Source organism: Pezoporus wallicus, unplaced genomic scaffold (genome assembly GCF_028554395.1).
Source record: "Pezoporus wallicus isolate ANWC-B61680 ecotype Strahan unplaced genomic scaffold, APGP_CSIRO_Pwel_v1 scaffold_6445, whole genome shotgun sequence".
Lineage (NCBI taxonomy): Eukaryota > Metazoa > Chordata > Aves > Psittaciformes > Psittacidae > Pezoporus > Pezoporus wallicus.
This window is the reverse complement of record NW_026641753.1, coordinates 108490-180578: the sequence shown is the minus strand read 5'-3', so window position 1 is coordinate 180578 and position 72089 is coordinate 108490. Positions and strand designations below refer to the sequence as shown.

Here is a 72089-nt window from a genome sequence, read left to right as displayed (position 1 = left end):
TTGTAGTTAGACTTAACCACAAAAAATGTCTGAGTTTAAGATGGTTTGGCTAGATCTGGCCACACTAAGCCCAAACTTGAGCTTTTCCCTATCCAAGACAATTCAACAAGACTCTCCATTTCACAGAATCCTAGAAGGGTTTGGGTTGGAAGTGATATTAAAGATCACCTAGTTCCAACTCCCTGCCATGGGCAGGAACACACATTTCTGACATCAGATGTGCCTTTGAAGATACTTGGGATATGCTTGTGATAGGGACTTAGAATTATATAGTCAAGGACTGAGCTTATTCAAAAGCTGGGTCCCAAACATAAGAGTCATTGGATCACAAACATACAAATGCGGCTATTTCAGGCTGCAACAAGCAATGTTTCCTTCAGTGTACACCCCAGAAAGATGAAGTTGACGTTGATTTTTATGATGGAGAGCTGAACAAAGCATAATTTGGAACCGGTTTTCAGCACTGCTGCCAAACTCTGAGTAAAATATAATTTACCTCCTAAATGAACATTTTTCTGGCAGTTTTGTACAAATTAAACATTTTGGTCATTTAAAGGAGAAACATTAAAAATCTGGAGTGTTCTTAAAATAGTGGATTCGTATACTTGAAATATCTTTTCTGATTTCAGGGAACTCCCCCTATGCATGTAACTTGCTAGGAAAACCACAGCTATTTTGCACTAATTTCAGAACAAGCTCATGAAAATAATATAATGAGGCAAAGCACTCAGCAATGCCAGAGCACGGGGACCACAATGCTGTAACAGATGATATCGAGATGATGGCAAAATAATGTCACTGCAGCCACTGGAGACTACATTACTATGTCAAGATGATGGCAAAATGATTTTGACACACATCTATTGAAACTCTGTTAAAATATCCAGATGATTGCAACATATCAGGCAAATTCCCCACACGCAGCTACTGATAAATTAGTGTTAAAGTATTTCAAATACACCACTCTAACCTGTGTTACATGGGCAGCATCCTGGCTTACTAATGCATTAGCCTGACCCCATCATCAGTCAAGGCTCTAAAAGGGAAGCTTTGCCTATTGTGTGCAAAGTTCTGATGATCCTAGGCATTGCAGGGTACAGAGCTGATGTTGTCTTCTGTGCATGCAAAGTTATAGTTTGAGGTTGCTGTGGCAAGATGATAAAGCTGAGAAAACAAGCTCACTTGCAAATGTGGCCTCACTGGAGGCTGAGCAGCTCTAGGAATTTATGCTTATGGAGAGGCAAACTGTGCCCTGGTGCTCCAGAAACGGATATACCAGGTGGCAATTGAGAATCACTACCAAAATAAGGCATAAGCTTTCCCATCCTGGACACATGTCACAGGTAATAGAGTTAAGGTAGCTTTAGCATCTTCTGCACATATGAAGTAGTAAGTAAATGAGCAAAGGGATTCAACCTTACATGAACTCATCGTTTACTCAAGGGGGCTTTTTTTTTGCAGTAGAGAAAGACTGCTCCTGGAAGTCACAGCTGAGCTCATGAGCATGGATAAAAGTTAGCTGTGGAGATCCTGATGGAAGCAAAGATGTTTATCTGAGAGTGAAGACATGTATCAGTAACAAATGATAATGTCTTTCCTACCTCTTACACAAGAAAAACTTGCAGCACATAGGCCAGCGCTGCTCCCTGTTCTTGCCAGGGCTCACAGTCCCTTAGCTTTAAGAGCAGTATGCTCAGCAGGAACTGTACGTACTGGCTGCAAGACCGAGCCCTCAGAAGATTGTTAAAGCAATTAGTGCAGAAGCAGCAACATTCCTGTTATCAGAACTAACAAGAAGCTGCAAGAGCTGTTTCAACAGAAATAGTCGAGGCTGCTCTAATTATATGTTCTTTGCATAGGCTGGCTAGTACTATGATTTTAGAAACTGGGTTATTCAAGCTTCTGAGGTTACAAATGCTGCTGTGCCAGCTCCACCCACTAAGTAAAAGGTTGTGCGCTGCAGCCGGTGAGCTGATTTGTTCAGTGCAGCCTCAGCCGTAGGCAACTGAGAAGGTAAAATCAGGCTGCTCAAAGGCTATGCAGTAGTATTTAGCAGGTGGTCTTGCTGGACTTTTGGTTCAACTACCAGTCTATTTCAGCAGCAGTGAAAAGTGTTTTCCGCCATTTCCTCGTGGAAGAAGCCTTTACTGTCTGGTTTCTAATCTTGCTGCTGTGACCCACTTGTTCTTCACCTCCAGCTGACAGTGCTGGGCCAGCCACTTCATTCAGCTGTGCCCTGGATCTTGGGCTCATCCAGTCTATTGTGAACAGATGGAGCTTGGGGTTCTTACAAATCCCATCTGCTTGCAGCAGCCAGTGTTAGTATTCCTTTAGGAAGAAACGTGGGTCCCCCAGAAATCCCAGTCATCTTTGTTGCTTTGCATTGTCCCTTACTGGGACAGATGAAGAGGTGGAAAATGGCAGGACACGTCAGCTGCATGCCTGCCTAAAACACCCCCAGGACTGGGCACACCCCATGTTTCCAAAGGAGTACAAGGAAGGTCCTTCAGGCGTCCTTCTGTCAGAAAGCAACCTCACTGCAGCATAAATGCAGCAAGAGGAGTCACTATCTTACTGGTAAAGCATGCAAAGAAAGCTCATGAAGTTATTACATAGTTCTGCACAACTATTCACAGCCTTCCCTGACTCCTGAATAATTTCTGGATTGAATTTAAAGTTCTAATCTTAATTTACAAAGCCTTTATTGGTTTGGACATCAAATACAAGACTAAGGTACATCAAGACACATTCAGGTACACCTCTCCACCATGCAGCTACACTCATAATAAACACTGCATTTAAGCAAGAAAATTCTGTCCAAACTCCAAGAAACAGAAGGCAGCATGCTGCCCTGTGGGAGATGAAGCTAAACTGGAACCTGGCCTGCTTCAGATCAGCATTTTTTCCTCATGAAAGATGAGAGAAATTAATGGCGAGAACATGAGAAAGAGAGCAGGAGGTCAGTCCTCATGCAGCTCTTCAGCTTAGATGTTAACTGGTGGTTATGCCACAAACTCAGTTCAACTGGGACATACAGGAACACATTCCCATTTCAGATTCATGCCTCATCTGTCTTGCTATCCCATGCCAAGCAGAGATCCAGCAACCCACTGTTGACTCTCCTGATTTCTCAGGAAGCTGCCTTGTGCAGAATGGTATTGCTCTGGGTGACTGGGGGGCTCAGACCCACTGGGAACCCTCCTAAACCATTCAGTCTAAATGCAGCCCCCATACAGGAGACTTACAAATCCTAAATTAGAAAGCCAGATCTTGTACAGATCACACAAAGGAACACATTGTGCTTTAAGTGACCGGAAATGGAAATAGAAGGTGAATATATTCCAAATATCAGGTATTTGGAATCCTCTGTTCCAGTGAGTCACCATTTCATGTAAACTCCATTCTAGCAGCACAGACTGGAGTGATGTCACGATCATTTGAATTCATCCAGGGTCAGTATAGACTAATCAACATATAGGTGGTTACAGTTCATCTTTGACATCTTCCTCATTCTGCTTTGGTGAGCAGAATTGGGCTACTAGAGAGACTCTAGTAGAAATACAGATTTTTGTTTGTTTTGTTTTCATTAAGACTAAATTCTGCTTCCAGTAGCACTAGCTGAATACAAAATAATGCCATTAAATTCAGTGTTGATAGGTATTAAATTACTCGGTGCTCAAAGATGCAAATCAGTGGTTGAAATACAGGAGTTTCTATTGCTGCCACCCTGACACCCAGTAGCAGCAAGTAACTAGAACATGAACACTGTTCTTTTAGCATGAAACCAGCTGTAGTAGCTTAATTATTTCCTTTATTTTTCTACTGTCACTAATATAAATCAATACTTTTCCATCTGGTGCCATTTCTACACTTGAACTGTGAATCTGAACCATGTATTGCCTTTCTAACCATTACGCAACCTCTTGACAGAAACTCCTTATAACCCTTTCAATTCATTCTGCAGCGCAGCTCTCTAGTGATATTTACATCCCTAACATACACATTGCATGCTCTTTTCTTTCTTGAAGCCTCCTTTATTGCATCACACTTGCACACTGTACTCTCTTCAACCTCTAGCCAAGGAAAATACAGACAAAAGTATACTTCTTAACTCTATTTCCATTTTAACTGCAGACTTTGGTATTTCCAGTGAGAGGATCATAAAGATCTGTAAATAGAAAAGGGAGCTGATTTTAACCTTTAATATCTTCATGGTGCTGGAGACTTGTTACAGATCACATTACTGCTGCGGATGCTGAGCTGTTTCAATTAGTGTACAAAGCTACTCCTTAGAGGTGTGAGATGTGGGTGCCCACACCAGCTGCTGACCCCCCGCTACTTGCTTGTATCAGACAACCCTAGTAAGGTATCCATACATTAGTTTCACAGCATAAAAGCAGCAGCCTAACAGGACCTCTGTCTTATGTGCAGGTTTCATTGTTGATCTAACAGCACCATATTAATTCAAAATCATATCTGCTCTCCAGCCAGTCCCACCTGCAGTTTCTGCTGGTCTTGAAGTAAGGCAGGTGACAACTACAGAAGCAAGCCCCTGCCCAAAGTAGATGATGCAACCTACCTGATCCTATGATACTAAGTAATCTCCCAATACAGCCAAGATTAATTTTCTTCCAGGCTAACTGGGATCTCCTGTTGAAATTATATTCTGTATAGTCCACAGCCTGGTCTTCAATAGCAACACACATGTATGCAAACACTCCTTGTCATACTGTATTAGCCAGTGACTGGTGCGAGCATCACATCAACAGTCGATCCACACAGTAATTCTAGAAGTTTTTCAAAGAGGTTACCTGGGCAGGAGCTTAAAATGGGAAAAGAAATAAATGGAAAGAAATCATATTGCCTGAGGAAACCCTAAAATGGACTCCAAGTTAGCAGTAGGCATGTCTCAGAACAGGGATTCACCTTGCAGGAGCATGGGAACTGCCATCCTGGATCACACTAGCTACCCCTGTAGCCTGCTATCGTGGACCAGAAGTGTGCTTGTAATGGTTGATTATGGAAAAGCCTGCCCTAAAGGGAAATACTTCCTTAAGTCTCATCAATCAGTACTTACATATGCTGTGAATCATAAGCATTTAAATCTCTTAAGATTTTTATCCTAGTTAATATCAGTGTAGATAAGCTCATGACCTGCTTCTGAGCACTTACTTGTCCTTTCTTGAACACCAGGAAGGTCTCAATATTTTGTTCCACACATGGGCTGAAAGAAAACACTTTCTGTTTGCAAGTATGATCTCTAAGCAACTTTACTCCCTGCTAGTCTTGTGGAAGCAAAACCCAGTGCTGCAAGCAGATGGAGGAGAGGCTCCCACTCCTCTGACTGGGAAAAGCGTGCCAGAAAAAGGGAGAGGGGGAAGTAGGAAATATCCATAGCTTGAAAGAAAAATATCTTTCTATATCTTGCACGGGTTTTGACTTTGTTTTGATGAAAGATGTCTTGAGAACTCCCCAATGCACCTTTTGTCGTGCATTCACTGTCTAACATATCACTACTTTGTCAGCTCTGATTTGCCCATTTCCTAAAGTATTCTAAAAGTCAGTTTTTTCTCAGATATTTCCACTTGTTCTCAACAAAAGAGGAAGCTTTGCTTTCAAACAAACCCAGCACCACTCACTGACCTCACTGCTGCTTAGTTCAGCTATAGCTATACTTTTAGCTAACTTGTCTATGTTAGTTAGGCCATAGCTTAGAATAGCCTCCCCTCTTGTGTGCTCTGGAGCTAGTTATTTCAATTGTGATTACTGAAGGGCTGAAGAACTTGTTTTGCTCTGTCCCATTTGACCAGTTTATACAAGGGAAGCTGGACTCACCAATTATAACTGTTTTATTTAGGGTAGGGTTTTTTTCCTCTTTGATCTCCCTCAGTGTTTTAGTCACAACATTTTCTTAGGGCAAAGAAATAAATATGGCTTTATTTATGTAACAGTATTCTCATTGACCTGGGATTTTTTTCTCATGTGTTTATAGCATAGTTTAGTCCACACAAAAATGTAATCTGAACACAAACTCTTGGCTCTAGTAGTAGTTGCTGTGCTGATGAGCTAGTCTGCTCTTCATATGCACTTTATAGCTTGGCACCTAGTTATATTTCAGTACTATGTCCAGAAAGGAAATTAGACATAAAGATTCCAGAGCTACCCAAGGAATATTAGGGATGAGGCATCTTGCTGCAAGCAAGAACATGACTAAGAAATGAAATCATATAATTTTGGTGTGGATGTGACTATGCTGATAAACATGAACTGAACTGCTGAAAGCATACTGTGTCTACCAAAGAGGTGAAATCCTGGTTCTACCAAAGTAAAACTTCAGAAGCACCTAACACTAGAGAAAAAAAAAAAAGTCAGAGCTGACTGCTCATGCACTTAATAATAGGTAGAGTGACTTCTCTCCTGAAAAACCCTGCCTCTTGAGTATTTATAAAGCATTACATGGGGTCAGAAGTTATCTTGAATGGACTTCTTCCAAGTCTGCTGGATTTATGAGGAAAGCTTGCAGAAAACTGGTATCAGTCTAGCAACTTCCTGAAATACTTTTCTGTGGCACAGGGGCTGCAGAGCAATCACCTGAAGGACAAGCTGCAGCTCTTCTTGAGGTAGGGGCACTATGTATCTGTTCTCAAGAATATAGTGTATTTGCAAGACAGACAATAGAAATAACTGGACACAGTGTCAGGTGCTAAATAAAAGCCTTACAGTGATTAGGAGGAGTAGCCAAATAAACTTGCACAGAAATCTCAGCGTAGAAGGAAGTTAGCTGCAGAACCTGTGGGAGATACTTGGTGCGCCACCCATACGTAAGCATCAGAGAAGTACATACAACAAAAGTAATCCATCATATACGCATTGATTTCAACAATGCCCATCCTTCTGACTTCAGAGCAGTAAACTCAAGATCAGGTTTTCAGTCGCAATCTGGTTCCTATGTGCCTTTACAGTAGGAAAAAGGGGCTCTGGCTGCTGGTATAACCCAATGAACAGCAGTGTTACCTAGCTCTGCTTTGTACAGAGCAGACAGGTTTGGCTCTGAACCCTACTTTAAGTTTTACTCATCATATTTCCCTGGTCAAATAAGCCCTGCTAGCTACTGTTGACAGTAACCCTGCAGAGACTCCCAGCTTGGCTGGAGCCGCAGCGAACTTTCTGCTGCTCATTGCTGGGTGTGCCCTGTCCTGCTGGGGATAAAACAGAGCATTCAGCTGGTGCACACCACAAGGAATAAATAACACCAGGAAGGAACTCCAGGCCAGGAGCAGAGCAGTCAGTAACGGCGACGTCTGCAGCGTGCGTTTGACCCTGCTCTGTGCTGGCCCTGTGCCCAGCATCACTCACTGTGCACATTGTTAAGGTGTCAGCGGGAGCCTGGTTGCACAAGCGAGTGCTGCTCCTCACCTCTGCCATAGGGACACGCCGGTGGCTCCCCTGTCAGCTGGATGAGTGCTTGGTGGTGGAGCCACACAGGAGGAGCCCTGCCTGGGAAGCAGCCATGCCACCCTGGTGCCACATGGCTGTGGTGCCACTAGCTAATGCAGACCTGTGAAACCATTGGAGAGCCCTAAGGAACTTTATTTTATTCTTCTCTTTTTCAGAGGAAAAAATCCCCAGGATTGTTTCACAGACCCAGGCTAACATGCCAGCACTGTACTCTGCATTAGCACCACTTGAGCAGGGCAATTCCCAGCATTGGCTGGGAAAGGGCAGAAGTGAGTGAATGCAGGCGCAGAGAGCATTTACTACAGAGCCTGCCTGAATAAGTACCTTGTGGTATTGCCAGGAGTCCCAGTTGTTAGCATCACCTCTCACCCGAGACTGCTTCCTCCCAGGAGGAAGATGTGTGTACACAGGTTCTGATCACACTCATGGAGCAGAGGACCATTACCTGCTGCCCAGATAACGCTCAGTGGCCAGGAGGTAATGGCTCCACTGCTGGAGTGGGGACGGAGCAACAGAGGAGGGGACCAAAGGGGAAAGGTCCTGGTAACAAAGTCTATGGTGGCTCTCACAAGTGTGCCCCCACGTGCATACGGCTTCACCTCTGCTTCCAGCTGTCACCCAAGGCAAGGGACAGCAAACACTGAGATCAGCTTACTGGCTTTGGGTGCTTTTGACAGTTCAAGCCTGCCTGCTCTCAGCCTGCCTGCACCCCAGCATGGGCATGGGTTGCTCAGATTGCTGGGTCAAAGCCCAGCAGCGAAGGCACAGCGCAGACACCGCTGGGGAAACCACCCCAGTGAGGCACGTCCCTTGTTTCTTTGAAGTCAAGCAGACTTCAGAATGACTCAACAAAAATTACAATTCACAGTAGCGAAAATGATGGTTTAAGGAAGACACTTTCAGATAATCCAACCTGAGACCATAATGGTCTTCCCTGGGAAGAAAAAAAACCCTTAAATCACTGTGGAAGAAAATGGATATATTAAAAACATTGTGGAAGTGTCTTGCCAACCAAATTGAGGAAGGAATTGATCACTAATACCTGGATTCAGGACCTGATTTCCTACTTGATTAATTCTAGATTTCATTATTTCCTTAAGTGCCTAACTGTGGTTCAGTGTTCTGGTTTGTATTCCAGCCCCCTCAAACCAGATACAGTTTCACATCTTACTTGTATATGTATTTGCAGGCCTTAAAAAAATTTGGCACACAGTTTTCTATGACATAGGTCAAACCAGTGTTTTATATAATTGCTGTATTTCAAAGGCAGATGAAACTGAAAACTTGATAAGAAAATGAGAAATGGAGCATTTAACTTCAAAGAGAAATAAAACCTCACTTCCTACTTCTGTCCCACTGCTCTACATTGCAATTAAATGACTAGTTTCATACACAGTACTGTGATTTATCGTTAGTCAGAATGTAAAAGCTAGCTTGCACTTTAGTAGAAAAGACAGCCCAGTTTGGAGAATTGTGATGCCCAGCTGTAAATGTATTTGACTCATAAATCCACTCAACAAAAAGACATGAAGGGAACTTCAAGATGAAAATAAGCATTAAGAAATAGCAGGCTAAACCAGCTCAAGACTGAATACATTAACTGTAGACCTACATCAAACTTCCAATTTTTGGTTAATTTCTGATAATGCTAAGCTGAAGGGTGAAAGTACCAGAGCAAAGTAAAGAAACAAGGTACCATTAGGGAAAAAAAGAAACAAGGTACCATTAGGGAAAAACACATCAGTAATCAGCAGTACAGGAAATATTGTTAGGGTTAAATTGTTGTTTTCAGGAGTCGACATCCTTTTACCCTCCCCTTCTTCAAGTTACCAAAAAACCTAACCAACCACCTCAAAACTTGCTCAAACAACAAAAGAACACCCCCCCCAAAAAAAAAAACAAAAAACAACACAACACCCCAGCAAAATACTTTTTTTTTGCTCCTGCTACTGGAACCCCACCAAGAACTAGAGGAAAGCAGGAGAGCAATGTGTCTCCCCTGCTCAGAGCAAAAGGCAAAACTCCTCTAAACTGGAATGGGCTCACCCAAGTCCAGTACCCAGCCAGCAGGAATTAGACCAAGGAGCAAGGGGGAGCAGGAACCCAGCTGCGACATGGATTCCTCAGCATCTTCAGTGCATGTTGCTTTTTATCCAGGGCTTGGGGCAACTCCACAGTTAAGAGCTTAATGCACATAATATATACTTTGCAAGAGAAACATTATTCATTAACAAATCTGATTAAACTGCTAATGCAGTGAGCACTAGCTCAAGTTCACAAAGACAAATAGCCTCAGTGGTGCAGTGTTTGTGAGGAACGTTACCCATAAATGGATTTTAACTATTTAAATTGGCTTCTGTTCAGAAACTATGAAAAGACACAATAGGGCAGAGAACACTTAATTTAGCTTACTGTGCTTAATGTGAGGGGAAAAAAAACCCATATAGATTAAGACTTCAGAACAGTAATACACAATTCTGCAAAAACATCTGTATAGTAATTCCAGATTTAAAAACGAGGTAAAAAAAAAAAAAGAAGCAAAAGAGACTACTTTTTTTATCCCAGCAGCACTTTACTGATTATTAAAGATTTCTTGGTAACTGGTACTACTTAGTATGCATAGAACATTTAAAACTCATTCCATATAGACCAAGTCACATTCAAATCCTGGATTCCACAAATGTATACTGTGGCTTTGCTGCTGTACAGGCAAGATTGTTATGCTTTCATCCCTTTATAAGCACTGTGATATTTGAGGCTATGGAGGCAAGTTATTACAGGAGAATTTTAGCTTTTACCTTTTTACTAAAGGTATATTTTCACCATTTTGGTAGGACTGAGAAAAAGCTTCCACTGGCCACAACAGACATCTAACGGCTTTCCCTCCTTGCACATGCTACTTTTCCCATTTTTTCAGAAGCCTGCTATCAAATCCTCATAAGCAAGTAACTCTGGTGCAAACAAACCAGCCTTCTCCAAGATAATAGCTGCTTCTGCTAGATTACAGCCCTGCTAAGTATAGGTTCATTTTGAGCCCTTTGAGGCCAACCTACTTCTTTGCATTTAGACAACAAGCCCTTATCTCCCGCTTGTCCATTCTGCAGCAAGGGGAGGTGTGGCAGTGGTGGTGGGGGCTGTCACAGGAAGATTGCTGGTGCTCCGTCGTGTGTCCTGCCTTTGATCCCGTTTGTGCAGCAGCAGGTGCACAGCACTGACCTGCTAAACTGAGCTATGCTAATATGGCCACAACATTGCAGTAATTGTCCCAGTGTATGACTGAGAGGTTCCTTTGTGACCGAGAGCTCCAATTGCTTCAGTACGTCAGCCCACTGAAACGCATATTCTTGTATAACCTGGAAAATGAATACTTCAACACACCCCACCCCAGGTGGGTTTTTTTTGGTCTTCCCATTGAACTTTTCTTTAATTCTCTAAAGCTCAAGATGAGCCCCAAACCAAAAGTCCCGACATCAACTGGAGTTTTTACTAACTCAGAGCTATAAGATTTGGCCCATGATTCTAGAACTATTCTTGCAACCTAAGAAATACTGCCAATCAGACCTCCCAATAATAATGAGCTGCATAAAAACACTGTTTACAGTGGCCCCATGTAAACTTTCCAATATATATTCAGCAACTTTTCCTCTTACAGAAGCCTATTTCATACATTCAAGTCTTGTTTGATGGCAGTCACAGAACCAAGCAGTTTAGAATTTCTGAAACACCTAGGGAGACAGAAATCAAATGGTGCTCAAGCTAGTTAATTAAAACATTTCAGATTCTTTCACCTGTGGTGTCAAGCTGTTTTGTTAAGCTAAGAATTGAGAGACTAACAGAGCAGGTGCTTCCGCAAGCACAGATTGCCATAGAAAAATCACTTTATAGAAGCCTATCAGAAGTAGTCTGACTACAGGATCTAATAGACAGGGCAGCGTATGCTCATTGCTTCTCATTACCTGATTGTGAAATCTTTAGTTAAGACGAGCTCTCATTGAAGTTAACAGGGATTTTCCCAGAGTAAGACTGCAGGATTGCGACCACACTGTGCCATTATGGTAGATATCACAAAAACCAGGCCACTTGTATTATGGTTTTCAATGGCAGCATCTGATCAGAAGCCAAGCAAATTTAATAGAATACTTCCTATTGATTTCATTACAGACCGGATTAGGAGAAGAGTCGCCACATGGCTGGCTTGGGTTGAAATAGTAGTACAAAGCATCCTTGAAGTTGTTTATCAGGTTGTATGTATATATATCCCTACAACCCCCTCCCACCCCCCCCCCAAAAAAAAAAAGGAAAAAAGTATTTAAGGAATATCAAATAATAACATGGAAAGGAAAAATAAAATCTAACCTGCAATCAGCTAGAATAATGTGAATGACTCCCATTTGGTATTTCAGGACATCATTTATTTATTTTTAGTGGAAAAGAATGTTAGAAAGGTCAGAAGCAAACATCTGCACACAACTGCACATCTGAGAAGCACCAATGAAGTCAGTGATGCTCAATCCATTTGTGCAGAAAGGCCAGACTAAGGCCAGTATATACAATACCAATCGTCCAAGACCTGTTCTTTTTTCTGGATGGCCTCTTAAGCTTTGGCTGTGGAGAACCCCCCTGAAATCATTGTCAATGTATATGAGCCAGAGTATTCGCCTCAGTCAGCAATTTCCAGGACAGAAGCCTTGATCTGTATGATCCTTGGGGCAGAAGGTGTAATTTATCTGTATTTATATGGTGTATATATACAAGGATGCCCCAGTCCTACCTATCATTATAGCAGCATAAAAAACAAGCAGCACATAAATTCTCTCAAGGCTACTGAGCAAATTATTTAAGTAAACCACACGTTCTTCCTTTCCAGACAAAGTAAGAGGAGAGAAACTGGAGAACATTTTAAGGGACTTTTCAGAAAACATTTACTTTGAGAAAGCAAACATTTGGGAAGGTTTCTTCCTACTGTGTTCTTAAAGTGCAATCCCACTTTCCTGCTTACCCTAATAAAAGTGATAACCAAGATAAAAAAGCATTTTACTGTGTTGAACCTTGATTTCCCAGCCAACTAACCTCCTGCTGGAGGTTCATCTTTACTAGCATAGATGTGCTACCTCTTTCCCATTGCTGCAGCTTTGTGTTTGTAGTTGTTTTTCATGTTGCCCCAGAAGATTCTAGCTTTACATGGGCAGAAGAGAGACAGATACTAAGAAAGGAGTGGCAGAAAGATGGATGTGTGGGAAAGAAGCTTCTTTTCCAACTTATCTGTTTGTAACCATAAATGTAACCACATTTAGTAAAGTGTGCATCTAGTCTCAACTATGCTGCTTGATCTACATGTATGAATCAAATACAGATTTTAGGTGAAATTTACAAGAGTTGCCTTGTAATGCAGAGGATATTTTTCTTAAAAATAACATGAAAAGATAATGCTACCTCAACACATATTCTATGTTTGCAAATGTGCTATTGTTTGATAGATGTTAATTTCCCAGGCTCCCTTGTATGCATTACTGCCAGTTATCATCTCTCTAAAATGAGCAGACCAGTCAAGATGTGGCTTTACAGATGAACTTCTTTATTTTTCAAAGGCAATCTGTCCTTCTATTTCCCCCTCCCCCCTCTCAGATGTTGTTTTGGAGATGAAAAGAGACTTCCTTAGAAATTGTTTCCTTTCCATCTCAGTTCCTTTCTAATTGGAGATAGCTCAGTTGTAGGATACTTCAGGAAGGATATAAAACTAGAGTCAGAAACTTGAGATTCCCCATGCCTTTATTTCCCCACTTAACCAACCACTACAACACTGAACCATCTTCTAGGCTTAGCTCATTATATGGAAGTATTGTTATGAAAAGTTATATTACTCCGGTATCATTGTCATTTTATGACAACTCTTGGTGCAAGGTTTTCTTGCCTCTCCTAAAGCAGGATTGAATAAATACACAGCCCTTCTAGATGGATTTTCCTCAGGTAGTAAACCTAGACTTTCTGTACCAGAACATCCAAAGCACCAACTATCTCCTAAGAAAGGACCAGAACAACTAGACAGATGAGAAGCAATAGCAGATTCAAGCCTCTGTGCACATATAACTGGGACAAAGAGCCACATGAGTAAGGATTACACATGCATGCATAATAATATGTTCACCCAGCGATTACTGTGGAGAAAGCACTGCCCATCGAGATCTGCATTAGCTACTGTTCATGAACACAAAGCATTTACATTCTGCCTTATTGATGAACAGGACTGGAACAACCTTTCTTTAAGGAAAAAAAAAATAAATCACTGCAGAGTACAAAAAAGCATATGCTGAGGTATGATTGACAGCCGCCATAATGGACTGTCATGTCAAAAGAACTGCCTTGCTAATTCTCTTACATAATGAGCTAGATGCTAGGCTCGCCTTGCAAGTTTGATTGTGCACCCTTCCATCAATCTTCCCGACATCTTGGCATCTAAAATACAGCAAAACCACTTAACAAGGGCTCTTTAAACAGGCAAGAGGAGGGATGTCTCAGTGTATTAAATGTGATGGGGAGGTTGCTATGGCAAAATTTGAGCATGTGAACATTGCAGTGCAGAATTCCACACTGGTGGCTAGAACCGAGGCTAGCCATGCCTCCAGGTTCTGTATGTGTACTTGGACTGCATTATTTAAGGAGCAGAAGGAATATGGTTCTGGTGCCACTTTCATGGTAGGAAAAAAAGTTCCTTTGTCTAATCCTTTTGTGTGTGTGTGTGTATGTGTGTGCAGATCCCTGGGGTGTTGATGAGGAGTATCCAAAATGGACTGTATGCTGTCTCTGCAGCTTTCAAATGTGGGGCTCCATCCCCCAGACTCCTTCAGTAACTAAGACAGGAAACATATATGCATTTCTCTTTCTCTCCCCCCCCCCCCCCCCTTTCATCTGGTTGTCACAGCTACATGATGCTGCCAGTTGCAATCACAGCTCAACAGCATTGGTAGGCAACTCTGGTAGCTTCATTTATTGAATCGAGAATTGCCATGTAGGTGTCGATTATCTGCCCTAGAGTTCTGACGGTTATAGCTTTAACTATTGGCACTTCCTTCATTACCAGCTCTCTGACTTCCCACTTTGTTTACTAAATTTATAATCCACAGAGCCCCTTCAGCTGTGAACTCCTCCCTCCCAGGCAATTGTAGATAAATTGCCAGCTCCACCCTAGGGCCCTGTAGTGGAGGGGGATTGAAGTGCACATCAGAGAGTGAAGTTTTGTGTATAAGCATTTATAAGGATTTACTGTTCTCTGGGTTATTTCACATTTTCCTTTTAGGAGAAGTTCCATGGGAAAGCTGCTGGGTTCCCCAGCTCCACACTGACATTTCTTAGATGTATTTTGTTCCTCTTTTGTTGTTACTCATTTATAGAGCTGTTGAATGGTTAGGATTGGAAAGGACCTTAAAGATGATCACAAAGACACCAAAATGGGTAACATACTACAACCTAGCTCATATCTCAACTGTAACTGAGCACCTCATACATACAGAAGCCACCACCCTTATACCTGCTATTTTATCCAGGGACTTTTTGAGCTGTTTATTGAGGGATATTATTGTTTCTGCTTGTTCCCTTTCTCTTTCTATTTCTTCTTGCTCATACATACCAGTTTTAATTATCATTTATTCCACACTCCCTACATCTGCCTTTTCCTGTTGGTCAAGAGGCAACATTCCGCTCCACAAAGAATCAGTTTTTGCATGCATGATTCCATTGTTCTCACTTTGCAAAATCAAACTGTTTGTCAGACAGGTCCTGGTCTGAGTGAACACAAAAGCTGATCTAACTCTTCAGTATGACCCTCACAAGTAGTTATTTTCAGCCTCTCCTATGTTTCCCTCTTTCTTGCACTGGGCTGGTTTTAATTTCCAGAGATTCAACACCAGAACCTTCTCTATGTTTTTAAGCATATTTAACAGGACTCAACTTCCTGCAACTTGGAAATATTTTCTTAAGGCACCCCAGCAGCTCCAAAGATAACCCCCCCTTCTATGCATTGCAGCTCTAGTAATAACAGCGCCAACTCTAGCAATAACTCATACAGCCAACCTCCACGCTATTCACAGTCAGATGCAAGCTACAGAGAAACAACCTGGTACCTGAAGCATCACTTCCCTTCTCAAACAACTTGCAGTACAATGTTTCTTTTACTGGAGTTTCTTACTCACCTTGTGCTCTCTCTCTTCTTTGCCATTCCAAACTCCTTCAATACTCTGGATTACTTATAGCCCCTAAGCTCTTCCTCTTATCCAGCCTTTCCCTCACCTTTGCACACCTGCAGCCTCTTTCCCACACAGTACCTAATAAGCCTCAAAAGCTGTGCTTCCCTACAGGGTCCTCCCTAATTTGTCACAGTTGTTGCTAAATTGAAGCCTTGAATGTTCAACTGGTAGATGTCCATCAATGTATTTAAAAGGCTGCATCTTATAAGCTTGTTGTGGTAGAGGTGAGTTTTGAAGGTATGAATAGATATAGGAATGTTATTAAATCTATTTTTTTATCATAAAGCTTTGTTAGCAGTCCATTGTTTCCTTAGCATCTCTGATAAACTTTTTTTCCAGTATCTCTGTATAAACTTTTCAAAGCTGTATGTCTGTTTTGGTCACACACTTCAGTTCACTTATGAACACATTCACATTATCAGCAAATCATCTTCTTTGGTAATACATTCATCCTCTTGGATCCTGAATCCTGCTCCAGATAATCCTGTATACAACAGAAGTCTTGCCCATCCTGCAGATATCAGGTCTATATAGGTGAGATATTTGCATAGGCACTGAGGGTGGAGTATGGGGTGCAGAGAGTATTTATGTAATGAAAGTATGTGTCAAGGACTCTGTTCAGCTCCTGATTCTATCTATCACAGGCTTTCCTGGTGATCTTGGACACCTTGCTTTATTCCTATATGACTCAACTTCTTAGCTGTAAAATAATGAAGATAATAATCTGTTTGGAATGACCAGTGCTCATGAAGTTGTGGGGAAAGAGCCATAGACAGGTAAGCAGGTAGAAAGATAAAAAGATCTTTCACTCCCATAGGTTGGAGTGGGGTTTTTTTGACCTACCCCTCTTCAGAGTACCTGAAAGTGAAAAAAGGATTATCTTTCTCAGTGGGCCAGACAGACTCAGTGAGAGCATTTACCTGGTTTCTAGAGTATCTCTCATTTCCATTGTCATTCAGGGAATTTTTTACTTTCTGCCCCCACCTTGTGTATCTGCTCTACTCCTAGCTCTGTTATCCTGAGTTCAAAAGCATTTCCACTCTCACTATTCAGATGGGTTTGTGTCTCAGAACTCCAGACATCAGCAGTATATGACTTGTACGTGACATTTAATATATTTTACATGTACATTTGCTCTGTGAGGCCTTTAACATTGCTTCTAGTACGAGCAGTCTCTTAAGAGAAAAAAGACTTTCATGGCTATCTTGTTTTGTATTAGCATGTAAAACTACCTCTCTACTTTCTTGCATTCTGTGGTTTCTTCTATGACAGTGCAGATTAATGGATGTGTTTTTTATTTCTTGGAAAGATCTAATCATAGCATGGGAAGAGACAAGAAGCCAGCAAGAATCCTCTGATCAGTCAACTCTCCCTAGATCAAATGCTGTTTGGGAACATCTGCCTTGAAGATACCAGGTGTTCATAAAAAAATACCAGTAATAAAGTGCTTATATGTCAAATATTTGCAGGCATGTTTAAAAGTTTGTAACAATCATTCTTTTTAATGTAACTAGGTTATAAGTTTAAGCTGAAACTAACATTCATAAGCCAAAGCTAGTGTGCATCTGCTTCTGTGGTTGGTATGACAGGATGGTCCAAGTACAGCCATGAGCACATTATAACATTTGATATTTTAATCAAATCCCATTTTAAGGTGTGATGTGTTTTACTCTGCTAAAGGTCATTTTAGTTACAGTAGCATTATGGGTTTTCAATAAAACATTTTAAATGCCAGTTATATAACTGCTTTTAACATTTAACAGCCACATTGGTTACATGACCTGAGACAAAGGATATTTTCTCAGCACTTTGAGATATTATGGCTAAATAATCCTTATGGGAACGTTCGGTTTCATAATGGCCTCAGGTCATCCCATATTATGTGGCATAGCTTTTTTTTTTTTCACCAAAACAGTAATTGCTAATGAAGCCAATGGTGATGGAAGTTCAATGACATGGCAGAGGATAGAGGCTGTAGTCAGTAATAGCAGCAGACTCTGGCCAGTAGGAGAAGTTTATCAGCACTATTCAAGGACAAGTTGATGCAGCAGTAAGGAATGAATGCACACTGGTCTGTGTCAGTGCTGTGCCATGTGTTAAAGAAAAATAACTCAGGTAAACACAAGTTCTTTCCTCCCCTGCATCTCCAAAGCACTGCATCATTAAAATACGATCTATCATAGGACATAAGATATATAGAATATAATATAGTACATATAAGATATAGTTTCAGGACATCATACCCAGGTGTATGAGGGCACACATAGAGTTATACAACTCAATACCTATCCTTTAGTTGTGGGACAAGGGGATGCTGTGAGATGAACAAGCTCCGTTTGATGTACAAGAGACTCATGACAGAGCTTACTATTGAGGGTGGACAGCTATTTCCTGTTAGGTTCTCTATAGAAAAATACCACTGGAGCAGCATCTTCAGCTGTAGCATCTCTCCTGCCAGCACTCCCAGACTGTGGATCTTATTCTTAGACCAGCAACCTTTTTGACTCCGAAATGAGACTCCATGTTGCAGATCATCGTGAGCCAGTCAAAAGGACAGACTTTTCTCTCGTATTTTTCTTATCTCTACCTTCAGATTTTGGGTTCTTGTGGTTAAAGCCACCTCTTCATGTGTGATCCTGAACTGTGTAGCACAGCTGGGTTTGGCAGGAGGTTCTAGCCATGCTTGTAGGCTTCTGCCTCCTCCCATCAAAGTAAGAAGTTCTTGTCTGGCAAATCATTGCCAAAAGCCAAAAAATATCTTTAAAAAGCAAGATTTCTTAAGCCTCCTTTCTTTAAAATAGAAAGAAAATCTTTGTTTCAGAAATGAAATAAAAATGGTCTATCATGTGTTTTCTCCTGCTTTGAGCAGGGGATACTAGATGTCCAGCCTAGATTACTCTAAGAAAATGTATATGTTTCTTGAAAAGTGATATAAGCAAAAGACATGGTGACAATCCTTTTTCACAGCTCACAGGCATCATGTCTTTCTCAGTGACTGCAGGTTGTAATGAAACTAAGAAGTTGCTGTGTTTCAGAATAATATCTTCCACAGCCAATTTTACCATGAGCCAATGAAATAAATGTTTCCAAAGTGAACAGCTGGCATCTCTTTTCATAAAAGATTCCCTTTTAGAACACTATTTCCAAACAATATTACAGTGGCTCCATTCACGTAGCTATAGTTAAGACTGTGTCAATACTTCTCTTATAAATCTTGTTTTTCAAGGGCTTATAGCTTTACAGCTAAGCCATAATTAGCTGGGATATGAGTTACAGCACAAGAGTTTAGTCTGTCTGTGAGAACATTTTTGCTAATATTAATAAAATCAGTTTTAAATCATAGAAGAGTAAAACATAGTGCTGTATATGCATAAAAAGGATTCTTTAACATTAAACAGCTATGATTTATGAAAGGGGATTTTGACAAGTGATTAGAATATAACATGATCTCAATTTCTTTTTGTCCTTTTAAAACAAAAAAAGAGAAAAAAAAATCGCTATAGAAACAGTTTGAGAAACACAGAAATTCAAAATTAGAGTGTACAGTTTCTTCTTAATTTATGCTGTTATGAAGAACAGACACAATGATCTCATTAAAAGGCACAGGATCAACCAAATCTCATATTCCATGGCTTTTTTCAGTTCTTACTTTGCTGCCATGTAAGCATAGTTTTCAGTATCTGATATCATTCTGTTTGAGCATTTTATGACAATACCAATTTGCACCCTGCCTGTGGTTTTACGGTCACTTCAGTCTCAGCCATTAGCCCATCTTTCTGCACTCCCTGTTTCCATTGCCATTCTTAATTACAATGCAACTCAAACACCTCCTATTTCCAGTCATTCCAGTCATACTAAACTACTCCACTGTGAGCCCAGCTCACCCTTTTACCATGAGTCAGCTCTCATTTCTATTCATGGAGCTTTCCTGATGGCATCAGGATTTCATGTCAAGGAGAGCTGTATTTAGTTCACTCACTGTGTATCTTAATGGCAACATCTGGATATCCCAAAAGAGCTAATGAAGTCCCATTAAATGAAGCCAAGTAATTGATGTCTTTATGCAGAAACTAATTTGTTCATAAAACCTTGCCCTTTGTATCATAAATTGTTCTGGAAAAATACATACAATGACAAAATGGAAAAGAAATGCCAATGTTAGTTAACTCAAAATGTCTTTTTCTAGTAGGTATAAACTGTAACAAAAGAAATAAATGTGACAATGTGGAAAGCCAGTAGCTCAGCAAAGCCCTGGCTGCTTTCCAGGAACTTTCTTCCTTCACTTTACCCCTCCCCAGCTCTACTCCTCCCTGGTTTTGCTTTGGACTTCAGTCTCCTCCTCTATCCTGTGACAATTTCCCTGTCTGAGTCCTACAACAACCCTAAACCCTTGCTTTTCCTAACCTTTAAGTTTCTAGATTTATCTGTCCCACAATGACTGTATTTGAAAGATTCCTTTTCATGCAGACCTTGGGCTCCTGTGCAAACTGCTGGGTGCTCATTTGAAAACAAATCAAATGAATTTGTTTTCAATTCAAAAAATTCAAAAAGAATCATCCAGAAGAGCAGGCTGTATGTGTGACAGACCCACCTGAGACCAGCACAGATTCAGAAAACCATATATTGATGTCAAAACTTTTATCATGGCCAGCAAAATAATGGTTCAAGAAAATCAAGGATCTCTTTTGGCAGTGCCACTGGTTCTGTTTCTAACTCTTGTGTTCCTGTTGCCATCCCTCTGAGACTTCTTATCATAAGAAAGCCCAGCTGTCTTACTAGATCTCAAGCACAAAAGGAAGTCTAGCTCATGTTTTCTTCTAACTTTTCTCTCTTCTCCCTGCCATTCAACTGAGCCAGTGTGCTCCCAAAGACTTTTTTGGCTCTAAAAGACCAAGAAAGAAATAGTGGGAGAAGAAATAGTGAGGCAATACTTCCAGTCACATATGGGGTGGGTATAGCCAAGGACCTCATTCACAGACATCTAGAACTGACCCTCTGCATCAGTAAAATTGCATGATGCTCCTTTCACTTTCTTCCCTGTGCTATGTAGGCACTGTCAGTGTTTTCCTCCTTCTTCCCTTACCGGTTAGTTCTTCCTACACCCTGAATTTGGTAACATAATCTTTGTTAAGATAGAAGACTTTTCTTAAGAAGAACGATCATCGGCGTGATTTGGAAAGATGCCTATTTCAGCTTAATATGTTATCTCCAGTGATGCTGAACAGGGCAAAAGGATAGACTTTCACCTTGGCATTACAACACTGTGGAAACAAACACAAATCTTTAACACTGGAGTGCAAACAGCAGCCACAGAGCTCTCCTTGTTATCCTTGCTGACTGATCTGTATGATAATTGCAGGCTAGGATGACTGTATCCCTCTCAAACCAGAGTTAACCACATTATACAGTCAGAAGCCTTACTGAATTCTGTGGCCATCACCCTGCACAAAAACATGAAGTTAAAATTGTTTCTTCAAATTCAAATGGGATCAATACCTCTCAAGAGACAGATGGGATTTTCTTTTCTACACTGAAAAAAAAGAATCAGTGTCTGGAGTTCTGGCTCAAAGTATTCATTCAGCACAGAACAACACCAGGAGAAAATCAGAGTGGGCACCTGCTCTTTTCCTTGATCAGCCCTGGATCTTAGAATTTGATGTTTCATATAAAGGGAGCTTGCTGTTGCTCTTGCATGCTGCTTCTTAAACCTACACAGTCTGGCTCAGGCAAGAAGGGTATGTTTATTCTTTTTTGGACCTTTTTCATTTTTACTTCTAGCTGAATCCTCTGGGTCAATTGTATCTGCAGGGATGGGAGAGGAATTTAATTGCTTTTACTTCCTACCTTCATCTCAGGGTGACCAGTCCATTAATAATGCACAGGAAGCAACTAGGAAATGCATGGTAGATTAGGGATTAATTGATATTTGGAAATATTTCAATCCACATTTGAAAGAAAAGGTTATGGACTGTAGCCCAGCTCTAGTTACTATGTGTATTTGATTATTATTTCTTACAGTCCTTCTGGTTTTAGATCTGTTTTCCCCTTTCATTGGTCAAGCAAGCTTTTACAAAAATTTCTTTGTATTCTTGCTAGAGATATTTGTTACACTTCTGATACATGCCACCCAATACCAAATAAATACATACATTTGTCTGCATTTTCCAGTAAATATGTTTTTTTCTGCACTGATACCACCCACATTTCTGTTATGAACAATTTGACTTTCCAAAACATTATTGATTTCTGTGTTCGGGAATTACAAGATTAATAGCTTTAGAGGCAGAAGTTCTTCAATCCTTTCACCAAATAGGTGCTTCAATGCAAGCTTGCTTCAATGCCTGCTGATGTGCTTCAGCACATCGCTTTTAGCAAGAAACACGAGCCAGGCATTCCTGAAATAAACAAGGCACTAAAATACAGGAAACATGGGTAATTTCAATGATGTCAGGGCAGGAAGATATGATTTAGTTGGTTTAAAAATGACAAGCTTGACACCTCAATTTGTTTTGCCTGTGTTGCCCCTCAGAAATGATAATGACTTCAGTAACTTCTTTAGCAGTTTTAAAGGCTGCAGAACAACAAATACTGACACCCATAAAACCAGTAACTACTGTTAGCAGAACTCGACTCTAGCTGTTGGGAGCAAGAGCCAATGTGAAAAGAACAGAAGACTCAAAAGAAAAGTTACATTAGATCCTTTTAAGACCTTGAGAAATTTCCCATCTTTTCCCAGTGCCAGTTGCATTAAAAATAGACTAAAGTTAGGAATATAACATAAATATCCAGTTACAAGCACTTTGATAATGTTAGGTGAATCGGACAAAGACCTTTTGAGGACCCCTGGTGTTACAGCAGCTTTTATGATGGTATTGGAATTTGAGAGTAATGGAATCATACGAGAAGCTAAAGTCAGACAATTTGGAAATGATTCAAGGCTACTAAATGCACACCGCAGAGACATTGACGGTTGTAAAATCTGAGTGGCCATCTCCATTTACTATTAAAATGTCAAAGGAGAAGTGCATTTCATGTGTTGTACTGTGAAGTAGTTGGGATAATGATCATGGAAACAAGTTCTTTTCTAATAAACTGACACTCTGGAAGCAGAGCTAGGCTGGTTACAAAAGTCTGTTAAGATACAGTATGTGAGTACAGAAACAGTGATGATGATTGTTCTTTCCAGCAATTGATTTGGGATTGGAGAAATTCACTTCCCCATCACTCAGGGGTAGTAAAGATCACATCATAAGTGATATTCATAGTCCTGAGTGTTTTACACCCCAAACACAATTCTGGGTTTTCTTCCCTCTTTGACAGACCAAGAGAAAGGGAAAGTCACTGAAATATGATGTAGCTCAAGAAGAAGCCCTGGAGGAATCTTTGCTCACCTCACCGCATCATCTGATAACAGCTGCTGAAAATGCCACCTATTTTCTACTGCAGGGTATCTCAATCCAGGCCTGAATTTTATTCAAATATCCACTGTCTAATGAGAAAGTGCAGTAAGCAGCGTGTTCTACATTACAGTATTAAATTAAAAATATATGCTAGTTACAACTATTGTTAAGAGCTGTTTTCAAACTGCTTTAGTATATTTCATCCATAGAGGTATTCGGGGGATTTTGCTAATTCTGTTTTATTAACATGTTTGGTGAAGGCTACCTGAGTTTCATCTCTTAATCTAGAAGACTTTGCGAGACTCTTTGTTGATTTATCTGTTTCAACTGATTAAATAAATGAGGAAAGAATTGTAAACTCTACTGGTGTCACAATAGGGTAGTTACGCTTTATTTTAATTAAACTGAGGGTCTAAAAAGATATTTTATTCAGTGCCTATCTACCTGGGTGTGCTTGGCCTAGTTTTTTCAAGCGCCTAGAGATTCTGCTGAAGTCTTCATTTGTTCAACCTGCCAAATCCACAGACCCGCATTCTGTGTACAGCTCAGGCTGCAGGTGCCTTTTCAGCCCAAAGACTCTGAATTCACTCATCACAAGCATTTGTGTTAAGGCCTGCTGTGGTTGTGAGCTTCCCTTGAAACTTTTGAGGAAAGAAGGCTCCATGAAACTTCCATTTATGTTTGACTTTCACCCTAATCTCTGCAGGAGCCCAGAGATAGTTACGTACGAATCTCTGCCCCCAGTGAGTTTTCTGTCAAAGAAGAATACCAAGAATCACAAAAAAAATAGTGAAACTTGAGAAATCATCATAGCATAATGTAATAAAGCTCTTCAAAAGAATCAAAACTTAAATAGCATTAACTTACCTTTGGTGAAATACCCAAATACATGGTTTATGGTTGTGCCTCTGTTCTTAGTTGTGCCCAACTAGTTCTGTTGGAGGAAGTGAGGCTTCTTGTAATTACCATCTCAGCTTATTTTTCATTTTAGTTGGCAACGATCTCACCACTCTCCAAACCAGTTACATATTGACCTGGAGACCAACAGGTTACCTGGATGTCATGATGATACACCATTTACCTGATTTTTTCTCGCAGCCACATTGCCCACTCTGTATTCTGCCAAACCATTTGGACATTGCCCAGGGTACCCTTATGCTGGGAAGTTCTTAAGTAGCCATGTGGCTTACATTCCTTCCCATAATGTGTTGTGCTTACCTTGAAATACTGAACAGATAATATGTGCATTTATTTTTCCCTTGATGGCCTGTCTTGTTTTTTTTTGTGGGAAATATTGCAAATGGGACCACAAAAAAATTGGTGTGGAGAAAAGGTGTGTAGATTGCATATGGATAAGTTGAGAGGGGATATGAAAGACAGAACATATCTACTACCTAAACTTACATACAATCAGTGCAGTTTATGTGATTGAACTTTATTAACAGTAGAGGTGAACAGCTGCAGTTGGGAAGTAGCAAAGGGAAATGAAGAAACTTGAAGGAACTGGGTTGAAAAAAAAAGTAGCCCAACTACCATTTCCTACCTAATCATACCATTTTAATACAACAGAATAAAGTGGCATATAAAAAGGTAATGTGCATTTTCATTGAGGACTTGTTGAAAACTATAATACAGTATCCTTGTAATTTACTGGTAATATGTACACAATGTAAAAGATCAGGAGCAGAGAGTACTATCACTATATTTAGAGATAATGGTGCTTTTCTTTCACAGGCTTGATATAAACTTTGATTACATAGCATTCCTTTAATTTGCTGCTATTCAAGAAAACCCTCAGAGCACTGCAGCAAGCAATGCCTCTCTTTTACATTTGCATTTTTTAATTTGCATTTTTTAATTTCCCAGACTACAGCTCCACACCTACACAGGCTTCCCCTGTGGGAGGGAAGAGAATATTTTTCAGTATGAATGATACTGTTTCTCTTCTCAAATAGCTGTAGTTATTAATTCCAGAGATTTACAAAAATCACTTTGCTGCTGTATCACTTAAGTGCGGAGGATTTTTTCTAACATCAGATGCCAATCTATTGCTCCACTGGTACCCATTTTAAATAGGGCAGCCAAGCAAAAAGTTCAGACTGCTCAAAATGACTAGTTGCTGTTCTCAGCAGCCAGCTCTTGCATTCCTTCTATGTCCAAAAATGCTGCTGAATAAAAGAAGAGTTTGGTGCTCTTAAAGGAAGACCCATTTTGTCCATAATATGTCAAGCCCCCCATGGCATAGTAATGACAAGCATATAGACCAGATTACTCAGCACAGCAGACTTTAGGGTCTTCTATTTACTAACCAAAATAGACCAATTTAGTAGATACCTTGTAAACATGTACTAAAAATAATGTTCTAGGGGCTACATTATTTGCCTGTGATCTAGGTGATCAGCATTTCAGACCCTACTCTGCCTCACTCGGATCTCTTCCATCTCTTAAGTGTTGGGCTCTTTTTAAGACAGAAAAGTTATGACAGGAAGATCCTGTGAACCAATGGCTACATCACTTGCATGGCAGAGGACAAAGCTGGAACACATCATCAGGCAATTCTTTCAACCGCTGGTATTTTACTGGTATGTAAATTGGAGCAGTGTCACCATGAGAGACTGGAAGAGCCCACAGGGCTCAAAAAGCCTTTCTGAAGAATGGGTACCTACATTTAACTCCATACTCCAGATTTGGCAGAGGGATGTTTAGCTTCCCAATTCATAGAAAATGCCCAAATAGCAGAAGAAAAAAGAAATAGTCTCTCCCTCACTTGGTAGGGAACAGTCAACTTCTTTTGAGTACGTACCTTCAAGAGGAATGTCAGCATCCCAGGTGACACCTCTGCACTCAGAGGCCAGACTGAAAGGCTGCTTTCCCAGGGCATCTGCTTGCAGCTCCCTCACTAATTCCCTTTCACTATGCTGGCTCCTGGGAGCCATTTTTCAGTACCCAGCCTGCCTCCTGCTTTGCAGGTATAGTCTGTGCCCAAGTTGGATTTCTGTATTTTATGCAGAGCCTTTGCTTTTAAAAGCCGGGGATAATAAATTTGAGGCATGACCTAAAGAGGGAAGGCAACAAGCAAAATTAGACCTCGAAGAGATGGCAACAGCAGAACAACGACTTTGTTCAGGAATTTAGCCAAATACTAATGCCTGTCTATTGGGGAGGGACTGTCTCCAGAATAACACCATCCAGGGGCTGAGGCAACAAAACAAAGTATTTCTTTTAGTTTCTCTATCCAAGACCTTGTAAAAAAGAATTTACAAACACAGCATATCTTCCCAAGACTGAACGTTTTCTCACATAATAAGGTGGAAAAAAACAACTTGGAAGACATTATATAACAGCACCATCTCATGACACCTGCCATAACAATATTTTATTTGTCAGTCTTTTCTCATCCTATGTCTCTTGAAGCTTGACTAGGTTACTGCATCAAAGGGAAGGAATGATAGTATCATTTCAGATGAAAGAAAAAGAGAGAAATATGCTGTACACAATCTGCCCATCATGTCACCTCACAGTTACATTAACCAAACAGGTAACACATCTATGAAAAAATACAAAATACACAGCCATATGCTATGGCAATCCATGGAAACTAGAGCCTCCTCTCAGGTGAGGTAAAAAATGCTCCATTTTTATATACCTGTAATTCAAAATTCTTTACACAGGTTAATTAATTTAACATACTTTATGCACATCAATTAACTAAGGCAGAGAAAGATTAAATATATGACAAAGCACAAAATTTAATAGACACAGGAAATGGCAGAGCTATAAACAATATTGAACTCCTGGATCCCAGCATTAAGTTAAAAAAAAGGGCCCATTTTAATGCAACTATTTCCTTTCCATTTCTCAAAGTATGCTGGAGACAGCAAGTTCTGCTGTGCACAGCACTGAGCACATCATCAGCTCTTCACAAGTACTGAACTGAATAAATAATATTAACTATAATCCCACTATCATGCCCTAAACCACTAAATCCATTGAAAATTTAAACTTTCACATTTAACTGACTTCAGGACAGATAATTCTGAAAGCTGCACTATCTTGGTACTACTAATTAATATGTAATAGTAATAAGAATCATGACTAATAATGCTGCTCTAATAAGGATTTAATCCTACAGATCATTTTTCTGAAAGCACTTTGATAATAATGATTATTTATTCTTACAGTGCATTTTTCATGCTAGCAACTTCGAGTACCACAGTGATTAATAAAGCTAAAGAAATTGAGAGATACATAAAATAACAAACTTATGAGAGTGCGAATGTGCCGATCTGATTAAAGAAACTTTAACAAAAAATAAAGCTGTAAAGGAGATTCTCTGGGGATAGGGGAAAAATAGAAATTAAACAAAACCCCCTTAAGGCTATGTCAGCAGCATTGATACATACTGACCTGTGCATCAGTGTTATTTCTACTGTCAGTCTAGGAACAAAATAAAATTATAAATAGCATTTAGTGACCTGTGGACTAGGTTGTCAGCTGTGTAAATAGGTGCATTTTCAAAGGGCTGCAGAAACATTGTACCTACTATGAAAATACCTATGTCTTGTCCATGATGACTTCAATGCACAGCAGAGGAAGGATAAGTACTGGCAATGCTCACAATACTCTGGTGATAGTTGATACATATACGTGAGTTACTTACATTAGTCAGACTGAGGTCTTGTAGGGGCTTTATTGTCTGCAGCGCCTAGGATTTAAGTTCAGCACAGGTTCCTTTTTCCTTCCTCCTGTCATCTTCCCACTCCTTCAGGTTATGCCAAAGGCCTTGGTATGACCCAAGTTACATTTCCAAATAGAGAGAATTCACCTAGTTCAAAAATAATCCCCTATAAAGGATCGGTTTAGCCTACAAAGCATTGCATAGGCAGCATTCTGCCAAAATAGCTTTGGAAGGAAATCACCTGGGCTGGCACTATTTATAACAGCAAAAGAAATTTTGTGGAGGATGGCTTATCCAATGAGAGAATCCTGGTTAGCAGGAGTGGCAGTTTTTATACCCAGAACTTGATCCTTCTCAAGAAGCTTTTACTGGTTTGTCTTCCCTGGCAAAGTCTTGGTAGTACAGATCAACCTTCAGAGAAGTATTCAACAGCAAAGACCTCTCCTGAAAGTAAAAAGTACTCAGGGATGAGTAACTTCAAAAAGAGTTGCCTGACTTTGTTCCTATCTGTTACAGATCACTCTAGTAGCAACATGAAACCAGAAACAGATTATGGAATACACAAGAGAGGAGAGAAGTCCCCAGATGGAGGGTTACTGAGCCATCAGATATAAATGGAAATTTTCTACAGCGACCTGCTCTTGGACTCCACAGTATTGTCCATATGCTGGCATCAGGGAAACAGAGAAGGGAGCATTGGCTTTTGTCAAGAGTTATATGGGTGTATCCAAATCTGAGGTGTGAGAAAGGGGGACAGGAGTGAGTCTTTGGAAGAAAAGCTGAAGGAATTTATTGCAGGAAGAATTCTGCAGTTTTGACTCTTCAAAATCATATTTACTTAGGCAGGTAAGGAAATGACTACACAGAGAAATATGTGAAAGAACAACAAAAGATGCCAGGTTAACAGAAGCCCTCTGATTGATAAAACAGAAGCCCAGCCCATGGTCAGAGAAACTACATGATGTTAAGAAATAGCTGTCATGTTTTGAATACACATTATATAAACACTGTCTGAGGTTCATGGAAGTCCTGAATGGAACCAACCACCTCTTTGTTAAGGGGACGAACACTATTTCATTCCAAATAAATATCAAGAGTAGCCTCCAGCAACAGAAAGCAAATCTGAATAGGAAGAGATCTTAGCAGATCTAGTTCAGGTTTTCTACACTACCAGGCGATCCTTCTCCAAACTAATTTGTGAGCAAAGAGAACAAAGGGCTGGATGTTTCTCTGGGGACAGTCATATTTTCTAACTCAAGAGTAAATTATGTTGAATGAGAATACAAAGTCATAAAACATAATCAGGCTATTAGCTAGGTAAGAATTGTGGGGAAGTTACAGCGCTCCACAATGAATTCCTAATGTTACATATGATAAGTAGAGACAATAGAAATCAGTGGGAAAATTTGGCATGCAGTGATTTCCTTCCCTGGGCCTCCTGCAGTTTGCAAAACTCTGCAGAATTTCCTGGGCTGCTTGGTCAGCTTTATCTTTTGCTGAAATACACTTGGATTTCAATGCTAACCACCACTGCTACGAAAGGAGGGTAGTTATAAAAGGTTGATTTGCAAAAATATTTATAAATTCTGCAGCTTTCTATTTTTAGGTGTTCAATTTAGGGCTTCTGGTAGCTGCAGACATCTGTCTTGTCGGAGAATTCTCCATGGTGTTAACAGGAGTGAAGCTGAAATGAAGATTTAGATTCATCATGAAGTGGGAACAGGGACTTTGATTCTAGAGAAAATAGAACCGAGAGGAGAATCATAAACACACACATTTTCTTTGCATATAGATGTTTCTAGTATTCCTAGAATTATCAAATAAATCTTGAAATAATTACATGAGCCAATTTGTGCAGCAATGGAAATAAATAGGGATTTTGTTAGAGATTTCCGGTGGGATCAAGACAGAGCCTGGCTGTCATCAGTAATAACTCTCAGGACACCAGCAAGCTTAGAATTGTAGAATCATTCAGGCTGGAGAAGACCTTTAAGACCACTGAGTACAGCAATATAGAGCTTATTCTCCATGCTTAACCATATACAGTTGGATAATGGTCCCCTGTACTAGTAGAAAGAAGTCCCAGACTTGAAAGGGAAATTTTTCCTTGAACTGGAATTTTGAGTTCCTTGAATTTCAAATTTTTCCTAGAATTTGGAATCTTCAGCAGAGTAAAGAGAAGCCTGTGAGGGACTAACTGCAAGCATGTTTCCTGAGGTAAGCTGTGTGCTTTTGCCATCAGCAAGGTGCAGGGCAGCCCAGGACTGCTTGGAAGACAAAATTATGCTCAAGAATAAGCTGGTAAAAACTAGGAGAAATGCTTCTTGTCTTGGATCCAGCAATGTGGTTAATGACATGGTTGATTTTGGTCAGTTTGATTTGCATGCCGCAACTTCTGTTAAACAGAAAATCCATCACAAGATATAAAATACCATTTTGTTTGTTCTTAAGATTTGTATTTTTCCTTTTCTATAAGGTTCAAAAAAATCTTCTGCTCATGCTATTTTACTCATACCATACTTGAAAGCACTGAAAAGTGAACTGTTTGCTTATCCTCAGGCAGGTGCTCTGTACATTATCACAGTCAATCTGTACATTATCACAATCCCTTGTCATTCTATGTTACAAAGTCTTCTGCCTTGACCTAAGAGGTTCTTCTTTCCCATTTCCCCACCCACTTAAAAAAGAGAAAACAATAAAGGGGAGACAGAGAAATCATTCTTTATTCTAAGCTAGTGCTTTGTCTTTCTTTGGTAGAGCCGTTGCTGTACCTACACATACATTAGTTTTTCTAGTCTTCTGTACTCCACTGTTAGCCAGTACTGAAACTAGTCTGGGGCTGAAAGCAGTCTTAGTGTAGTAGAAAATTAGAAGCACGGCCCCTCTTGGGGAATTCAGCAGCGTTAATTGCATGACTTGGTAATACTCAGGGGAAACCTTCCAGGTGACATGTAAGGAAATAGCACACATATATCTCACTTTAATATGAAGGGAATCAGACTGCTCATCTCCCTGTACAATCTGTTGACAACTTTTCCCTTACATTGAATGATGACACGCAGGTGGAATTATCTTGTTCCATTAAGGATCTTTAGAAAAATATATATAATGGCAAAAGCCTGCAAGGGTGTTCTTCTCCCAGACAAACATTGTACAAATCCTAAATTCTGAAGTTATTTCAAAAGAATAAATCTCTGAAAGGTACAAAATATTTTCTACTTACTGGTGTGTAAGGAAAAGTAATACAATAAATTACTGTTCCAGTTACCTGCCCTGGTATGATGTGGGATACAAGATAAAAATGCACACTGTAGCTCAAAACAGAAGGTGCAAAGGTGACTTTTGAAATCCCATGATCCCAAGCTAATTGCTAAGACAGTCCCCAAACGTAAGTTAGAGCAGCCTTCAGCATCAGCATCTAAACATGCCTTTTGTTCTAGTCCAAAGCCCATTAGGAACCATGCCCTAACACCACAGGAATATTCTGTGGGAAAAGAATTAATAGTTTCCAGAGCCATTTTCTTCATCAGCCCAGAGAAAGCCTTATTTAACTCTTTGCATAACTTCAATAGTTCAACAGCTTTGAGCACCCCCTGTGTTTGTCTTGACTAGTCATTAAACTTTGATATGCAGAGACACTCTGCATCAGATTACATTTTCTTATTTATCAGTGAAAATTTGATATTTATGAAAAATCCTTTTTCTATATAAATGCTGGAATGTGGCAATTTCAGTGCATGGGGTTACCAGATTTACGCAGAAGATTCGCAGGTGAACAAGGAGATATTTATTGTGGAAGGACAAAAATATCTCCCTGCTTTTCCTGCAGGGCTAGAATGGCAGACGAGAGAAATGAGTTTGATTCTGATCACTTGAGGTCACAGCATGCCGGAATGAGTACATGGGTGTAAAAATTATATAGGGCTAAAAGCAGTCTGCAATAGATCTTGCTCTAAAATAAGACTTTTGTTGATCCTTGGATTTTCAAATGAGTCAAACGTACTTGGAAATTCCATTCCTACAAAATGCAAAAGCTACATGTTTCATGATTGTAGCTTCTTTTGAATAAACCTGTGCCTTGTTCTAGTTGCAATAATAATAAAAACAAACAAAAAACCACAAACCCCACCACCAACCCTCTCTCTGTTTATGCTTTGGCTATTCCATGTCCCTTCTCCAGGCAGAACAATATTGGAACCCCTGTGCTCAATAGTCAAACCCAGATATTATAAGAGAGAAACCGTGTCAAGGAAACCTCCATCATCTGAACCCTGTAACTTAAAGTCAGAGGCCCCAGGCATGTTATTTTTGAATTCTTGCAGGGCTACAGGCCTCCAAAATAAATCAGCTCTGCCAATTGTGAAACACCCTGGAGCATATATTGGAAACATTCACTATCTTTTAAAGTGACAGATTAGAATCTCTAGTAACAAAATTTTGCCCCTTTCCTTATGCAGTCTGTAAGCAATTGCACTTGCAGTGAAAGATTTGGGTATTCTTCTGAAAGTCTTCCAGCAATCCACACCAGCCTGCTTCAGATTGATTCTGATCTCACTTGTACCAGCAAAAAAATAAATGTGAGTATATACTGTATCAGAGATACTTTGGTACATGTCCAAAAGTAGGCTGCAGTTGCAGACCTGTGTATTTTTATGCTAAGAAATCCTAAATTTGGCTTGCAAAAGAGCTCTGCTGAAGGGAATCAGGGAAGGCTGGTACTTGGGTGCAGTAAGCCACACAACCCAGTTTCTACTGACTTGTCCGCTGATACCTCCAATGTTTTGTCTCAAATACTATCAGTGTGCCAAGGCAGCATTGGGCATGCCGAATCAGAAGTACAAAGGCAACTATAATGCCTCACTAAGCCACTTACAGAATGATAGTAGATACCTGCCTCCCAAAAAATTGGAATCTGTTTAGATAGAGCTTCCTCTTTGAGTGGTCAAATGGAGTCCTCTGCACCGAAGTAAGTGAAAGGTCCTTCCTGACTGCAGGCAGCACGAGACCATTCCCAGACACTGCTTGAGGGAAAAGTTTCAGTTATTTCTAGTGCTCTCTGCAGAAAACACCTAAGAAAAACCATCAACAGCTGCAGTGGCCACAGGGTCCACAGCAGCTCCCATCTTAGCAATGTGTGTCCTGACCTCACCAGAAACAAAATACAGGCTCATGCTGGTGGCACTGGCCCAGCACCAAACCGCTAAAAGAAGGAAAGAACAAGGCTGGGAGGAATTACTCTTCAGTTTAATTTAAGTTGAAAGAAAATATTTCTCAAACTGGGCAAACATTAACTTCAGAATCAGGAGTTGAAGACACCACAATTAACTGTGTCTTTCTCAGTTTGCAAACAACTGCTCTAGGAAATACAAGTGACTCTTATTTGTAATGCACTAACTCTGTAACCTAACGATGGCAATTTACAGTTTAGTATTGCACTACGTGATAGCACTAGCAAAAATATTTAGCTAATAAGTCTATGTATAAATTCCATACAATCTCCCTCCACTTGTGCTACAGACCTCAACTGTGCTCCTCACTGACTGTGTACGTGACATTTTGTATGACACAGTTATGTACTTTCAACCCAAAAGCCAGCTGGATTTGCAGTACAGCACTGCAGATGGAAAGTGGGGAGGACAAACAAGACATTACAAGATACACTGAATATCGTATCAGAAGAAAAAGACGTGGCGTGGCCCCTGCTCTGACTACATTATTAATTTTCATATTTAATTCATAAAAAAAACTTTATCTAATTTCCACAAGGTTTCCAGTCTCTTGCAAAATACAGCCCCAGAACCTTGACATCCTCCTGCAAAATTCTGGTTGAGCTGGGCTCATGAAAGAAAGACTAATTCAAAGACAAAGCCCCAAGCCCTGATTACATACTATCTTTAATGTTTAAGACTATTGTAAACAATTTTGGACAACAGTTTTGATAAAGGAAGTGGCTGTCTTTTCTTCAAACATCTTCTGACAAGGGCCAGATTCTGACTGATATGTAACAGCAGTGTAAATCAGAAGCTATTTCCTTGAAGTTAATAGAGATCAGATTCCAGGCTCATAGGCTTTTGCACACTGAATTTAACTATCTGTCATGCCTGTGAGGTTACAGCATAGACCTAAAAGAAGATATGGTGTAAGATCAATGTTAAAGAAAAGAGTTTCATTTAAACTACCATCTTTTTTCATCAGACATGATAGGAGATTTATTATTCCAATATTATTGTTGAAACTAGAAGTGAGAGAAAAAATAAGCAGGAACATATATATTCATTTTATGACTGTGAACAACATTTCATATTGTAAACATATCTTGGTCTATAACATTTACCCAGTAAAAAAAATTAATTTCAATACAGTCCTTATTGCTAGCTCTGCAGAGCCTCCCCGGAACATTGTGTTAATGATTAATATGAAGTCAGTGGAATTCCACAGTTGCTGAGAGTCTTGTGCCCAAGAATGAACTGCATTGCTAAATCAGCAAAGACAGTTGTCAAGGTAACCTCTATGTAATCTATTTAACTGGCTCCCAAAACACCAATCAAGGTCAGATAACGCACTCAGGCACCATATGAACACACTCATACGGCATAAAGCTTTGTATCAAGACAGCAGGGAGGAAAAAACCTCATTAGGAAGTAGGAGAAAAAAAATAAAATCAGTTTTGAGAAGTGTTAATTGGGATTGCAGTTAGCTTTGTGGGGAAAGCATGCCACTCATCTGAATATGTTTTATCTATAGGAGAAGTAATTTCACTCCAGTTCAGTTTGAATGGAAATGTCCTTCTACTAGTGTTCAAAAAAAGAAACCCCAAAGCCACCCAGAAAGTAAAAACAGCCATGGATAAATTATTAATTTAATTTATTGTTTTATTAATGCAAGACTGGCATCTACAGTGATACAGAGTTCTCATTTTCTTTTTCTCTGCAATAGATTTTTGTGTTACTTAACAACAAACAAAATGCCAGCAGCACCTCAGGGCTGATGATACAGCTCCTTATACAAGCACAGTTCTACAGGTCCTGCTCTCCTGCTACCTCTGGGAACTGCCCATGGAAGCTTTCCAGTCATTTCTGGGAAGGAGAATGATCTATTTGGAGTCACAATCTGATGGGTATCCTGAATTTTAAGTTGTATTTACTTTCTGTGCATTCACATCTCTACCACCATAACAAGGTCTGGCAATAGTCACTGGGGTCTGCAACTGATTTTTATTCCAACAATTGCTGTGCATACAAATAATCATCCTTTCCTTGATATTTGCTGCTTTGCTCATCTGGAAGCAAAGAATAGTAAGCATTATGAGAATTAAAAAGGCTGTCTGTTTCCCTTGGAGCCTCTATACCCTTGTCCTCTGATGGAAAGCTACTGTACTCGACAACTTCTTACAGTCTCTGCTCTTCAGTGAACCTCAGCAAGTATCCCTATGCTGCTTACAGTAAGAGTACGTATCGAGGGAGCTATTTCCTTCCTTCAGTTATACAGTGTCAGTATCGTGGATCTGTGCTAAATCAGGACACTGCTCCCGTTCCACAAAGATGCCAAAAGGTCTTGCTGTAGAAATGGAGAGCTAAAAATAACAGTTACAAAACTGCAGAAAGCAATCACTGTAAAGACTCTATAAATATCTGTGTGCTTAGATAATGGTTTTAGCCAATGCCACCTATAAGAAAAAAAAAAAAGAAAAAGTAATCAAAAGTCTTCTTTCAATGCAAAATGGCTGCATACTTCATACTTTAGTTAAAGACGAGATGCAATTCTGAGAACTGAAATTCACTAGCAACTCTGCTTAAGTTGTGGACGTTTAGCATTTCCCAGGGTTTCCTGCTTTGTAAGTGTGTGAGATTCGTATGCCTGTCCAGGACCAGTGCAGGCTATAAAATCATGTACTAGTTTAGGAAACACGGAAGACAACTGCACATTCTAGTCATCCCCAGAGTGGGAGGGTGTGATGGTGCCACAAGTTGCTGCTTATCATGTTGCTGCTGAAGGCAACCACGTAGGCAGAACCCACAGCCTCCACAGAACTACCCCAAGGACTGCTCTGGATCCACCATGCCTGGAGTAACAAAGCTGCTAAGGTCTTTGACAAGGCAAGCTTCAGGAGAAAACAAACTGTGTTGCATGTCACAGCATCTCACCTCACAGTATTAGGACAGATGTGCTCCATGGTGCACCCACATACATTGTACATTGTGGTTGTGTTGCAGCGCATGCTCTTGATCTTCTGTCTCGGGGAAATAAGAGCATGGGCTGAGTAGGACCTCAATCTTGTCCAGATGTGGAGTCAAGATAGATGTGATGTAAACAACTGCACTTGAACATGTTAAGGATCCAGATATTATTTGTGATGTTAGTCTGTAAAGTAACTACCAAATAAAATCTGAACACATTAACAACGTTCAGAAGTGAATCTTCACCAGAGAGCTGTTAGGTACAAAAAGCTACAGGCTCTGTTTTGAGATCAAGAACCTGAAGAAGAGGCAGGCTAAGTGACTTGCTTAAGGTGAAACTGCATGCTTGTGTCAGAGTTGGAGATGGATGCCAAGAGCCCCCTAAAACCCAGCCCAGCTGAAGCACAATGGTCTCTAGCTTTAAGAAAGACACTTGATAGCTCTGAGCACCCACAAAACCTATTGATTTTTGATTTCACAGAGAGGTAAGAGCACTTGGCACTTGTCAGGTATGTTAGCATAAAAAAAAAGGGAGCCTCTATATCTTTTCAAGCTCTAGAGACTGTGGCTGCTTTCAACAAGAAATTAGCAGCTTGTCTCTGGGTTTTGACATGTCAGACACAGAGGGGAGGACCGACAGCTAATGAAGCTCTGAGACAATTACATTAACTTTCCCATGATGAGCTGAAACCCACCCCTGCATGAATTGGCACTAGTGTAATGAAAGTTGGACTATCCGTATCATATTCCCTTTTGTGCCTCTACAAACACTGCTCTTACAGTGCAGATAAAGAGGAAAGTATGAAAATTGAAGGAATGCTCATTTCTAAGAGAGGCTATATCAGAAGATGCTGTATACAGTCAGTCAATGTAGGAGTGTTTCTTGTCCTGGCGAACAGGTGATAAGCCAAGTTTCAAACAAAACAGGACTGTAAGTACATATATTTATTTCAGTGCTTGAAGTAACCTGGTATTTCAGATCTCAGAAGGTGGTTCTGGATTTGCAATAACTTGGGCTTTCACTTGCCTTTGAATGCAGACCTGGCTTACTTTTGAGATAATTTGGTTACCTGAACAGAATCCATTTAATTTCAAATCAATACTCTGCCACTGGACCTTTTCTTTTTGTCTGTATAGTCTGTTTTCTTTATTAATTCCAAATAGAATTGTAAACATGGTCTTTACCCAAAACATTCTTCTCTGCAGCCATAAAATTGTTCTTATATTTCTAGGAAGCTTATTGCAGGCATAGGCAGCAGGTAACATCAGTTGCTCTGTGAGGGTGTTGCACAGCCAGTGTGAGCAATGCTGGCAGGAGATACCATTCACTTCCCACTCAGAACCAGGATAATATAGTCTGAGTGGATGGCCAAATAGAAATATACATATGAAAGATATAGCAGGTGGGTCTTACTGTATAGCCACAAAGATAATATTAAAAGCTATAAGCAATGTATATGAAAACCCTCACACTTTCTGCACCATCTCTATTCTTAAGTTATTACAGTGAAATCATGGTTACAATCATTTCAGTCAGCACTCCCTTTAGGGAAGTAATTTTTGGAGGTCAACCTGAAAACATACTCATATCTAAGGGAAAACATACTTGCAAGGTTTTTGAGGCTTTAAAAAGAAACAAAACAAAACACACATCAAGTATCTTGAACAATGCTTTTTGTTTACTTTAATAAGCAAAGTTTTAAAAAGGGGGTTCTGGGTTTTTTTTTCCTATTAACTTTAAAAAATGAAAGACTTAGTTTGCTTATTCCTAACGCCAACTACATACAATGGAAAACACTGAAGTAATTCAAAGTAGCAGGGGTGGGTTTTATGTACATCCCCCACCCACTTGTGCATACACTTCAAATATACAGTTCGAGCTGCATTCAAAAGTCCCGCAGACTTGACCCCTATGCATGGCATCAGGATTGACCCTGTAGGTTCTCATATCTCCAAAGGAACATGAACTAATCCATGCACTAAGACAGGATGTACAAGACAGGACCGTAACAGCTCCTGAGATAGATGTTACTCTCTGTGTTGCTAATGTGTTTGCAAGATTAGTATTAATTACCCAATAAGGGATGTATCTGTTTTGAGAGCTTGCAATACATCCTTTACTTAGTATTAGGTAAATATCATGCAAATGAAAGAGCATACTGTATAAGTAACAAAGTACTTAATTATTTGTATTTATTTTATGAGTCTATAATTAAAAAAAACCTGTCTTTTCAGGGCCTGTTATTGGCATATATTTATCTCTCTGTGAATAATGATAATGTAAAGTGTATATTCAATACTGTCCTGGGTTCAGCAGTAGCAGTCATTTTTCTCCTTTTTAGTAGCTGGTGCAGTGCTGTGTTTTCCATTTTAGCCTGAAAACAACGCTGATAACACACTGATGTTTTAGTTGTGCTAAATAATGCTTACTCCGATCAAGGACTTTTCAGTCTCGTGCTCTGCAGTGAGGAGGGGCACAAGAAGCTGGGAGGAAGCAGAGACAGGACACCTGACCCAAACTAGCCAAAGGGGTGTTCCATACCACAGCATGTCATACCCAGTATAGAAACTGGGGGCAGTTACCCAGAAGGGCTAGACAGCTGTTCAGGTCAGGCTGGGTATCAGTGGTGGGTGGTGAGCAGTTGTATTCTCTCCCTTTGTTATTTCTCTTATCATTATTATTGGTGGTAGTAGCACACATTCAAGGTTAAATAAGCAACGCAAAGGTAATATGAACTAATGACTGCCAATGCCTTCAGATACCTTTAATTCATGCTGTTTACCCTTAATATAAAGAATATTGCCTACCTGCCTACCCAGTCCTCCCTCCCTCCAGCTTCACAGTTCTTGCCTCTTCCTGGGTTAGTACCTTATTCTGAACCTTATCTAAGCACCCTGCTTGATATATATTTTGGACATTTTTCTCAAGTAAAGGAGGGAGGAAAAAACAACCTAAACCAACAAATCCAGTGTAAAGTAGTGTCATTTCATTGAAGCCCACTAAGCAATCCTGGCTTTTACCAGCTGGGACCCCAAATAGAGACTCTGTCCCCCCACAAGCCAGGCACCTGGTAACAAACTGCCAATCCACGGACCAGCAGGAAAAAAGCTGCTTTTCTTTCTGCCATTCGTCAGGCTCCCCAACTCCTTTTAAAGTGGCAGGAGGAGGTGGGGAAAAAAAGGTGAAGCTGCTGGTGCCAGGCTTTGCTGAGCCCTTAGCAGCCAGCACAGGATGCAGTGCTGCTCAGTGAGGGTCTGCAGCCTGGCTCCAATGCCAGTGGTCTTGAGACTCATCACCCCCCACAGCCTCACAGTTGTTTATTCCTTAGATTCTTCTGGTCCATATCAGAATGCAACAGCCAGTTACACTAATTCATCTTCATTTTCTGAAGTAAAAACACAATATGGCAACTCAGGCAAATGTTTAGATAAAAAAAGCTCCTTTTATCTCTTGATATCTCTGTGACTGAATTTTCCTTCAAGAAAAACAGATAGTTTTACTGTACCAGGTAAAGGCTTTGCTGGTGAGAAAAAAAGGGTTGTACAGGTTTGGGAAGAGGGGTTTAGAACATAAATCTCCCCCAAACCCACTCTTGTAACAGCAATAAGAACATGCAGGGCTTTTTAAATGAACATTAAACTCAGAAGTCCCATTACATTCACAGTACACTATCCAGTTAATACATCCTTTGGGTCGTTTTTTTTTTTTTCTCTTTGTCTCACCCACAGAGATGTTACAAATTGGATTTAAATTAAATTTTATTCTAAACACATATATTCAATCATAACGAAACAGTGACAAATTAGCTTATTCCATTTAAACTCATTGTATGCTCAGCCTGAGTACCTCCTGCTCCAACCCAGGGCCTATTTCCCAAAGGTCAGGTATTTAAGGAACTGACGCACAAATGTGTGTGCAGCTATTAGCAGGGGAATTGGTTTGATTATTACATGAAATATTATATTGAACTGCAGAGTGTGTTTTAAAGTGTGAATATGGAAAAGGTTTGTTTTTATTATTGCATGAGTAAAGGGGAATAAACAGATGGGTACAGACAGAACAGTGCATAGGTAGGTACAGCTGTTGAGAAATGCCTACATTTATGTTTCCCTTTCTTAAATATGATCTGATGTAAAAAGAAACCTGCCTGGTAGCTTCCCTTTTAACATAGTCTGTTATATATCCATTGAAACACCATTCTCCATAAGCTACCATTCCTGTACATAACATACGTGATAACAAAGAAGATTGTCTTTGTGGTTTTTTCACCATGGCTGGGCCTTTGCTAGTTTTAGCATTTAAAGGAAGCCAGGATGGGTCAAGTGTGGAGAGAACAGAGCAAATGTGTTACCACCCCTGAGAGAACTTGGATAGTTTCCAAATCCATCTGTCTTGGGGTGTTGAGGGGGAACAGGAAAGCAACAGGCATGAAAAAAAACGATCTCAATTGTTACCATGGCTAAACATCAACTGTGGTTACATCAAACATTTGTGAAGCAAAGGATACTGAAACTGTTATTTGTAAAGGAAAAAAAACATCATTTAAAATTACAGTGGAATGTGTTTAGAAAATAAACATTCTCAATTTGCCCTAAAATTTGTTAGCAGTAAACAGACAATTCTCCTACCAGGTTTATGCAATCCTTGTGCTTTGTGGATAATACAGAGATAATTCAGGATTCACTGTTGTAACACATTTCTAAAACTAGTAGGGATGTAGTGTCCCTACTCTGGGAGGTGCTTTAGCTATTTATTGGCCTAGGATACTTAATAACACTGCTAACAAACAGAAAAAAAGGAAACAATTAAAAATCTAATTGGTTTGAAGCTGTAAATCCCATCCCAGCATGCACATTCATTCCTCTTCATACAACCCAAATCTAACAAGCCCTCTTCCCTTCTCTCCATGGGCCACCCAAAGCCAGGCACAAACTTGGGGTTTCCAAAACTCAAGCTCTAAGTTTAACTCTGGAATTAATCCTGCAAGATACCCAGCTGTCATGTCCTTTCCTGAAGGCATCAAAATGCTGAAATCATGGCCAACAGGATCAGTGAGTAGTCTTTCCTAATAGATGGGTATTTTCTCATTTGATCAGGATTAGGCTTGGGTGTACTGGTGAATTCCTTCACCAGCTCACCTCAGCAAATGACCAGCACAAATTGAAGAATGCATAAAAGTCAGAAGTCAATTAAGTTCATTGTATACACTTTGGCTAATCAAAGCTTTCACATTTGCCATCACATGAAAACCAAAGGGCCAACTTTTACCAACTTTTCCTTCCTCAGCTTCAGCTGGATGTAAACCAATGGGTACTAGCCAAGAACCTAGTCCCCAGACTCCTCTGACGTCCAGTAGACAGAATAAATCCCTAAACCAGGTAGCTGACAGCTGAGTTTTCTTCCCCAGGTGCCAATGGATGCAACTGCTATGAAGTTCTTTTGTACCTTCACAGCTGTACTAGACTCGTTGCCCAAGTACAACTCCTGGCACTAGGAGTATTTCCTTTTTCAAACTAGGGACAGCTACAGAAGCACCGATTACTTTTTCACCAGTAACTCTTCACAGCTACAGTATCTCTGAGCATGTTCCCCAGTCTGCACAAGGCCTACTGAGTAGGCTTAGAAGCTGTACCATCTACACAGAAAATACTTCCACTTTATTACACCCTATAAATCAAATACAACTGTAGGAAAGCAGGTGGTCATAAACTAAGAGAAAAATCAGACCTATAGTGCACATATATTAGACCAGATGCACTCATCCTGTTGCCCAGGGGTTGAATGCAGACAAGAGGACAATTTATTTGAGTTGTCCATGGCTGACAGTTAAGAAGCACGCATGGAGTGCTGGGAGAGTGGGCACATATTCTGGATAACAAGGCTTGCATGCTCTGACTGGTCTGACAGCGAAGTACCTTCCCTCAGACCTCACTGCTATTTGATTGCTGGGGTCCCAGAAATGAACAAACAAGCAAACTAAACCAGAAGAAGGATACACAGGAAGAACACTTATGTTAGGGAAGAGAGAAGCAGGGCACCCATGGCAGATAATGGTGCTAAGGTAGGCAACTGCAGCAAGAGATAAGAGAAAGGATGACTTAAAGAGGTAAAAGAAGACAACCGAAGTGGAGTGAAAAAGGAAAGGTTGATCCTAGCATTGATAAACTGGAGTCTTCAATAGTCCATGCACTGTTTGAAGCCAGGTGTGCTGGAGAAACATCAGGCCCAATGGGAACTGTGCCCAAACAAGGATCTCAAGCTCAGACATGTAGTAAGGAACCTGTACAAACACTTTTTTTCAGTTGGTTGTTTTTCAGCTGGTTGGTTGGTTTGTTTTTTATAATTAGGAAGCTTAAACACCACCAGCAAGATAAAAACAAGAGCCAGGGCTACCTCCTCTGGGGTAGGTAAATCTCAGATCAGGAAAAATGACATTTCAGAAGTTAATGGCTGTTGCAAAAACCATTAATACATTCTTCTCTGGGTTTCCCTTAAGGTGTGGAACACAAACCAGAGACGTTTCCCAAAGCAGGTCCCTGATGATACTGTCAGGGAGCAGCAGGAATGGGGCTGCTCTCCAATGGCTGGCCAGCCAGGAGCTGTGAGACCATGGTAGAGGCTGGGTGCTGACCACCAGGGCACAACAAGCAGAGCAGGACATCGACATCAACAGGTCCTGGCAGCCCAGGGAGCCACACGTGAGCCCTAGGTTATCCACAACTTCCAATGTCAATTGAGGAAATGCAAGTGACAGTTCAGGAGCAGGGCTGAGGCCATGCACACCACATTGCAGCTCCGGCAGGGACCAAAGCCCCAGTGCTAGGCTGCAGTAGGGTTCCTAAGCCATGGGCAGCGTTACTGGGGAGGCTGGGCAGGGCACTGGGGACTGTTTGCACTCAGGACCCTGACAACTATCGAGAGTGTGAAATCTAGCAACAGACACGTGTAGCATATTTAAGCAGCAGTGCCAAAAGCACATCATATCCTAACACTGAAAGAGGCTTAATCCAGCAAAGCTTAATTGACACAAGCAACCCTTATTCCAAAGCTCTGGAACCACCCTGGTGAGCACAGGTTACACTGGTAAGAGCTGGTGAGATCTAGCTTCTCAGGTCAGATCCATGGGGGTTTTAATTGAAGGACAGAAAAGGAGGCAGAATGGTACGAGTTAAAAACTACTGCCAGCAGAAGCCTCATCTTTTACATATTCTTTAAGATGACCTAAGTATTCCTGCCCCAAGGAAATAAATGATATTATTCATATAGGTAAAAACTACTCACACAAGCTATGGTTTGCAAGAATTATGGAGACATTTCTGAAACAAAACCTTATAAAACACACGGGACCATTCAACTAATTTTTCTTCTTTTTTAAACTCCAAATAACAATGATAACAAAATATCACTGACTAGCCAAAACTGTAAATTGGAAGGAAGGAAAGAAGCAAATATTCTAACAGTAACTCCCTGTCAATGCTGCTGATCTAAAAAATATTTTACTTTTAAAAATCCTATATTCACTCTTTACTTTCAGTTTTTAGAGCATAATTTCAAATAAAGACAGACACTTCAAATAAGCAGGAGTTGCTTGGACACGTAGAAATGTGTCCGATTATAAAACTGCTTACAATGTTAATGATAAAACCCTTCCTGTTTCCTACAAAACCCACTCTGGTTTTGGAAAGGACAAGGTTCTTTATGGTGTTGATAAAGCACTCCTCTTGAAGAAACATAGGGTACCATCAATCAACAACATTTGTCTTTGGCTTCTTTGGTCGACATCCCAATATTACAACAGCAAATCATAATCCTAGCGAAGTAAATAGGCTCTGGGGAGTAGCAGCTATAAATTGGGCCTGCTTGGATCAAATGAACTCTATCATGAAGGTCTGTTAAGCACCAACTGCTTCACTTTCTAGCAGAATATTCAAATTAAAGAGACATAGGTGAATTAAAACAAAGAAGCAGTTAGGAACCAGAGAGCAAATGTAATGTGGTTCTTCACTTAATTAGTAGCAGATCACGCTGATAATGACTGGTGGGCCTTGTTTTTCTTTAGCAGTTATTGATTTCAGTTTACCTCAATATTTTTACTTTTTTTTTTCTTTCTTCAATTTGAAAGATCTCCTTAAGTGCAAGACTCAGGCTCCATCTAAGCCGATATCACTCCATTGCTTTAATGAGCACTAAGGGCCTGTCTACATAAAAACCTGCCCCAGATTAAACAAAGCCTGTTACGTAAAATAGCTGAGCTACACTGCTGAAAGTGGCAATACTTTTATTATGGTTTACAGTAGGTTCATTGTGGTTTAACTCAAGGTGACTGCACATCAGTCTAAATGAAACCTAAAGTTTCTCTGGCACAGGATGAGGCAGGCAGAGAATCTTGCACCAAAACAGGCAAGTTCAACTGATGCAAATTTCTCAGATAAAACTGAGGTACTTTTGGTGACTCTTCAGTGTGTAGCTACTAGCTCAAGTTTGGTGTTTGTTTTTTTTTGTCTTGGGTTTGGTTTTTTTTTTGTTCTTTTTTGTTTTCTTAATAGTAATTAATAGCATGAACCAACTTTAATGTCCATAAACAGATTAAATAGTTGCTGTGGTTTAAGCCCAGCTGGCAACTCAGAACCACACAGCCGCTCACTCACTCCTCCCTCTTTCCCCCCACTCCAGGAGGGATGGCGAAGAGAATCGAAAGAATGTAAATCCCACAGGCTGAGATAAGAACAGTCCAGTAACTAAGGTATAACGCAAAACTACTACTACTACTGCCAATAATAATAATAATAAGGGAAATAACAAGAGAATAGGAAACTAAAAGGGGAAAAGGAAAAGAAAACAATAAACACAAGTGATGCACAATGCAATTGCTCACCACCCAGCCCTACCCAAGCAGCAATCTGGCCCTTCAAGGTAACTGCCCCCAGTTTCTATGCTGGGAATTATATGCTGTGGTATGGAATACCCCTTTGGCTAGCTTGGGTCAGGTGTCCCATCTCTGCTTCCTCCTGGGTTCTCATGCCCCTCCTTACTGGCAGGGCATGAGACTGAAAAGTCCTTGACTGGAGTAAACATTTAGCAACAACTGAAAACATTGGAGTGTTATCAGCGCTGTTCCCAGACTGAAGTCAAAAACACAGCACAGCACCAGGTACTAAGAAGGAAAATAGTATTTTGCTATCATAAGAAATTATCATTACAATTACTCTCCATCAGTGCCATGAAGCATGCTGTGAGTTGTGTCAGGGTTCAGTTTTGATCAGGGTTACATCTGTATCAGGCCATGAGAAGGAACAAGTTTGAGTATTGAGCTGCTATTTCCTTTCCACCTAGGACAAGTGCACAAGCAATGTATCACTACTTGTAGGGCAACAAGAATTAAAACTAGGGAGGGAGCTCACCTCAGAGAGGAATTTACCGAGGTTTGCTGATACCAAGGTTACACAAGAAGTCCCACTAAAACCCAGGACACAATCTAGACCTTGATTTTAGCTAAAATGTGATCACAAAAAGGGGGCAAAGTAATTAATAAAAAAAGGGAGTTGCTGCTACATTGACATGCTGCACATATACTTTGATGGTGACATGACATCTCTATACAGTTCTATAGCAGAAAATTCTTCTACATGCACATTCTCACAGATGCATCTGTTTGACTTTCATATGGATTTTGGAGTACACAAACTTCAAATCACATTTATATTATTATTATTATTAGTTATCACTTCCAAATGAAGTAAAATATACTCACAAGAACTCTCAAGATGTATTTTTGACACGTGAAACAGGATCTAAAGGCAGATCACTTACCATCTGACTCAAGTCTTTACACTATTTACAATAGCTTTCTCAACTGCACAGGTGTCAAAAACAAAGCAAACTGTATTGTGCAGTAACAGTAACTTTGACAGGTCTAATTTACTGAGACTGATTCATGTGACAGCATAAACAAATCATTCTTGACAAAGTCTATATTGAAAATAGAGTAAATTGATCATGGAGTCAAGTGCACTACTAATTTCAGGGAGTACTGTGATTACATTTGTAAAACTCTTGCAAAGAGGGGAAAAAAACATCTTTCAGAGCAGGCTTCAACTCTTACACTATTCAGAGTACTAGCATATGCTGTTCAAGAGCATACTGTTGCTACCTGCAGTTTTCCTGTCCGATCCTGTTACTGTGTATTCAGGGAAGTAACGCAAGAAATCCCCCGAGAGCTTTTGTGCAGATATACAGCGGAGATCAACAAGTACTCCAAGTGAGCAAAACATTCTGTACGTGTTTTCTCACTGCTTCTCTAGGAGCAGAATGTTGTGACTGATTAAAACACCAGCCTATCATTTAGTTTCTGACTGGAACTGTTTTTTTATGCTGAGGAAGAATGAGAGAAACAACATTTGTAGAATGGGGCTTTTCAATGCAGGTTCAAATTATACAATCTCTGAAGTAATTTTCTTCCTCTTGAGGGGGAGAGGGCAGTTCCTGGAGCGTACTTGAACTGACAGTGCCCAAGGTTCTTACCTGGGAATAAAAACTAGGGAGACGTCAACTTTGTGGAGCTAAGCAATAGCAACACTTGTGTGTAAGGCGTCCAGTGAAGCTAAGGATCCTCAGAGCGGAGAAAGTGAAGCCAATAAGTTATGCTAGACAGGCACTTACAAAGGTCTTCCAGGGTCATGTTTACTAATCTCTCGCTCACTCACTGTCAGAGTGTTATGAAGGAGCACAAAGCACGCAAAAGATGAGGTAGATGAACAGTTAAGTATTCAAAACAATACCTTCCTATTTTATGTAAAAACAATGAATGTTAAACAGAGAGTGCATTTAACCAAAGCATGAATTCTAACAACCCAAATCCTCAGGATTCCAAGAAAACAACTGGTATGTGTCTCTCAAGAATGGTTTTGGCCATTTAGCAATAAATAGATTTAATAACATGCCCCTGTTCTCTATAGTCCCTTGACTTGGTACAGCCCTTTGCCTTAAATTTTTTACCCTTTCCATACCCAGAAGGTACAAAATCTTTTGTTTATATTTCCAAAGGAAAAACAATTCTGGCTCAAGAATATTCACCTTTTGTGTTCATCTTTGAGCTTCATAAGGTCAACATAAAATAGGGAAACAGAGCATTAAATTTCTAAAATCAATAGCATGTACATAAACTGACATTCATTACTTTACAGCAATTTCCAGTTTCTCCTTGATTGAGTAAAGCCAGGGGTTGAAAATAAGTGCTTTTCCCCTGCCTGGAGAAATTCCCAATTGTCCATGCTGTGAACCTTCCATTATGAGACATGAGACAGCAATAGCAGTACATGGTTCATTTCACACCACCACAAAATAGACTTGTCATTCCACAATTGAAAGTAAGAAACCCGATGGAAGAGCAATGTGTCAAAAACATGTCAAAAGAGGCCGGAGCTTACTGACAACTAAAGAACAAGGAAACCATATCTTGAGGTTTACACTGACCGGCTTTCACATGCAGAGAGCAGAACATAAAAATTATCTTGTTAATACGTTATGTATTTAAATGTGATATTAAATGGCAATTCACATTTTTCAAATCAATTAATTTTGATTCCACATTAATTTAGGGAAGATAAATATTTGCAATATGATTAAACTAGTTAATTTATAAAAGCAGAGGAATAAAACCATTTGGATAAGAGCTGCTTAAATTGATGCTAAGAAAAAAGATCTCTACACTAAAAATGCTGGAAAGCTAATGCTGCGTAAAATGTTCTGTTATTAAAGGTGCTTTATACTAACATGGCAAGTATAACAAATTGATCTGTATGAATTACGTTAGACCCTGAGAAATGATAATGTCAAATTCTGCGGCACAGTGGAGCTGAACCAATTAGATGAGTAGATAATTTGGCCCTTCACACTAATAACCCATCATTAGTAGAAATATCATCAAAGAGAACCATGTATTTGGGGAATACTTTTCAACTAGGTGATGCTTTTAAAATGTTATACAATGGAGATGGAGATCTCATTTCTTAAACCTCAACACTAGAAAGGCAATTCCATAAGGTGTGGATTATAATCATGTTGAGATGACAATCTTGCTGTTTTTATTAATAGTTACAGAAGCACATGATGTACATATGGTGTGTATGTCTGGAATATTTTTTCATGGATGGTCTGATTAATGATGGGCAAGACTTCAAAGATTTACAAGGATTCATTAGGATTCAAAAGTTTGGCTGCTTATATCTGAAGCTCTTCAGCTAAAAAGCCAGGCTAGAAATACCACTAAAAAGAACTTGATGTGAGATTTGCAGTCCATCTTCATCTAGCATAGACTGAAATTTGTAGAAAGGCTTTCTTTCCTCATAGCGCTTTTCTGCATTTATTCTACTGTCTGAGCACATAGAAAGCTTTTCCAAATTTTATCTTAGGATCTCAAAAAGGCTTAAGTTAATTTCCTCAAAGCAAATTTTAGACCAAATTGCTTGTGTGCCAAATCACTTCATCCTGTAGGAAACAGCACAGAGAGCAAGTCAGGCTGCTTTGAGAGATCTGCCAGTTCCACAACTGACAGACCAGTTTTGTTCAGTTGTAGCTCAGGAAGGTTCCTGCCTGTCTCCTGTACAGTCATGAGCATATCACTGTCCACAATTTCCCTGAATTAGAGAAGCTGTAACACCTCCTAAGGGCAAACTCTTCTAGGTAACTCACATGCAACTTGTACAATTCTATTTTCATTCCTTGACCAACAAAGGTTCAGAGGAAGACTTTCACTGAGCCACATGATATTACATGCACTTTAGGGTAGCCCACTGTCAGACAACAGTGGAAATCCACAGGGACAGAGGAGATCTCACTCCCATGAGGTTTATTTTATAGTAGATCCATGTACTACATGATCCTCCAGCTGCAATGGAAGGATTTATGGACAGGTAGAGTAGGCAAAGAACTTCTCAGAGGTGCCTTCTCTCTTAGGGGTACCAGCATATTTGTTTGCCAGAACAGTCCCGCTGGCCTCATTCATCTCCACAGAGCACAAGTCACAGAGTCAGGTTTCCAGTGGCCACTTGCAATCTGTGGACTTTGTGACAGTTCTCTGGAGCTGAGGAAGCGAAGAGCAGAAATGAACTTTATTCCTAGTGACCCAGTCCTGGAAGGAGGCCCATGGAAGCCTTCAGGACAGTTTCCTGCTTTCATGGGGAAGCAGAGAGTTTGTGTGGAACAGCTTGGGCAGGAAAAGGAGCCAATCCTGAAGCTGGCCAGCTCTAAACTCTGTTCAAGAATGGAAGGATGAATAAGGTTTACATGTATACAACTGTCAGTCCCCAACAGCACTTGAGGGGAAAATAAATAAAACCAATGTTAACGTAGCAAGTAACCCCAAACTGCTCTCTAGAATTATTTTCTAAAGAATAATTTCAGGGTGAAGTAAATCCAAACCACAAGGACAAAAAAGTTCTCGGACTAAAACAAGCAAATACATTGTGCTTTCTTGCACTCTCCTCTTTCTGGGAAAGATTTTACTGCCTCTCATCAGGTTAGTATTAGCCTTTAACATGCAGATCCACTGCATAAGCACCACAAAATGGTTCCTGCTACTGAGCACCATGGGATTTGATAGGAAAACCCAAGCAAAGTGGTTTGAGGGGAGAAAAAAAATTAAATAAAAAAGTCCAAAAATTTAACCTGGGTGAATTAGGAAAGCAGCAGCTTAATTCTGCAAACAAAAATCCACAAAAATAACAAGACTTACACAAAAATCTGAACTTAGAGACAAGATTATAATTTAATTTCAATACTACTAGCAAACACCTCGACTCAAAGGAGTTTCAATATTGAAAGCACTGCAGCTGCAGAGTGCTAGGAGAGCATGTGTGTGTGCATATGTGGCAAAGGGGAGGACAGCGGTAACATTCTCTCCCAGTCTCACCCTCCCCAGAGCATTTGTTCTGTCCGTGTTCCTAGAGGCATCCTTTTTCCTCCTGCTACAGGGACTAAACAACGTGTTTGGTAATAAAACGCCCTTCTGTATTTAAAGGGGAAATTGGTAATTGAATAAACTGTTTATTTTCAGGGCATTTACAAATCCATTCAAAACCCATTCACCCCATCATGAAAAAAATTCCTATCGGTGTCGGGAGTTGTCCTTAGGGATATACCACTATAAGCCTCTCAGCACTGCACTGCCAATGTCTTTGTTCTTGACCTGACCTAAAAAAGCGTTCTCTCTCTGAGTCACAGAGGATTTATTTTCTGCCTTAGCTTAGCCCCAGCTTCTTTTAGGCAGAAAATGACAGTTTTGCTCAGTTGTGGCAAATGACCTGCACCGTCTATGATGTGGGTGACTGTCCATCAGGATCTACGCTGAAGCCACCACTGTAATTGAATTTAGGAGGACAACTGCTTGGAAATATTTATTACAAATCCAGCCCTTGTGGGTGGTAGTATGCTTTGGAGTTCCCGCCTATTTTCCTAGAGATATTTAAGCCTAGAAAGTAATTTATCAGAATATTTCATGAGATACTCCCTTATCATGCAACATAATGTTTAAACTGCGGAACAGATCCTTAGCTCACAGAAGTCCCTGTGAAATGCACAGGTTTATCTTAATTTACACCAACAGAGGGGCTCGTTGTTTGAAAACTCTCTCCTCTCCCCAGTTTACATGTTAATTTCTCCCATGAATCAGCTCAGAACAAAACCCTACAGTCTATATACTCAGTGCTGTAACCTGGAAGAGATATCTGTTCATCTGCAGGGAAACATCTGATGATATGGTCATTGAAGCTTATTGTTATGTGCTTTATGGCTTAGAGAAAACCGTGAAAATATGTTTCAGAATAGTGTTTATTTGGATATAAAACCCCCAAAATGACCTCACCCAGAGAGGAGGCATAAACCCTATCTACTCCTAAAAATTCATATCAGTTACTTAGAAACTTCTCTCCTAGATTGCTTAAGGGGATACGTTCCTTAAAATGATTCCTCTTTGCAGCTTGAATCCAGGTTTAGTCCTGTTTTAAGACATGGAGCTTTGGTCAGAGACTCCTCAAAACCTTTCACCAGTGCAGTGCAGGTGCTACGGTGAATGTCCACATCCATAGAGGGCCTGAACACAGCAACTACAGTAAGACCAGCATTACTTCACATCTAACAGTTATTCTGGATGCGTGCAGAGCACTCAGGGCCTCCAAAATCTTTATGAAGGTCCCAATAAGATACTGTAATTTTCCTAGGATTCCTTTTGCAAAGCAGAAACACAGTTCAAATTCTTACCCTAGATTGAGACTGGCTGATGATCACTGGGCCAAGACTCTTCAGCTAATGAAAGCTTTGCTGGTCTATGGCAGGTTATGTCAGCTGAGGAACTGGGCCTCATTTGAGACATTTGAAGATTGTACTTGCCCTTCTTTTGATTTACTGAGTACTTTTGTTTCTATTCTCACTTAATTCTTACCCTGAAAATGTTAAATTTCCAGCTTTTTGTAACCAATTCAAAGCTTCATTATCTAAGTAGTATTGTTAACTCAAAATATGGAACCCTAACCTCCAAGTGCTGTAGTAGGCTATTTTATTTTTTTTCCTTTAAAATTTCAATCAGATTCAAGAGTTTCTTGACAGAGAAGAGCCTGAAAATAAGACAAAACCACCACAAATTAAACAAAAGGTATGAGAATAGAAAATTGAAGTATATTATTTCTAATTCCTTGTGATTTTTAAGCCAACTTTCAACTTGAGTCTGAGCAATTGATTTTGTAGATATGGCTAGCTAATTTGTTTCCCTATAAATAGCAGAGTCTACACTTCTATCAAGGTTTTACAGAGCTGTGTTCTGTACACTAAAAAAAACAATAGAGTGCTAATATTTCTTCCCGCTTTTTCAACCTTCCCATTGCTTTTATATAATGACATTTTAAAAAACTGTAAATGTTAAAAGCTAACTATTTATAATAGAGGCCATTTACCATTTAGGGTAAAGGAACACTATTACCATTTGAAATATTAAATCACTTCCAAATTCATACCGCTTGGGAGTTAAGTTTTGCACAGCAAATGGATTTCTCACCAATTTTCAATGTTAATTTCAATAGAAAGTGGAGGACCAGGCTGTGGAACCTGCAGTGCAGTGAGAGGCTTGGAGCTTCAGTCTTGCAGATGCACAAAGTTATCATCTGCCTTATCTCCATTAAAAGGTGAAAAGATAGAGTTTAGCATGATGGAGTTTGTGGCATGCATATTTTCCAGCCATGTTGCTGGCTAACAGCTCAATTGCAACCCACCTTCCCCATTCTCCAGAACATCTGAAAGCATGATGTGTGCTTGCTGGAGAGAGCTGCAGGTAGAACATGTTCCCCCCACTGTATCCAAACCATCCTGCCAGCACAAAAGAGCTCCAGCTGCTGCTGTGGAGCTGAGAACACTGGGCTGATGCCCTTGGGTGTGCTCTGGAGCTTTGCCTAAATACACACTTCAATAAAGACTTGTGCATAAACAAGACTGACGATGAACAAGCTGGGACTTGAGAATAGGCTCAGATCTACATTTAAGCAGTGCTGTAGTCTGTTGAATACTCAGCTTGAGAATACCATCCCATCTTGTCTGGCAGCAAGAGGTGTGCACAGATGCAAAAGGGACAAACTGACTCAAATGATACCAGAACCCACCACCTCACTGCAGTCAGCAGAAGCTTTGGATTTGAAGCTGTTTCTATTCTGTAACTACAGGGTTTTTTTTAGACATGTAAACCAGAGAAACCCACGAACAGGTATGCAGAAGTTACAATACTTGTCTAACCACACCTTTTTAATTCTGTGTGGTAAATAATACTGAGTCTGCATGAGCAGGGAGTCCCACCGGGTTACTTATTTCTAAGAGCAGTTCCACACATGCTTGACTTCAGAAGCCTGTATACCGAGATGTAAAAGCAAACATTGCTCTCTCTGGGTAGGCCACCTGCTTTTTTTTGTTCTTGTACACCCCTTACAAGCAGTGTCAGATGTCACCGGTCTTTGTACCTTTCTACAAAAGCCACATAAAATCTTTTTTTGTTGGATACCTTTGCTTAATGTGACATATGCCCAACTTCCACAAAGTCAACCCTTTGACAGATTTATTATCCCCTCAAAAAAGGGTTCATTGATACCACTGAGATGTTACTTTCTTATGGATTTGTACATCAAGAAACTGATGTTTGATAACTTAAGCGTAAAGTAAATCTTCCTTAACTAACAACATCAGAAATCATTTCCAACAAGAACTTCTAGGAAATTTCACTCTGCAAGGATTCATTTTTATCTCTGTGTTATAGCACTGAACTGCCAAACAGAAGCAGAATTGTCTACACTGATAGGATAAAATGCTCTACCCCTTATAAGCAATTTGCATTGTTTTTCTTTTGTGTTCTCTGGGCAGATAAAGGACACTATTAAACTATTCTGCCATCTCATCATACTTCATTGGTTACTATTTAAAACGTAGAAGGCATAGTTTCAAAGTTATACAAGAATATGCTCTCATAAGGAACCACAATACACATACCTTCCTGAAGGCTATTTATTTAGGAGAAAACATTTCACACATTTGTGTGTTATACAGAAGATGCTTTAATTAGATTATTGTATTTGCCTGTCATCTTGTGCTAGCTTTGTACTGGAAAGAGTCTTACTGAAGAGAAAGACTGTCTTTTCTGTGACACAAGGGTTTTTGATATTTAGAGAAAGACAAAACGAAAAGCACAAACTGCCTGAGTATTTCTTTGACATCCTGACACACTATTTCCTAAGCTGATGCTCTTGAGGGGAAAGCTAAGAAAAGCAGAGAGTGAAATGCTTTGCCTTTTCTACTCCCTAGCCAGTAATAAGTCCTTTCATAATCAGCAATAATCAAAGATATTCCACTCCATCAAAACCAAACAGAAGTCATCCCCTGCAGAGCCAACAAGAATTTTCAATTTTCCACCTTTTTAGTACAGGTGCTTTTTAAGAGCAACTTAGAAGATGACTGCTCAGTGCTCAGCCATCTGGTCATACCCAAACCCCCAGATACTTTGTCTCAAAGGCCATGGAAGAATAGTTTTAAGGCAAATAAAACCCCATAAAATGGTGCAGCATTCTTTATTGTGAACTGTACTGTGACATGCTGCTCTCGCATTAATTCAGGGACATCCCCTCCTGAATTCTAAAGTGAGTTTCATCCAAAGTCCTTAATTTTCGAGGATGGTGGCCACCAAGGGAGTGAAACAGAAAAAAACTCATGTGAGGATCTTAAGGCACCATTAGCAGCTCCATTTTCTGTTCACACACATGCATATACCATCACGGGAAGAGAGATTTTTACTAGAAAAGACATGCTTTCTTACACTCAAAATGAAGCCTCTTGCAAAAAGTGGTTGTAGGTTTTCCACCTCAGATTAATGTTCCGTTTCCTCCAATGCATCTCTGCATTCACTCATCTTATCCATCCACAGTTAATTCTGTTTTCACAGTTTTCTCCTCATTTTCTCTTTTACTGTCTTTCTCATTTTTAAAACATCTTTTACTATTGATTTTCAACCCTAATTACAACCACAACTGTGCATTTTATTTTCTCTCACACAGCAGGTGAAATTTCATCACTGACTACAATGAACTTGCACTGATGACAAAGACAATGGACTACAACTGACAGCAGATCGTTTATCAGCTTCTGCAATCAATCCACTCAAATAAATATAAATGCATGAGAGCAAAACAGTAAAAAGTTCATACAGCAGGTTGATAACAACTTCCATTCGGAGTTTCACCAACATATAAGTTTTATTTTCTATTAGCCAAGAGAAATATCTACAATATCTTTAACACTTTTGATCCATCATTTAGGATTTGAAAGCAAGCACCTGACAGCACCTATTTTCTCATGCTTAAACTTTTGTCACCTTTCAGCAGTGGAGTTGGGCTAGCTTCTGCTTTGAGTTGAAGTTCTAATGAACTATTCTTCCAGGTGATTCAAATCATTCCTTTTATTTTTATGGGCTGCTTTTAGTTTTGGGCTGTTTTTTTGGGGGTCTTTTGTTTCATTTTGGTTTTCTAAAGTACAGAAAAGGTAACAAAAATGGTAACAATGCTGCTTAAAGGTATAGAATAACTTTCTTACATAGAGAGAATTAGGATTTTTTCAGACTGGAAAAGTTTTAACAAGGTGTGGATAAGCTGGAGGGTTATAAAACAGAGAAACTGCCTATGAGTAATTTTTCCCCTCACATCCCAATAATTTTGCTAGGGTACCCATTAGGTAGGAAGCTTAAAACAAGGAACAAAGAAATACTTTTTCACTCAGTACACAACTAAATTGTGGAACCTCACTATCACAGACTACTGTAATGTGTAAATAGGTTCAAACACAGAGTAACTCCACTGGCTGCTCTGACCACGATGGTTCAAATACTGCCTCTACTCCAAGCTAGTGTTTGCAGGTGTATCTCAATTTATCCTCATTTTTACCATCTTTCCTTAAGTACCAGACACTAACTGCTATTGCAGAAAGAATATAAGATTGAACTGACCTTTAGTTTGACCCACATCTCTTAGTGTGTTAACAATCAAACTGCAATGTAAACCTTTCGATTTGACATTGTTTACTGGGGACTGAGGGGGGAAGATGTTTTCCCACATTCTGCACTAGCCTTACATGATCCAAATCCACCCCCAGTGCTGTACCTAGAGTCACTTGCACATGAATCTGCCTTGTGAATCATGCCTAAAAAGCACAGACTACTTGTTATGCACTGAAGCGTACAGATAGAGAGAAAATGTGTCTGGGGCTGGTTCCCCCCCCTTTTTTTCCTCTCAATTTTTTGTTTGTTTTCAAGCCTATGCATGGATGCCTCAGTGGTTTGCAGAAATCAGGCGTACAGCAAAAGTGTTTTCTCTCTCCGTGGTTTGATATCTCTAGAATATAACTAAGTTCCTCATCTTTTTTTCCTGCTCACTGCATAGCTCAATACATCTCCGCTGTACTGTAGACATGGCAATGAAAATAAAGGACTTATTGAAAAAAATATTTTCGATTCAAAACCAACAGAAGTGCCTGTAAGTGCCTTATCCCAAAGTCAACAGCACAGATCCATCTGTCTTGACTGGGGAAACCAAACTTCAGATAACAAAGATGCATTAATTCCCTTTCTTGAAAACATTTACTATGAAATCTCATGTACACCATAGCAATAAATGCAATATAATAAGTTATACTAGCAAGCACGTTACACTAACCTACATACTGCATTGAATGTCTCTGCCAGCTACAGAGACACCCCCATTCTTTCCAGGGGCATTCAGGTTGCTTCAAATTGTGACCAGATTTAGCCTCATCTCAGCAGCTGTCTCTTCAAACTACACAATATGTAAACCTTCTCATGGAGAGTCCAGTGTATGAGCACATTATGTTTAATCATGCGTAATATACAACACTTATTCTTCAAGATGTCTTGGTCTCATACAGAAGCAGCTTTAAGTCTCACAGTTGTTACTTTGGACTCACAACTTAAAAAGAACTGAAAAGTATGTGCTATCTTTCACGAGCACAAGGGACAGACAGGAAAGATTTTGAAAAGCTGTAAAAGACTATGTGTTGTCTCAGACTGGCTTAGCAGAAATAAATCCTATTAGCTCAGTATGTATACACATATGCACAGAAAAGAGCAACTTCTTTTTTTTCACAGAACATATTTTCAGGTGCTGAGCAAGTGACTGCCTGTCTAATAATGAGATAGGTTATGCAGTACCCTGATTTTATGAACTTAATTTATCCTATGTTTTGCACAGCACACTTGTAGACACATGCTTCAATTAGTGTGAAACAAATGGCGTTATTCCAGATTCACTAAACCTCAGAGACCTATATTGTCATGCACACGTGGCGTGCATTTGCTACTACGCAGGAAGCCATACCTCTTCACCTCCGCCTCTTTTTCAGAAGCCACTTCTGAACAAATGAGGTAAATAACCCCCAGGCAGTATTACAGCAGATACTTAGAAATCACAGCTAAAATAAACCCTCATTTATTTGTAGGCAATCTGAGTGAGCTGAGCAATTTTAAGTGCAAACAAAACTTGGTCTCGCAAATAGGAGCCCAACTGAACAGTGTGCAAAGCTGCCCACTGCTGGTGCTTATCCTAGAAAGAGATTTCCTCTTCTCAGAGGTTTATGTGCAAGAGGAAGAGCGACTTCCTCTTGATCAATACCAAGCTACATCTAAAACAATCACACACCACAGAAATGCTATGAAGTTCCTTGGGAAGCTCTTCAACAGCAGCATTTTACATGCTTATTCTACTTCTTATCAGGACTACAAAATCTCTCCAAAGTGCAGTCCTCCTCTGCAACACCCGTGTGCCTACAAACATGCTCATAACACATGACATGGACCTACACAGCAAGACGCAGCTTCTTCTGCATCTGGCACATGAGGCCAAGTACCACTTCCTCAATAGAGCAGGTGGGCATGCTCTGCTGTACCCTCCTCTGCCTAGATTAACATAGGAGCTGCTCTGAAAGAGTAATATGAATCCACTTCCTTAGTTGAAGGCATGCTTGTATGGGCAAGTCTTTAGTAGCAGCCCTGTTACAGTAACTATGCTCACAAAGCATCCTGTTCACTTCACCCTCAGAAAGAGGATACAGACAGAAAACTTTTTCCAGCCAAACTGAAATCACTTCCAGGTTGCAGCACATTTGAGATAAGCAGTTGCAAGGAGATTAATGGTTGATATTTTGAAGCCATATCATGCAAATAATAGCTGCAAGGACTGAAGGCAAGATCCTCAGGAGCCTCAAGCCACAGAACATTGTTTATAGCAGTCTTTCCTTTAGCTGCCTCTGAGAAAGGGGCACCCCTGGATGCAAGTATGGCTGGAGAACTCTGTCCTGCAGGAAGAGCTTGTTACTGTTAGGGCTATTTTGCCTAAGTTGATCAAAGAATCCAGACCTGTATAAAGGAAATATTGAAGAACTGTGAAGTTCTCAAACAACTTGGGAAGCTGACACTTGCCTTCCTCACCATGTGGCATGTGTTTTAATATTAAAGATTGCTTGGTAAGATGTAGTAAAGAAAGAGAGAATTGCCAAAAAACGTGATCTCTAGGAGCTGAGCACCGAATAAAGCCTATGTGTTTTCAGTAAAGTATTAGTCTTACAGTTAAGGCATTTGATTATCATAAAGCTGTTGCAGCATGTCAGAGGAGCAGAGGAAGAAAATTTTGGGGGGGTGGGAATTCATAGGAGTCAGCGTGAAACCTCCCCTGCAGAAGTCTAACATTCACTTTACAGTCAATTCATTGAACAGAGGCATCTTGCCACAGCAGCCACCCACTTAATGATGACAAAGCACAGACACCTCAGTCATGATGGCACAGTACAGTCAGGCATGACATCTTGGATTAGCGATGAGTGGCTAATGGTATTACCCTGACACCTACACTGAGCTTTGCCCACCCTCTCACCATATGAAAACACATCATTTCAAATCTCAAGGCAAGGAGTATAATAAACTCATATGTATCCAAACAAGAGATTTCTGTTCCCTTATGGATTGTTAGGAAAATGCTTCCTGACACACTGTAAAGTGGGTTATGCAAGAAGAAAACACTGACATTTGATATAAAATAAGTAAATCAGGACTTGATCATAGATACATCATTTCATTCTTTAAAAACATCCTATCATTTAATACAATGACTGACATTATTCCAAGGAATTCAAGTAACCTCAAGGAAATTGTTCAGCTTTCCTGCCACTTGAGAAGGATGCAAGAGGTTAGGTTTACTTAGGACAAACACGTCAAGTCATGGCACTGGGTGATCTTGAGGGAAACATTAATGCATTAACTCCAACACAGTTTTATACCCCTGAATCTTTCCCCCCAGCCCTCTCCTCCATGTATGTAAATTGGCAATACATGATTGGCATTTACAAATGTGCCTCCAAGCAAGTCAGGGATAATTAGTAAAGCATGTAGACACCCTATCCTAAGAGCCAATTGTGACAAATCCACAAAATAATGAATCTCTATTAATAGTTAATGATGTATGTCAGGAAGAGCCAGGTCTTTGGGCTCTTCCCCTTTAAGAGTGTGTTATCCTCCTGTGTTTCAGCTGGTCAAGCTGAATGCCTTCCTCCTCTTATGCTGGCCTGCTTTGAATCCCAGCCAAGATGAAGTAATTGAAAACTACCAGCCTGAATACTTCAGAAGTCTATCGCGGAACAAGATTCAACAAGCCTCTTCTCAGTTTGTAAATATGCTGGAATATAAGTAGTAAAAAGGCTCCAATGTCAAACAAGTTTAAGCATTAGCCGTGTTGTTTTATGAGTGCTACAGCAGTGTTTAATACTTTATATATTAAGCACTATTAACACTGTAAAGTTACTTCATCCCTGTGTTCCTCACACTGATTTGTTTGGATTTTTAAAGAGCAAACTGTAAATTCTTTTCTTAACCATTCAAAGCATTCAGTTCCTGCAGTGGTGTATATATATTTATAGTATTTAAGTCATATTTAGAAGCCTAGATTCAGAAAATATATTTTAACAACTGCCTTCCTATTCTGCACAAGTTGTCAAATAAAAAGTAGGTTTAGAAAAAGCTTGCATTTTGTACATTTTGTTTCTAACACAGTAAGTTACCAGTGTCAGGTACATACATATTCATCACTGATGACCCACTTCTGAGTTGTTGGAACATATCAAAATACCAAAGTAAAATGTAAATAGAACACAAACCCTTGCCATATGGAGAGAGACCAAGAGTAATAGTGAGAATTCAGATGACATTACTATTTAATGATGAATGTTCTTTAGTCCTCCCTGTTGCTTGCAATGTGCTGCCACTTCATGACCAAACATTACTGACAGGCCATGTGCTGTTAATGGGACTGAAAAAATTACCTGCTCTCATTGAAAAGACATAGTTTTAAAAGAGAATTCAGATGATTTCTGTCATCAGTCGAAGAGGAGTGCAGATGATGGTGATAAGAAAGAGCTTTAAAATTATCAAATTTTGACATGACAGGGTCCCTCTTAGAAGCTTTCACACCCTGCTTAAAAAGGGTAAGGAGCCTATAAAACCTAAGCAAATGTTTCTGAGCATGGCCCTTACCTTTGTCAGACAAGGTTAGTGAATCCCCATCCTTTATTTGCCTTTCTTTGTTGTCTCTTCAGAGACACATCACTGCAAGTCATTGAACTCTATGGAACCATCAGATATAAAGAACAACTGAGGGTCTGAAAAGTGCCAGAGCATTAATTAGCTCAGAATTCCTGAATCTCCCCTGATCTAATGAAAGTTACTCAATCACAGGATGATGTGGAAAGCCTAGTAGTGGCTTTATAGCTAAAGCACAGAAGTGGGAGGCAAGAAGTGCAGTTCTGTTCTTACTGCCAGCACCTGTGTGCAACCTTCAACAAACCATCACTTTTCATCGCTCATTTTCTCTGTATGTAAAATGGGAATAATTCTGCTCATAGGACTACTCTTAAGCTAACACCTCCATCTGAGGAGCACTTTGGGATCTTCAGCTTAGAGAAAACACTGAACTGTAAATTATCATTTACAATATGTATTTTACCGGATGGGCTTAAAATAAGCATTCCCTGTACCAGTGTAAAGTAGAGTTTGGAGTGTGGGCTACAAAGCCTAGATAATTTAACAGTTACCTTGAAATGTAAAAAGACTACTTGTAAAGGATTTTTCAGTTCAGCAGATGACTGTAAAGCAGCACTTCAAACAGCTTTGCTTACAGTATCCATTATTAGTAAACAACTATGCCTTACAGGATTATTCTGCAACATTTTGCATTAGGTACACTTGAAGCAGGCTTCTGAGAATAGAGCTTCAAACATGGTAAAAGATAGTACTTGTGTATATTAATATATTTTTATGTTTTCTACAAACTCGTCTTTCTGTTTTAACAGAAACAAAAGTATTTTCAGCAGTGACATTCAGTATCTGACTCATTTTTATCCACAGTAAAGGTGACACATTGCAGAAGAACAAAGCACAGAACTGGTATGGCTTTGGCTATTTCCTGTTAGTCAGAAATAGCTGCGGGAGCTGTGTTTATCCCTAGCATCACCTCAGCAATCCTCCCTGAAAACATCTGTCCAGTTAGTCCTGGACATAAACTCCAAGAAGTTTTGGTTTGTGTGATTCTGATCACTTTCCTACTCTTCTTTACATAAAACTTCTTGAGAGTATTTATTTTATTAGGATCATTAGTAGGACTGGATGACTGCTTGAAGATTCTTCCTTCCAAGCAGATGCACAGATTTGTCTACTAAAATCTTTTAGCTTACTCTTCATTCGGGGTTGTGCACTACAACTTTAGTGCTCATCTGTGTGGCTTTTTTCTACCCCCACATATAGCAAACATTTAGTGAATATTTGTGGAAGGCTTCAAATATATCTACTTCTCACTGTATTATTAAACAAATTCAGATTGTTACCTAAAATAAAAAGGTATAATCTGTATTAAATCATCAGTCTGACTCTGAGTGAGCTGGTGCTGAAAGCAGGTCAAAGCCATAAATAAATTCATGGACTCAGCAGAATACTGAGCCTCAGTCATTAACAAGAGCAGAATAACACTTTCTTTTAAACTTGAAGAAACAGAATTACTTGAGTTTGAATTTGTAAAATGAAAGCATTGACACATGAACTCATCTGCATCGACTGGGAGAAAAACCAAGAATAATCCTTACCTACAGTAGCATCCTCCTTATTTCATGACTTTTATTAAAGAGGTCTCCTGAAGTCCTTCCTCTATTAATCTGGTTTCCCCACTCAAGGGGAGACTGAACCTTTATAGGGAGTATTACAGAAAAGATATGGCAGTCACATTTTAACGGGCTAAAAATACTAAACCCATTGTTCAACAGTTTAACTTTACTACTTTGTCAGGAATGTTATTTTTTGTTACCAGTGCTTGGCTTCAAAGGACTCATACTGCTATCAAAAGTACTACTAGCATGCAGAGACCCAAATCAACATCAGCAGAAGTTAATATAAAAGTAAGTGAAGGTCAATATGCAAGTTTAAAAGAAACACTTTTTTTTCCCCCAGTGAAGTCAGAAAACAGGTTATACTTTCTCCAAAACTGCACCTTCCAAGTCCTCTTGGACAAGAAATTTCACATGTGCATTTCCACCTGAAATCAAGGAAGCTCAGTATGCTTTAGGATTTCCCTTATTTCTTGTTTTTCCGAAGAAAATGAGAGACAAATCACCACACAGGGAGCCCCTGAAGCACTGCATGTAGGGGCAATAGGCTATGGTGAATGTCTGTAAGGGTTTTCTCCATTTTTGCAGTGGAAAAGCTCCAAAGACATTTCCTATGCCAGCAAAGATTTAAGAAAACAGCTCAGTTTTTACCTTTGCAGATTAAGGATGACAAAGCTTCCCAAAGATAGAGTAACATCAGCTTAACATCAACAAGAACACTTTTACCTTGCACTTCAGGAGCAGACAGCATGACACATAAACTGATCATGCAGGGTGACAGCTACCAGCGTTCTGGTGTGAAAAACCTCTAAAATAAGTTATTATTTTCAGTCCAAGAACAGGACACAACAGCCAGCACCACCTATCTTCGGCAAGCTAGACAGCAATACTCAGTTCTTTACAGCAACCCAAAAATCTCTGGCCACAAGGCCTTTCCATACCTGTTCTTCTGCAGGAGCTCTCACTACATAACCCATTCACCTGTGTGGGCAGAAAACCTATTTAACCTACCACCTGGGACTATGACCTTAGGTTTTTCCCAGCACCTGTGCCATTTTATAGCCTTGTCCAGCTGCTCTTCCAGGGCTTTAAAGATCAGGAAGCTCTGCTATCCTGCTCTTCATATAAAAAGAGGGTATACATTCATAGTAGGAGAATTATCAGCTTTTGTCATACTTGGTCAAGCGATATGCTTAGAGAGCACACAACCCAAACCACCCATAAGTCATTTGCTTTAAACCAAAGCAAGCTGAGAAGAGAAATAGAAACTGTCAGAAATTACCTGAATCAGGCATTCAGCATTATCTTTATGCAACGTGACTTTGTCTCCAACTGAAATAGGGCACAGCTGAATTTGTAAATAGCCCAGTACTCACCCTTTTGTCCTTGTGTAAATTAAAACATGAACCTTTTCAATGACAATTCTGATGTCATCTGCAGTCTTTTTGGGAGGCTCCATGTGGAGCCACCTTGGCAGGTGACTCAGATCTTACCAACTCACTATTTTAGGTCAGCCTCCCGTATTTTATATCTTCCCTCCCAATCTTAATTCCCTAGCAAAATGACACCTGCCTTCAGCCAGATGGACAAAAAATGAACTGCCTGCCCCAAACCAACATTAATATTGTGCATGTTACACATCGCTTTAGGAATGGCTGGGTTTAATTCATCTTTTAAAGCTCGATGTCATTACAAAGACAATATAATGTAGTAATTAACATCTACTAAATATAGCACATATAAGGTAAAGGAAAAGCCTAATTTTAAAAAGAATTAGAAGAGGAAATGCTTGGAAAGTATCAAAATATGAAAGGCCCATGTGCTCATAAACTCTGCTAATCTGCACACATGATGCAAATCCACATGTAAACACATTTTTACAAACAAGGTGACACTGCTGTTGTAAAAACATAGTGTGCTATTGGGACTTTTTATACCTATTTTTTTCCCATGGATAGGTATATAAATATGTATTAAAATGATACTTATTTTAAATGGATACTGATTGCTAAAGCATTCCAAAATTAGACATGGACAGGACTGCTGAGGTGTAGTATATAATAGTTGATTTAATGGATTTTTGCCATGAAATATGTTGCAGATGAAGGCAACTAATAGCCAGTGATGAGATACAGTGACATTGAAATAAAGATGTATCTACAGAAAAGATTTCTGTAGCTACTTTTATGAGGTTTCTGCCATACAAGTGCAAGATTGGGTGGCAATTTAAAAATTAAGCTAGGTGGCAAATCTTCCTTTTCTTTGTTACCTTTTAGAAAGCTTCTAAGTTGAACGTTGCATTCTGGGTTCAGCTGTGACAGAAACTAATCTGGGCATCTGCGGTGTTCACAACTAGCTGCCTTTATGATCTGGTGGATGTTTTTTGAGTTGAGCATTAATTACAAAACACTGCAGTATAAATACGGATGAATTTCTTGGAAAACTGGCACAGCCTCCGTTGCTATCTGCATTGCTGTCCATGTTCCAGCCATGTTCAAGGTCCCATCTGTACCTACACAGGAGAAGCTTTGTGTCTCTAACAGCTTCTCATCCAGCAGAGTGATTTTGTGGAGAAATTGCATCCCATGCTTCTCTGCTAAACATCATTTATTTTATTGTTATTTGATTTTCCCAGGCCACTCATGTCCTTGTTTTGCCACCAGCTGTATCTCATCCAGCATATAATTTGTAAAACTCTGGAAGAAGGATGGAGACAATCTTCTTGTGACCGTTCTGTACAATATGAAAACAAAGGGATCCTGGGAGTAGATAGGAATGAAGCCATAGTATGGTATCAATTATTATATTCATTATATTCCTTATCCTAATTCCAAATTAGATCTAGAAAAGAATCTGACTAATCTGGTAGCATTGAGACTCCTGGATATTTTAAGATGTGCCCATTTGTATTTACAGTGTAAAGAGTCGCTGCCAAGAGCAAATGATTTCTTGTAGGTAGCAAAACAGGGGATCAAAGGGCTGCTGCTCCTATCTAAGTCATTTGGAATTTTGCCACTGGTACAACAGGGCTGAGATTGCATGCTGGGCTCTAAATGTGAATGACCAACTCTATGCCAGAGGGGAAGCCACACATCCTTTTTCCTGTTGGTGGGCTCAACTGCAAAACCAGGTACAGTAAACCAGGTAAACCTGCGTAAGGTAAACCAAGTAAAACCATGCTGCAGAAGTCACACTGCCTCAAAGGTGACATTTCCTACAACAAAATGGGTCTGACTCTCCATCTGCTACACAGCCACTTAACAGTGATGTGTTACGGCTGATTTTGGTGCAGATGCGAAAGAGAGCAGAGAGATGGATCCAATGCACTCTTCAAAAACATAGGACTTGTAAGCTTCTACCCACAGAGCTAGATGCCATGTTTCTGCTGACCATGCTGAACAAACATGCCTTATTTGCATTTGTCTGTGCCAAACCATGGAGACGTTAAGCAATTTTGAACTATGTCTTGATAGTTATTTTTCTTTTTCTCATTCACACTCTGACTTATGTATGATTTATAATGTTTCTACTGGGAAAGCTTCATAGGCAAGTAAGCTTTCCCTTGTGAGGTTTTGTACATTACTGTTTAGAGGCATCTTTTTACTTGTACTATGGTAGTATTTCCTACATCAATTTTCAACTTCATCATTACTGGAAATTGTCTAGGTCATAATTTTAGAGATGTTAAAGAGCTGCTGATATTTCATGGACAAGGCTGACAAACATTCCATTAAAAAGGGTGCTGGTGATAATTCATCAAAAAGCACATTTCTCTGATTCCTCTCCTCTACTGCAGCCTTTGCCACCTGAAGTTACACACTTCGATTCTAAATATACGATTGGTTCCAGTTCCTCTTGTTTGTGCTCTCTGCAGAGGAAGATGCTGAGTCGGACAGAGATAAAGAAAAAGAAACTTCTAACATAACTAGTCATTTATTGTGTTCAGCCCAAGATAAAGAGCCCTGAGCTGCAACAATCTTTCAAGCTTTTTTATCAGGATCCTGTAAAAAGCTCACATGGAGAATTGGAAGAGAAACAGCACTTTTATTGGTACAAATGCAAGATCATCAGGCCCAGCTCATGTAATGCAATGAGCAAAAATAAGAGGCAAAACCAGGAGCATAATTTCCCCTTCATTAAAGATCTTTTTCCAGACATCTTCCACTTTTAGTCACATTTATTATTTGGTCTGATTCACCTTTTAGATACTAAGCATAAAGTATTCAAGTTTTTATCTCACTCTATTTTTTACCTAGCTATTACTTTCATAGGTACAACAAATTAGCCACATTTTCACCTAGTTCTTTTCATTAGCACATTGATTTTAAACAGAAAGTGTTCAGATTACATGGATTAATTAGATGTTTCATTAAAAAAAAAAACAAACCACCAAAAAACAAGAGAATGAGCTGCAGAGTATAATATAAAACACAGCAGGCTTTGACTTTCTGCCTGGAAGCTGTTTAAAAAAAATAATAATAATTAAGAAGGCAATGAAGAGTACACTGTATTCTATGCATAAATCAGAGATATTAAAGGCAAATATTTGCTTTTACATTATTATGAACTCAGATTTATATTAAAAAAATGGACTTGAGATGTTAATTTAGCTAAATATGAGCTCTAATCAGTCATTCCTCCTGCACCATCTTCCATGGCTATGCATAATAATAGTAGAGGTGTTCATACTGTAACACAACCTTTCACTGTAAGCTAGAGCCTGAGGATGTTTTCTCCCCTTATCCTTGAATCCCCTTTGCACAGCCCTAAGCCCCATCACACATTTAGAAGGAACAGTTCAAAAACTAGATGGAGTATAATAAATTAATCTGGACTTAGTGGGTGGATAAAAGGTCCAGCAGGGGTTTGTTACAGACCCTGGGGACAAGAAGAGAGAGGAAAATGGAATATTGCACAATGACATTAGTAAGGCAGAGATAAAACTCTGTGTGCACGCCTGTGTGCATGTGTCTGTGTGTCTACAGAGAGCAGTGGGGGAAGGGTGGCATCAGTATTCTCAGCCTTGAATCATCTTAATGTAATAACGATTGAATGCTGCTAGCCTACTTCCAGAGATCCAAGGAAAAGAGTGTTTCCACATCTGGCCTTACATTATTACACAAACGCAGGAACTCCTTCAGCAAAGAGAAGGCAGCATTAGCAAGTGTCCACTGTGAACACCCTTACGAGTTTGAAAACATCTTTCTCTAACCAGACCACTCAGAGAAGGGAGTTGGGCGCAGCCCGGATTAAGTTATGATAATACAACTTTTTAACAGGAAATGCAAGAATGAATTACTGACCTTTTGAAAAACAGTTAAACACATGTGTTAAAAAAAAACCAACCAGATTTGTTATTGTATATAGTCTTAAATAGGCTACTAGTTCCATTTCAATGTTGAGAGCCAGTGTGGCAGCTGCACTGTGTTTAGCCAGTGTTCCCATATTTCCAAGGCAAGATTAAATGACAGGCAATAAAAATGCCTGTGTGCTTCCCACAAGAGTTCACCTTTTCAACTTGCTACATGCTGTGAACCACCTTCAGACAGGACATCAAGGTAAAAGTGTATAATTTCATAAAGGATACATTGCACAATGCAGAAAAGCAAACAGCAAATGTACAAGGCAAAGAAAGAGTGGGTTCAAATGGATTAAGGATCACATTGTCCAAAGCCCAAAGCCCACAAACTGACAGCTTTAGGAAAGTAATTTCTGATGATCCATTTGAAATTTGTACCTAAAATACTGAAGGTATGAATGAAATATTCCGGTCTTGAATATATATTCATCAAAACTTGACATGTAATAACGCATTCTGAAACCAAAATGAAACAAAACTTTAATGTAATTCTAAAGTATGTCTAAACAGCAATTGCCTCTCATTCCCATTTTCCACATCTACTGTAAGCAAGGGCTTGCCATAGCTCAGGCGACAGACTTGGGTCATTACACATTATATCACAGAATCACAGAATAACTAGGGTTGGAAAGGACCCAAAGATCATCTAGTTCCAACCCCCCTGCCGTGGGCATGGACACCTTATGCTAAATCATATCACCCAAGGCCTCGTCCAACCTGGTCTTGAACACTGCCAGGGATGGAGCATTCACAACCTCCCTGGGCAACCCATTCCAGTGCCTCACCACCCGAACAGGGAAGAATTTCCTCCTTATATCCAATCTAAACTTCCCCTGTTTAAGTTTTAACCTACTACCCCTTGTCCTGTCACTGCAGTCCCTAATGAAGAGTCCCTCCTCAGCATCCCTATAGGCCCCCTTCAGATACTGGAAGGCTGCTATGAGGTCTCCATGCAGCCTTCTCTTCTCCAGGCTGAACAGACCCAACTTCCTCAGCCTGTCTTCATACGGGAGGTGCTCCAGTCCCCTGATCATCCTCGTGGCCTCCTCTGGACTTGTTCCAACAGTTCCATGTCCTTTTTATGTTGAGGACACCAGAACTGCACACAATACTCCAGGTGAGGTCTCAGAAGAGCAGAGTAGAGGGGCAGGATCACCTCCTTCAACCTGCTGGTCACTCTCCTTTTGGTGCAGCCCAGGACTTCTGGACTGCAAGCCCACACTGCCTGCCCATGTTCATTTTCTCATCAACCGAACCACACAGCTTGGTGTCATCAGCAAACTTGCTGAGGGTGCATCAATCCCACTGTCCATGTAGCGACAAAGATGTTGAACAAGACCGGTCCCAACACCGATCCCTGAGGGACACCACTCGTTACTGGTCTCCAGCCAGACATTGAGCCATTGACCACAACTCTTTGTGTGCGGCCATCCAGCCAGTTCTTTATCCACCGAGTGGTCCATCCATCAAATTGATGTCACTCCAATTTAGAGACAAGGATGTCGTGTGGGATCAAAGAATATAAATGTCAGTGCTTCCCATTTTACTTTTTCAGGAGGATTCGGGACAATATCTTCAGATAGGACAGGGAGATGTGCATCAGGACCTTCACCTCTGCTCCACAGGGGCCTTTAACTTATGTTTTCTGAAACACAAGTTAAATGCCCTCTACCACTGCTTGCAACAAGCAGAACCATCCCTCTCTCAGCTCTCCTAGAGCTGTTGCAAAGTGGGGATTTGAAGGAGAAAGCCTGTTGAAACACCTGGAGCTCCTCTTGGACATCACTCATTTTTCCCCTATGTCCATTCTTTTCTAGTATACTCCACCAACAAAGCAGACTTTTGCTTTTTGAAGATGAGCTTCCAAGCACAAGCCTAGCTTTAGTTTGAAAACATCTTTTTTTTTTTACACATTCTCTCAAAAAGTGCATCTGCAGTGAAATGTTCGGAGTGCAAGAATTATGTGTGCTTGCCGGCTTAAATCTATGTTGGATTCCCAATGGTCTATTTTTATCTCATGATCTCAGAGCAATTTTGGGAAGTTGCACAACACCTAACAGCTCTGAAGCAAGGAAATGGTAGCAATACTGTTTTTCAAATTAAAAACCTAGATACGATGCTGGACTGGCTGCATCTGACTGGCTGCAACTGACTGGCTGAAGATTTGTGCAAGAAACAGCTGAACAGTGAAGTCTGTTACCCAAAAGTTATGTTAGCAACAGAACAAAATTAATGCTTCGATTTAGACAGAGCCAAAAGTTAAACAAGCCCACTCTTCTCAAGTCTTAGCAAATATCCTAGATATCATCCAAAATTTGAAGATATGCAAGTAACTGGACCGTGAAGAACATTTTCATGACTTGCAGAGAGTGTTCATTTTGAAGTCATAGCAACTTCCTCCATCTGCTGGGGCTGCATCTGACTATTGCCAGAATGAACTCGGTGTCAAATAGCTCTATTCCTGAATAACTCTTATTAAACAAAACAAAACAAAAAGAACACAAATGATTTTTTCCTTTCATTTGTTGGTAAGTATGTTTTAGATAAAGCTATTTTGATAGCTTAAGTCACTTTGCTCAGATTGCACAAGGTATTTGGTGCCATAGTTATTTAAATCCCGGGAATAAGTATTATGATAGAAATAATATATAACCAGGACATAAATGATGATGATGGAAGGGCTGATTTAATAAACGGAAACTTTAAGCTGAAAGCAAGAATGAGAAGGCACTGGATCACCCACTGACGTGGAACATGGGGTCATGAAGAATTGAGGAGAAATGCTGCATGTTGCCCTGCTAGGATTTATCCCTGTGCTCTGAAAACTGGACACACTGTTGGGTAAACTACTAGAGCTGCCAACTTGCAGATGATCCCTAAAGCTGACAACCTAATCTTCTGCGGCAGTAAAGATCCTGTGGTACTTTTTGTAAAAGTCAAGGAATTAGCTATAGTGAACTGGCCTAATTTCAGTCTGTATAATTACATTCTGCACATCTATGGTTCCCTTGCAGTATCTCAGGGGGAAAAGGAGTGTATTCTTCCCTTGCTGTAAACCTTTTCCCTTGAAAATCTCAGATACAGCTGTAGTCATCTTGTGCTTAAGTCTGGTATCAAACTGTTAAATTTGCAATATACTTTGAGATCATTTACTCTAAAACGTGAGGTTATTACTGCAGACATCTCAAAGGACTATATAATCCACCCTGCATGTTCCAATAACTAGGCACAAAAGAGTAAACTGAGAATTTGGTTTCTGATTCCTCCCCCTTCTTTTCCCTGCCCATTTCTATGCTTTTGAAACTGAAGTCATAATCCTGTCGGAACATTTTTTTAGTGTTTTAATAAACATGACATGCTTGCACTTGTTTTGCATTTTAATAGCAACGCAGTGGCAATAAGACACTTTCAAAAATATAATGCATGCTATTACATAGGTTTGTAAGTGCTAACTTTTCGTCAGGCATATACATACATACATACATAAAACCCCTTTTGTTCAAAACCTAAAAATCCTCTTTTGTTTTTCACTCCCATTATAGCCATCTGACTGTTTGCCTTTCAGGTGGAGTTGGACAGGCACACACCACCTTTTCAACTGGAGCTATTAGGATCTGTCTCATTGTGTCTGTATCACCATAGCTAGCTCCAGTGGAAACTTTTTAATGGCACCTGAGGAGTGCCTATGGAAGTGGTCATTGCTGTTGATTAGACAGGTTTTAATTTTCTAATTTCTTTCTTAAGGAGAGTTACACTATGAGGGATCTGATCCCTAATTTACAGATATACACTACTTCAAAGACAGTTCTGCAAGTGTCTATTTGTATTTTTCCTCTTCTACCTTTTTTACCTGTTTCTATGCTGTTTTACGTTCCAGTATATACATAGAAATTGAGTAAGTAAAAGATGTGTCAATCCACTGGAGCATGCTGTCTTTCAGTATGATGTTCCTCGTGCTCGTGACCAGCAGACAGGTATGACAGAATACAGTATCACTCAGTAGTGACTGCTGATAGCATCAGTTCTAAAAGCAATAATGGCCAAGTGGTGAAAACACATGAAGCTTTGTTCAGGATTTTAAAGTCCCAAAGTACTGCAGTGGTCTGCCTAGGGTTTTGGTTTGACCCATTTTAAATACCTTCTATCCATTACAGGAATAGACCTTCATTAACCTGCCCTGAAGTTTTTAAAAATTAAATTAAATCTCCCTAGAAAAGATTCAAGGAGTAAAGTGGTAATGTTAGATCTAAGGGATATAACTTTTGCTGTGTTAATGCTTCTAGTTTTGGACCATCACCTCTCTCTCTATTTCATCCATTTTTATTCAGAGGTAAATTGCATGACCAGGAATGAAATTAATTCCAGGGTCTGGCTCAAAGTGCATTGTAATAAACAAAAGGTTCATATTAACTTAAGCAGAGTACCTACAGTGTCTAGTAGAGTGCTAAAGTTAAAACAAGCTTTAATATTCCATACCATACTGACAATATTGAATTGGCCTATGTTTATGCTAAGTGGCATAACTTCCTTTTATGTTTCAGATGTTAATATTCATAACATCTGAATATCCTTACAGTACAAGATTATATTTGGCTTCTGCGTTAGGTTCAGCTAGTCAGTTACCCTGACAAACATTATTGAAGATTTTTTTACTTACGACCTATAAGCAGTCTACAAACACAATTCTTCTGCTACATACCTTCACTGCTGTAGGGATTACAGGCTTGAGCAACTTACCTTGTGTAAGAAACTGCCAAATGACGTGAAGTAAAACAGTAATTCCACAGAAGGATCTAATTCCGTGTACTTACTGTGTGCTAGTATTAATCAGTTATTAGGTTATTAAATCCTATCTAATTATTATCTGAAGCTTTTCATAAATAGCTTTTTGCAAAATGGATCTTATCTAAAAATTTAATTTATTGGATGTTTACAGGCTTAAAGTGATTTTATGATACAAAACCAGAATTACTTCCTTTTTAAATAAACCCAATTGGTGCTGTAATTGAGATGAGCACGCTATTTTTTTTCACACAATAATCTGATATGGG

The 72089-nt window shown here is 39.8% G+C and overlaps 1 long non-coding RNA gene across 1 annotated transcript; it reads left to right on the top strand.

The window, feature by feature from the left end:
- The first annotated feature begins 14044 nt into the window (after window positions 1-14044).
- Window positions 14045-59245, top strand: LOC130607773 (uncharacterized). The gene is made up of 2 exons (XR_008974350.1): window positions 14045-14151; window positions 59060-59245. It is a non-coding gene; the product is annotated as an uncharacterized LOC130607773 (long non-coding RNA).
- The last annotated feature ends 12844 nt before the right edge of the window (window positions 59246-72089 follow it).